Source organism: Benincasa hispida, chromosome 3 (assembly GCF_027475165.1).
Source record: "Benincasa hispida cultivar pf3 chromosome 3, pf3_genome.v1.1, whole genome shotgun sequence".
Lineage (NCBI taxonomy): Eukaryota > Viridiplantae > Streptophyta > Magnoliopsida > Cucurbitales > Cucurbitaceae > Benincasa > Benincasa hispida.
Window position 1 is genome coordinate 34141710 of NC_143480.1, and position 72089 is coordinate 34213798.

A 72089-nucleotide genomic window follows, 5' to 3' on the forward strand; every position below is an offset into this window, starting at 1 on the left:
CCTGTTTATTTTCTCGTGCTGAACCATATAAGGAGTGCATTTGAAACTCATATACCTTTTGATAAATATAATATATACTTTAATCGTGTTAAAATCGAATTATAACGACTTTAAAATTAATTAAACACATGACAGTTCTTAAAAAAAAAAAAAAAAAAAAAAAAAAAAAAAAAAAAAAAAAAAAAAAATCAATAGTGTACAGTCTATTGTTCTGATAATTTAAAAAAATACTCCTGATATACACCGTTAACCTATCTTAATTATTTAATGGTATTAAATTTATTGGGATCATAGAATTTACCAAATATTTAATTATTTAAGAAGTCAAAGTTTGAAATGTTCACAACTGGACAATCTTCATAGACCTCACGAGACATATTTTAATTTGTCTGAAAGAATCTCCAATTCCAATGTTTGACTTGGTCGTATGAACATTTTACATCCTCTAAATTAGTCCACATTTCTTTCCTTTAGCCTTTAATTATTATCATAATTACTGTTTTAATTAATATAATATTGCTTGAGTTGTTTTAAAATATCTCTTAAAATCAAATTTTCAACCGTGTGAATTTTAATGGACTTTTGTTGAAGCCTCGTTTTCGTTGGTTAAATTTCAATGTACTTTTATACCAACTTTCCTACTAAACTTTTTATTTTATCTTAAGTTCAATGTTAGTTTCTAATTTATTTTTTTAATCCTAAACTTTTTAGCCATATCTTTTAGGTTAATTATATGATTGGCAATGATTAGGTTTAGCATATGCCTTTCCTTTTTATTATCTAGCACATGACAAATTTTTATCGGACAACTTTCAGGATGCATAAAAATAGGTATAACACAAATAGGATCAAACCATTTTTCTCATACTAGTTAGAGGACATGCGCTAGTTTACAAATCTTTAGAACAATTTTTTTTAATAAATATATATTTTTTTGTTAAATTTAAATAGTAAACATCTCACTTGAAATTTAAAAATTATGAAAGAGATGAAGACAAAAACTATATATATATATATATATATATATATATATATATATATAGTTAATCTATAATTAATAAAATGTGTGTTAGATGCACTTAAAAATGTTCGAAGTATAATTTCATAGAGTGAAATATAAAAGGTTGAAGAAATATAATTTTTGTAAATATTATATATGATGTTTAAAAATATTAAGAGATAAATTGAAATAAAATATTTTCATTTATAATTTTAAATGGTTTTGAGTAAAAATAAATTATCAATAACTTTAATAATGATACATATTTGAAACTTTTTAATATGAAATCATATCATATCTATTAAAACATTGTGGAATTTTATAGATTTAACTTAATTTTTTTGTTTTTATTTTTTTCGACAAAGAAATTAACAATTTGAAGCAAAGATGCTAATATAAAATTCTTTTATTTACTTTAAATGATTTTTTTTTTACTTTTTCAAAATATTAACCATAAACATGGAATTCAAATAAAAGGAGAAAAACACTTGTGAAATATAATTTTCAAATAATATAAATATATATTAGACGTAATTGTTAAATTATATTTATATGTGCTTTCAAATAAGATGTCAATAAACAAGTAATTCTTTTTAAAATAAAAAATAAAATAAAATAGAATTATTTATATGTATAATCTTGTTTTTTTGTTGGGCAAAAAATTGAACGTTACGTTCAACAAATATTATCAACTAAATTACCTATGATTTTTTTGGAAGGACAAACTCTAAATAGTTTTTCTTTTATTATATTTATACGTGTCCTCAAATAAGTAATTAATAAATAAGTATATTTTCTTAAAAAATTTTTTTAAAAAAAGGGTTAGATACACATCTTGATTCAATTGATTTTTTTCTTTTAACATTCATAAAGTATAATATTTCACATTGCTGAAATTATCGTCATATAAGAACATAAATTAATATTAATATGTAATAATCTCGAAATTTTGATAAAAAATTTAAAATAGTTTTTAAAGTTGTATTTACATGACATAAATTATCAGTATATCGTTTTTTATTGAAAAAAAATTATATGTTCATAAAAAAGAAATATATATTTATTAGGTAAAAGTGTGTAAGAAAAATAAATGTATAGTTATGGTGCGAAGGAATTTGTATTTGTTAAAAGATAGGTATAAATACTTGTAAATTTCAATTTACTAATTTTTTTAGTAATAAAAATTTAAAAATAGAAAAATCAAAGGATTAGAATAGAAAAAAATTGTTGAAATATCTAATAGCAAGAGGGAAATGTAAAATTAAATGAAAAAAAAACACGAAGGTACAAAAAAAACTATGAAAGGATATGAGGGCAAACTAGGATTTGTTGAAAAATTTAATGGCGAAAAAGGATGTAAACTTAAATGGAAAAGAAAATAGTATGTAAGACATGAAAGGATGCGAGTTTGAGGGTAAAATGGTCTAAAAAATTCAGGATCGAGAGAAGTTGAAAATTTATCTCTTAACCTCTTTTAATATAGTATAGATTATTATTTTTATTTAACGTCTCTCCATGTGTCAACTTAAGAATAATTCAATTGAATCTTTCTATCCCCTAAATCCGTAGAAAAGAACATGTCATTAATTATTAGCAAGTTTATTATTATTATGAACATATATAAAGCTAAATTTGAAATTTGTTTGTATACCCTCTTCCCAATTTACTTCCATTAAAGTGGTGTGGAATCTACATTTGCAAGATATTAGGAATATGTTTTACATTTCTACCTTTTTATATCCCCTTCATCTCAAGACAATTAATTAATTTTCAACACCAATATTTCTGTAATATAATAAATAAGAATGTTAAAAAATAAATACAGATAATGGGTTTATGAAAATAGAAATAATTGCTTGACAACTCAATCTAGAAATAAGGTTGTACACAACAAATAAGAGCCAGCTTATGGCTTGGTCTATGTCTTTCCAATTTAATTAATTTGGTCCCTTTCTAGAAGGAGTATAAATTATTTACAAATGAATTTTTCTATTTTTTCAAATACAAGCAATACTATTGGCAATGCTTGATCCATGACGCTAATTGAAATTTAAATAAATAATAATATAATTAAAGATTGCTTTCCAATGTTTGAATATATTGATTAGATATTCTGGAGTTTTCTTTTATTCATTCATCTTTGGTTCTAGAAAGTCAAAACCCTTAAAAGTTGACCAACAGTTTTGTACTTAAATTTTGAAATAAATTACAAGATGCTACCTTTTTTAATTGAAAAATGTTTTTTTTGCCGAAGTGAAAAAGAAAAGAGTTAGTTTTTTTTCTTAATAAGAATCACTCTTATAACCCAATTTTAGAAACTTACCCTTTGTTTTGAAAATAGTTGAATTTTCTTTTTGTAGATAATGTGATGATTTGAATCTTTAACATTTTGATTGAAGGATATACATGTCTTAACTTATTAAGATATACTTAGGTTAGCCATTTTAAAATATCTTTGAATAATTAAAAAATGTATATGATTAAAAAAAACAAAATGGTATTAAAAAAAGTATGGATTAAGAACAATCTAACCAAGCAACATATAAATGGTCAACAAATTATTATTATTACAATTATTACAATCAATGATTGATTAAAGTTAAACCATATTAATCTTAATTAACCACCCTTTTATACTATTAAAACCTAATTGGAAAAAGTGGGACTGGTTAATATGAGCCATTTCTCAAAGAGACGACTTGTATTGGATGATCAAATCATCTCTTAGATAAATCATATTTAAAATAGAGCTACATTACTATTTTATTTTTAGTACTTGGGGGTTTAATTAACTTTTTCAACAAATCACCAATGTGGCTCACAATGGCAATAATTTAATGGATATAATATCTCAAGCCAAAAACTTTACAAACTTTCCAAATAGTCATACCAATGATTCTTTTCAAATAGATATATTGACCTAAGTTAAATTACTAAGTTTAGCTTTGTATCTATTATTTGATTTTTTTAACTTTTTAGAGTGTCGAATAAATTTTTAGATATCTAGTTTCGAGTTTTTTTTATTATTTTTTTGTCTAATAGATCTCTGATAAGTTCTAAATTTAATATCTTGATCTATTAAATATAAATTTAAAATTTATGTTTAAAAAAACCTTAAACTTTGAATTTTATATATAATAGATTCATGAAACTTAAACATTCAAAAATTTTGAAACAGAGTTTGTAAAAGGTTTGTTTTTAAATATAAAAAAAATATACTAACTTATTTATAAATATAACAAAATTTCGTTGTTTATCGCCGATAGATTGTAACATTTTGCAATATTTGAAAATAATTCCAACAATCTTGCCATTTAAAATAATTACTCATTTGTATATTCGAAAATTATTAGAAACTTAAATAGACACAAACTTCAATGATTGAAAAGATTTTAAAAAAATATTAAATTTAACCTATTTACGTTGGATTAATTTTAGGAGAATAAATTATATGCAGAAAATATTTCGAATTAAATGAAGTATTGGAGCTAGAAATTAAATATATGTTACATGAAGCGTTTGACTATTTAAAAGCAGGACTAAGCACCTTTAATCGTGTGTTTGGATTGGGAATGACTATTGAGAAAAAAAAAAGAAATATATTTTTATTATAAAATAACAATATGTGAAAGAAACAATTCAGAGAGAAAAGTAGAGATGAGCCATTAGAGAGAGTAAACGTTATTTTTATGGTGGTGTATATTACAAAACCATTATATAACTCTATATTAGGACTTGGAAGAATGTAGATTATAATATGTAATTCAAATTTCGTAATTTATAGTTGGAGGATTATGGATTTGTTTAAAGCTTGTGTATACTATTTAATATTAATTTTATTGCAAGATCTTAGACAATCCGATAAAATCTTAATAAATAAGAAGTAGCTTATTTATGTATGATTTTTTAAAGAGATATTTAAGAGTGGTTGGCTCACTGAAATGAATTGATTTGAGTTGGTATGGTAAAATATACCAACTCAATGTTTGACTTTCCAACTTTAAATATTGATGGAGTTGAGTACCAACTCACTCCAACTGTCCCTTCTTCCAATGTTTTTAATGGCTCCTTTCACCAGTCATCGTCGATGATTATCATCGCCACACTTTGGGAGCCAACTTCGACGACTACTTTCACACGGCCAACTCCAGTAACCAATTTCAGGATCCGACAACTCCAACAATGATTCTAGCCTCTAAAGACATAAATTCTGACAACCAACTCCGACAATCACACCTTTGTGCCACCAATTTTGGGCTTTGACAACAACAATTTTGATAGTCATCTTCGTGCAACCAATTTTGGGCTCCGGTAACTGTTTTCTCATTGCTCTGATCCTCCCCACAAAAATCATTTACACATATGATAAAAGATTAAAAATAAATATTTATAATTGATATAAATCTCATTTTTGAATATAACGTAGGAACCAATTTATAACTTGAAACACCTATAAAAATTTTAAGATACAGTAGCAATTTTAATTTTTTAAAAGTGTTTAAATGAGTAGATATATACCTAACCGATGCAAAATTCACTATTTTATAAATAAATGGCTTTTGTATTAAATTTAATGTTGGATTAAATAAACTAATTGTAATTTTCTTTTCCTTTGGACAGAAAATATTTGTAATTGACTATTTATATGATAGAAGGTATATGAGGATCGTCATATTATTCATCCATATATTCCTTGGTTGTCGCTCACTCGAAGTAATTAGTGCAATTAACTTGCTGCATGTGTTATATGTTTGACATTCTTTTCCATCTCATATTGATAATATTAACAAGTCATGTAGATGGAGAGTTCAGATAACTACAACATATTAGATGAAAATTGAAAATTAAGCTTCATATGTTAAGGCAATTGTTGTCAACATTAATAATATATTAACTATTTCTCCCAAAATTGAATGTTTAAATTTCTCAAACTTTATGAGTATTTATATTAATAGTATATCCTTGTTTAATCATTAGCTAAATTACTTGGAGGGAATTCTAATTAATAAACATTGGAATTAAGTTCATTAATCAGGTCTTAATCACACGTAAAAACTTTGAAATATTGTCACCATTGAAATATTAATTAAATTAAAGTAGAAATGTGATCTGAATTTACCAAATTGTTTCTAATAAGTTTTTAAATTTACATTTATTTGATTCCTAATTTTGATAATAAGAAGGGAATCTAGATTCCAAACAATTAAAGGACTAATAGACTTGTAAATTGAATTTGTTAATCACATTACAATGTAGTAAATAACATTAATTACAATAATATCGTGATTTATTAAGATGTGAATACTTTAGGGCTGAACAAATATTATTAATAATATAATAATTAATAGCCATGACCGTCCGCCCCTGTTTCCTCTCGCTCTCTCTGTATATATTATATAAAGTTTGCTTAGCATAATCATCTTCTTCCTCCTAGAGTTCCGGTCAACTTCTTCATTACTTTAATTCTCCGCCATCTCTCTCCTTCTCCATCACCGGACTTTCTTCCCTCTTTAAAAACTTCTCTCACAATTCCACCACAAATCCAAATTCCAAACCATTAATGGCTGCAACTACTACTACTCCATCGCAATCCCGGAGGTTAATTCTCCGTTGACGCCATCTGAACAGCCGAAGCCCAACGAATCTTTCTTCCAAATTCTCTAACCATTGAGAAATCCAAGAAAAAACTTCTGTTTAATCTCATCAAATCCAGAGAGAGATTGAAACTAAACTAATTAAATGGCAGCGGCTCAGATGGTAGCGGATGACCTAGCGAGATCGATGAGCCGGCGGAGTTGGGCGTCGGCGAGTCAAAGAAGCTGGGCGACGGCAAGCATCAGAGAAGTATGGCAGGCACAACCGGACGTGTTCAGCCGGAGCGGGCGGCAGGAGGACGAAGAGGAACTGAAATGGGCGGCGCTCGAGCGGCTTCCAACCTACGACCGCCTCCGGAAAGGGATGCTGAAGCACGTGCTGGATAACGGCCGCGTGGTTCACGATGAAGTCGACGTTACGAAGATCGGAATGCAGGAGAAACAGCAATTAATGGAGAGTATGCTCAAAATCATCGAAGAGGATAACGAAAAGTTCTTGAGACGTCTCAGAGATCGTACTGATAGGTCAGACAAATTCTTCGATTCACTTTCCTTTTTTCTTTTTTAGGTTAAATCACAGCTTTAGTTCTTCTTCTTCCTTGTGCTCATAAGCTTTGGAACTTCAAAAATGGAAAAGTTTTTTAAATTTTAATTCTAACTTTAATTTTGCTATAAAACTTGTCATTTATTTAAAATAATATATATATATTTGCAATATAACCCTTTCACATCTTATAAATGTTTCAAAAACCACATCTAGGATAGACACCATTAAAATTTTAGATAAAAATTAAGGTTTAGAACGGTTTGTTAGTGTTTTATGTCCTAATTCTGGTTTGAAAACACTATCAAATTGTTTAGTATTTATGTCGATTGCCCGTCAATACCAAAGTCATAGCTTTTAAATTTTAGATTAAAATCCCATTTTCACTCTATGTTTTAAATTTGTTCAATTTTAATTCACCTACTTTTAATAAATTTTAAATTTAGTTTCTCAAAATTGATTAAATAATTACAATAATTTTCATGCAAAGAAACAAAATATTAAAATTGATGATAAAATTTATAATAAACTTGTACTAGGGACTAAATTTAAGATTTATTAAAAGAATATGGATTAAGATTAGACATTAAAATTGAATAAACTCCAAAATATAGAGATCAAATGTTATTTTAACTTATATTTTATTCCGTATTTTAACATATGTCAACTAGTTTTGAAGTGTATAGGAATGGTTAAAAGCACTGTGGAAATTTAAAGGAATAAATATATATTTTTTTCTTATTAAATAAAATTTTAAATACAACGATGTATTAGATATTTTTTAGGTGCCGATTAGAAAAAAAAAAACAAAAGTTGAAGAATTAAATATGTAATTTAAGTTAGTTTGTTTTTGTTAAAAAAAACTTTTTGTGGGGGTAAAAAGTTAATTTGTGTTGAATGTTTGGGTGGAAATGAAATGAAGAGTGGGAATTGAGATGCCGAAGATAGAAGTTCGATACGAGCATTTATCGGTGGAAGGTGAATTGCACGTCGGCAGCAGAGCACTTCCCACTTTGCTCAATGTTTTTCTCAATATTGCTGAGGTAATTCCTTTTTTTTTTTTTTTCCTTTTCTTTTTCTCTATATTTATTTATTTATTATTTTGTAATTTAAGGTAGAAAACGTGAAAAAAAAAAAAAAATAGACCTGATGTATTTATCCAATTCACGTGTATATAATATTGAAGTCTAAAGTTGTACGCCATCTAAACTTTGGTTTATATAATTAAATTCTAATTCATATTTTAAACATTACTCATCATATTTAATATACAAAAAAGCAGAATCAAGTTTCAACTTGCATCAAATGAACCGCCATGTGGTTTGAAGGGTATCTCCAATTAATAAATGAAAATTTGTTTAATCATTTGTTAGACTTAAAGTATGATTTAAAAAAAGAAACAAAAAAATAATCTCTGCGTGTGTGTGTGTTGAGACGGCAATATTTGATTTTAATTTGGTGTGATTAATTTGACAGAGTGTGCTTGGATTGGTTCGGCTGGCCCCATCTAAGAAGAGAAAAATCGAGATTCTCAAAGATATTAGTGGCATTGTCAAGCCCTCCAGGTAATTAAATATTGTTTGGACATGTTTCATGTTTTTTTTATTTCTTTAAGATTATCTATAAACTATTATTTTCCAATATTACCCTTTTGTTTTCAATATAATATTTTTGCAATATTATTATTTTTTTTTTTTGAAACAATAAGTTGGAGTACGTTTGAGGGGAGTGAAATTGTGAATTCTACTTTTTTTTTTTATTGGAGGAGTTTGTGGGTCCACTATTAAAAAAACATCATTTTCCTATGAGTTTCCAACTTCTTAGACTTCACAATTCTTGAAGTTCACTACTCGACAGCATGCATTCTTAGTTTTACATCAAGGGTCTGAGGTGTTTATAAACATTTTCTTTTACACTTATAAACACTTATTTAGACACTTAGGAAGTCAATCCAAACACATTCTAAACTTCACAAAATTTTCTTTTTCTGAAAGAGATAATCATTTGTGAAGGTTGAAAATATCAAAGAAAAAAAATCAATTTATATCTTTAAACTTTTGGAGTTGTATTATCAAACTCTCAGGTTTTGTGGATGTATCCGTTTAAAATTTCTTTTTGATTTTGTTCAAAAAGCATAGTGTGAGACTTAAAATTGTATCAATATAACTCCTAAATTGTCATAAATGATCCAAAAATTTCTTTGAAAATTGTTTATGTACCAATTTTTAACAAAGTGAATAATTTTCTTAAGAAATCTTAAATGAGAATCTAAATTGACTTTAAAAGTTTAGGAATTTAATTGATAAAAATTATAAATATATTATAAAATGATACATATACAAAATTTTAATTTTAAATTAATACAATTATTAGTTAAAAATTTTAATGGATACAAACTCCTAACTTTATAGTTATAAATTGATATAAGTTTTGAAAATTATAAGCTGCCGTATAGCTAAGAACATTATATTCAAGCTTAAGAAAATTGTAATGATTATTAAATTTAGCTGATGCCCCTTGTTTGATTGAATTAAACTCCAGCCGAAAAGAATTGATATGTAACTGGTGCAATGTAAAAATGCAGGATGACTCTTCTTCTGGGTCCTCCAAGTTCTGGAAAAACAACATTTCTCCGTGCACTTGCAGGAAAACTGGAGAACAACTTGAAGGTTCGTTTTCAAATTCACAGTTTCAAATATTCAAATACAAACAAAACGAACAAAAAAGTGTTACGTTTACCCATCAACTTAAACAACTTTTGGGTTGATCACTGGTTAACAAAATGTGATTATGAACAGGAAACAGGGAGAATCACGTATTGTGGGCACGAGTTTAAGGAGTTTGTTCCTCAAAGGACTTCTGCATACATCAGCCAACACGATCTTCACAACTGGGAAATGACAGTACGAGAGACATTTGATTTCTCAGGAAGATCCCAAGGCGTTGGAACCAGGTATGAAATGTTAGAAGAACTTTCCAGAAGAGAAAAAGAAGCTGGAATCAAACCTGACCCTGAAATTGATGCCTTCATGAAAGCCATTTCGGTTTCTGGCCAAAGAACCAACTTGTTCACTGATTATGTTCTCAAGGTTCTGTTTCCTTCCTTTCTTACTCTGCCACTGTTGGGTTTCTCTTCTTTTTCCTTCTGCATTTAGCTGAATTATCTTAAGCATCTTCTGCAGATATTGGGGTTGGATATTTGTGCTGATATTATTGTTGGCAATGAGATGAGGAGGGGGATTTCTGGGGGGCAGAGAAAGCGTGTAACTACCGGTATGTTCAGTTTAATTACCAATGAACTCAAAAGCTTTGAACTAATTCCTGATTTAACATGGTATAAGAGCAGGATATCTTAATTCATTGGTAACGGTAATGATTTTTTGATTCATCATAATTGTTTGAAATTTGGTAGGGGAGATGTTGGTTGGACCAGCAAAAGCACTGTTTATGGATGAAATATCAACTGGGTTAGACAGCTCCACAACTTTTCAGATATGCAAATTCATGAAGCAAATGGTTCACATAATGGATGTAACGATGATTATTTCTCTGCTACAGCCAGCTCCAGAAACCTTTGAGCTTTTTGATAATGTAATTTTACTTTCAGAGGGTGAGGTTGTGTACCAAGGCCCACGTGACAACGTCCTCGAGTTCTTTGAATTCATGGGTTTCAAATGTCCAGACAGGAAAGGAGTAGCTGACTTTCTGCAAGAAGTCACATCCAAAAAGGATCAAGAACAATACTGGTTTAGAAAGAGCCAACCTTACAGATACATTTCTGTCCCTGAATTTATACAAGGATTCAAAAAATTTCATATTGGGCAACGTCTTAGCACAGAACTCAGTGTTCCGTTTGACAAAAGGAGTACTCATCCTGCTGCATTGGTCACCCAAAAGTATGGCTTGTCCAATTGGCAACTCTTCAAGGCTCTTTTTTCAAGGGAGTGGCTTTTGATGAAGCGTAACTCATTCATCTATATATTCAAGACAGTCCAGATAACGATCATGTCTTTAATTACAATGACAGTGTTCTTCAGAACACAAATGAACCCGGGCACTTTAGAAGGTGGTGGCAAGTTTCTTGGAGCCCTGTTCTTCAGCTTAATTAATATGATGTTTAATGGAATGGCAGAACTAGCCTTGACCATTACCAGGCTGCCTGTCTTCTATAAGCAGAGGGATTCTTTGTTTTTTCCTGGTTGGGCTTTTGGGTTGCCCATTTGGGTACTCAGAATTCCTTTATCATTGATGGAATCAGGCATTTGGATTGCCCTTACTTACTACACAATTGGGTTTGCTCCGGCTGCCAGCAGGTATTTTGAACCTATCATCTGATAAATTTAATGTTCGAATTGTAATAACATTGGAGAACTGTCAAAAGTTTTATCAACAGTAAAGAGCTTCCTTTTGTTATTATATAGGTTTTTCCGGCAATTCTTAGCATACTTTGGAATCCATCAAATGGCTCTGTCCCTCTTTCGATTCATTGCTGCAGCTGGAAGAGTACAAGTTATTGCAAGTACTATGGGAAGTTTTACTCTATTGATTGTCTTTGTGTTAGGTGGCTTCATCATTGCCAAAGGTAAGTAGATTAAACCCTCTTGCCTTTTAATTGCTTACCTCCAAATCTTACCCACAAGGCCACAATCTCTTTGTGACAATACATATTCAATGAAATCTCAGCCTCTTCCTTAGATATCAGTATTACTTATATTTTTAATGCCTGCAGGTGACATAGAGCCATGGATGATATGGGGCTACTACATTTCTCCTATGATGTATGGACAAAATGCAATTGTCATTAATGAGTTCTTGGACGATAGATGGAATAAGGTATGATGTGATAGTGATTCAAAAGTAAATGTTATGTTTTTAAAATTTTAGACAAACAAGTCATTAGTTTCCAAAACTATAATTCTATTGGTTTGATGCAGCCTTCTACAGAACCCTTATTAAGAGGAACTACAGTTGGGAAGGTTATCCTTGCTTCAAGAGACTTTTACAATACTAATAAAATGTATTGGATTTGTGTTGGAGCACTATTTGCGTTCTCTTTTCTTTTCAACATACTGTTCATCCTTGCATTGACTTTCCTCAGTCGTAAGTCAAATCTTCTGGTTTCTATTTAAGAATTTTCTATGAATTTTTTAACTTTTTACTTTTACTGACTAACCAATATTTTCCTTGACAAACCAAATTCAGCTTTGGGCGATTCAAGATCTGCCATTGCTGATGAGGCAAATGATAAGAAAAATAATCCATATTCTGCATCCAGAGGTAATTCTTTCCCTTGAGTAATTTTTTTTTGGGTATAATCTTATCTAAATGTGATATTAATTACAGGTATTCAAATGCAACCTATAAAGTCTTCAAATGTAGCAAACAATTCAAATAGTACAGAAAAGAAAGGAATGGTTTTGCCCTTTCAGCCGCTTTCCCTTGCATTTAACCATGTCAACTACTATGTAGATATGCCTGCTGTAAGTTACTCATTCTTACGGTCGTATTCTAAATTCAATGCAAAGAAATAGCTTTTCAAAGCAATGTTAACTGCAAGCAGCTGAAACTCATTAAAGTTCATGGAGTTCACTAAGCTTTTCCAATTGTACAACTTCCTTCTAAATTGTTTCCCCATGAAATCGCTCTTTTGTTCAAATTTCTTTGCTCTATTTGGCTTGGCATTAAAATAAATTTTGTCATCATCAGGAAATGAAGAGTCAAGGGATTGATGAAGATCGTCTTCAATTACTGCGAGATGTCAGTGGAGCTTTCAAACCTGGTGTCTTGACAGCACTTGTAGGTGTAAGTGGGGCTGGAAAGACCACTCTAATGGACGTTTTAGCAGGAAGAAAGACAGGAGGATACATTGAGGGAAGCATCAATATATCTGGTTACCCGAAGAATCAAGAAACATTTGCCCGAGTTTCTGGTTACTGTGAACAAAATGACATTCATTCACCACATCTTACTGTCTACGAATCGGTGCTATATTCAGCATGGCTCCGCCTCCCTTCCAGTGTCAACACAGATACAAGAAAGGTTTGTTTTTCTGTTCTTAGCCTTCGAGATATCATCATCATCATTGTCTTTGAGCTCTATTGGATAGGCAATGTAATTAGTTTAAATAAGCGTTAGACAAATGGATGACTATTTGAGGTGAGACTTGATGGTCTTTTGTTCAATGGGAGGATTGTTGAGAATGTGACCGAAGTCCCACATTGGTTAGATTGAGGAAAGATCATGATTATATAAATGAGTGACAATATCTTATCTTGGTATGAAGTCTTTTGGTTGATTCGAAAAATAAAGCTATGGAGGTCGTTCAAAGTGGACAATATCGTACCATTGTAGATATATGTGGTGGTTCCATTGTCCTCTGACAATCATCTAAAATTCACATAGCTCCCTTTTTTGCCCCATTTTTTTGGACAAAAAACGGTTTCATTTGGCTGTTTGTTATTCTTATATTTCCTTCTGTCTTTGTTATAGATGTTTGTCGAAGAAGTTATGGACCTGGTGGAACTTAACCCTCTTAGAGAAGCTTTAGTTGGACTTCCTGGTATAGATGGTCTTTCAACAGAACAAAGGAAGAGGTTAACTATAGCTGTAGAGCTGGTGGCCAATCCATCTATCATCTTCATGGATGAACCAACATCTGGTCTTGATGCTAGAGCTGCAGCCATTGTTATGCGCACAGTGAGAAACACAGTCGATACTGGGAGAACTGTAGTCTGCACAATTCACCAGCCCAGCATAGATATTTTTGAATCTTTTGATGAGGTATTACAACAATATGATTTCACATATGGTCACCAATTTCCTTTCAAGAGCGAAATGAACTTCTCATATTTTGATCTCGTTTTCATGCGTTAAACAGCTGTTCTTGATGAAACGTGGTGGACAAGTCATTTATGCTGGATCTCTTGGTCATCAGTCTCACAGGCTCATCGAATATTTTGAAGTGAGAACATGTTTAAGAAATTATTAGTCAACTAGCTTACTTTTACCAACTAAAAACGAACTCCTTATCGAATTGAGCTTCAAAGTGAAACACTCCTTTTTAACTGCAACAGAGTGTTCCGGGGGTTCCAAAGATCAAAGATGGCTACAATCCTGCTACTTGGATGCTTGAGGTCACAGCTTCATCTGTTGAGAGTCAACTTGATGTGGATTTTGCAGACATTTATGCCAACTCTGCACTCTATCAGTACGTTCACTTGAATTCGATTCTCACTTGTTTTTTTCCACAATTCTTGGACTCATCTTCTAGGATTCTCATGATTTCAAATCTCCATGTTTCCCTTATTATAAATTCTTCAGGAGAAATCAAGAACTTATTACAGAACTCAGTGTTCCACCTCCCGGATCTCAAGACCTCCACTTCCCAACCAAGTATTCCCAATCATTCAATGTTCAGTTCAAAGCTTGTTTTTGGAAATGGTATCGATCATACTGGAGAAACCCTCGATACAATGCCGTGCGGTTCTTCATGACAGTCATTATTGGACTTCTGTTTGGCCTTATCTTTTGGAACAAAGGAGAAAAAACGTAATGATCCAAACTTATCATACATCGCATTTTATATTTATTGAACTTCCATAGGACCATGTTACTCACTATTCACTAACTACATTTATTACTTAATCCAAACAGTGATAAAGAACAAGATCTGAGGAACTTCTTGGGTGCTATGTATGCTGCTATTCTGTTTTTGGGAGCCAGTAATGCATCTGCAATACAGCCAGTTGTTTCCATAGAGAGAACAGTTTTCTACCGTGAAAGAGCTGCTGGCATGTACTCTCCATTGCCCTATGCATTTTCTCAGGTAACAAATAAGCTCATTTCTTTACTCAGTAGTACCATTCTGAAAACTGTTAGATGATATACGATATTAAATTTGTCTTCACCTGTCAACTTAAACTTCTGGATTAATCGGTGATTTAAGAAGAACTAATATAAAGTTTACAACTCCCTTATTCTGCAGGTGTCCATAGAAGTAATCTACAATGCAATTCAAACAATAATTTACTCTCTTCTACTTTTCTCCATGATGGGGTTCCACTGGAAGGCATCAAATTTCCTGTGGTTCTACTACTTCATTTTGATGTGTTTTGTGTACTTCACAATGTTTGGGATGATGATCATCGCATTGACTCCAGGCCCCCAAATAGCAGCCATAGCCATGTCCTTCTTCCTCAGCTTTTGGAACTTGTTCTCTGGATTCATGGTTCCAAGACCAGTGAGTGAATTTGCAGTTTTCAATTGAATTGATTACTTTTGTTTAAAGTTATAGTTGGTATTGAATGAACTTAATTTTGAAATGAACTGCAGCAAATCCCAATATGGTGGAGGTGGTATTACTGGCTATCTCCAATTGCTTGGACAATCAATGGGTTAGTGACATCTCAAGTAGGAAACAAAGGAGGTAATCTTCATGTAGCAGGGGGAGTGGATATCCCAGTCAAAACTTTCCTCAAAGATACATTTGGGTTTGAATATGATTTTCTCCCATACATTGCTTTGGCTCACTTTGGTTGGGTCTTCCTCTACTTCTTTGTCTTTGCTTATAGCATGAAGTTCCTCAACTTCCAAAAGAGATAATTTTTCTTTTTCTCATTACAGAACTGTCGACTAATCTCAAATCTCTATTTGGGGAAGCCAAATGAGTTGCTTCTCTATTCTTTGTATTATTTTTTCCCCAACTTTCTGAGGGTTCTTTCAGTATAAAGTATAGTATCCACACACTTGTAGTAGTAGATTTTTTTTTCAATTTAGAAATAATCAGTGTATTGTTGTTTTATATAATTTTTTTTTTTTTTTTTGAGTTGGAAAAGATTGATTGATGATTATATACCATATGTATGGCACAATCTTGTGCCATGTGCGTGTTGTATCTAATAAGTTGTTAAACTTTTAATTTTATAATAAATTATTGAACTTTTAATTTTGTGTCTAATAGGTCTTTGAACCTTAAATTATCTAGTAGATTACTAGTTTTACAATTTTGTGCTTAATAAGTCTCTTAATTTTTAATTTCTTTTGTCTAATAAATTATTGAACTATTCCTACTTTAATTTATAAAAATAAAAAACTAACTAGACCTAGAATTATAAATTTAAACTTTTCGATTCGACATAAAATTAAATTTTGTATTTAATAAATTGATTAATTTATAAAAGTTTCGAATATAAGAAAAATCTATTAGATACAAAATTGATATATATATATATATATAGCTCACCTTCCCACCATTTCTATTAAAATTTAATATTAAGAAAGAAAGAAAGAAGAAAGCATTAAAAGAAATAAGAAAAAGGAGCTTGAGTATTTAATCATCACTCTAGAATTGAAAAAGAAAAAGAAAAAGAAAAAGAGAGAATAAAAAATAGATATAAAGCAAAGCAAATGGGAAATGATTGATTATGTTGAAGTGAAGACATAAATAAACTAAACATGGGTAAAGGTGAAAAGTCGGTTCTGTCCTTGCTGTAATACTTGACTCATTTTCATCCGCCTTTGCCCTTCCCTAAAAGTGGTGCCACCTGCCGGCCGCCGTGAAGTTTGCCTGACAGGTGGCGGCGCTGCCACTCAACCTCACTAAACAAAATCCTCAATACATCTCCTACGGCCCTTTGGATCCCGATATTACTTTAGAGGTCTCTACATAGAAAGTCTTAAAGAAAAATTCTATATTTCATAAATATTTTTAGGGTTAATTTTGAATAATTATATCATTTTTCATTTATTTATATTCGATTTTTATATATTTTTTCCTATTTTCGAATGATAGGAGGGAAAATATATTTATTATATATAGAAAAAATGCATTTAATATATTTTTTATCATTTATTAGTTGGGGAGAGAATATACATTTATTATAGTTTTTTCCATTTTTTCATTTGGGAAAAAATACATTTAATGAAATTTTATTTTCTATTTTCGTTGGTTTTCGTGTATCAACTTATTGACTTTTTTTAACGGATTAATGGTTATTTTAAATATACCTTAGAACATTTTGTTAGATATTTGAAAATATTCTAACCAATATATGAAATATACTACAATTCATGAATTAGAGATTGACTTAATGTTTGACATAAATTAAACCAATATATGAAATATATCATAGTATATAAATCTTCATAAATTTCATTCACACCACAATATATATATCATAATACATGAAGTCTAAATAAAAAAGAAACACTTGTTTTTCAAATAAACAAATATATATACCACCGTATATACCAAATTTCCTACAATAGCTTAAAAAAAGTACATATATATCACATTATATATAAAAAAAATAGAAAAAAATAAAACTAAAAGTTAAATCGGGTTCATCGTTCGTCTGCTCTGAGCCCGTTGTCGCCGTTCATTTACTCCAAATCCGTCATTGTCATTCGTCCGCTCCAAATATGCCATCATCGTTCTTGACATCCTGTGCTCGCCCCATTTCTGGATCACCCCACGCCATTTGTCTCCTGCCTGTAACTCACACTGTTAGAAGGAGAAAAGATAGGGAAGAGGAAGAAATGACCTTTAAGCATAGGGGATAGAATATATGCATATGGGAGGGAATAATATATATATATATAACATAGGTGAGGGCTAAATTATAAATAGTTACTAATATTAGTGAAAATAGAGAGATCAATAGGTTTTTTTAAAAAAAAAAAAAATAATAAAATGTTCAAAATAATATGAACTTATTTTTAAGGCTTTTACGTAGAAATCCTATTATTTTATTGGTATAGATATTAAATATCTGGTATTTAAATGTTTGAATGTGTTCTAACTAATAGAGTCATGCTCGTGTGATTACCAAATGAAACGATTACCAAAGAGGACTTATATGAATTTCAATTTGGTTTTGATGGTGTGAATTGTGATTAAACTTCATAAATGATTTTTAAACAATTTTTACTCACATGGGAATCTACCTCTTTAATTAGAGATTTCTTAATTTAACCAAAATAGTAAACACTAATATACAATAATATATTAAGAGAACTCGACACGTTGATGATGTAGGAATGATTTGTAAAGTAATTTAAGCAAACTATATAACCAAAATAAATATTTTAAAATCCATTGGGGTCCATATTAAAACTTTACTATACAAGAAGGAATAAATTCAAATTAAGCTCAAACCTTTACAGACCAATTTGGTAATTTAACACATAATTATATTCTCACCCATACATACTCGGAAGTAAAATATTGGAATCTAGTTTAATCATTATGGGATAAATTTTAAAATTATTGAAAAATATTAAATGATTTTCATTGTTTTGAAAATATAAAAAAATTATTACTACATATATAGGATATTCGTCCGTTGAAATTTCAAGTAATTTGAATATAATTTCATTGCCTTTGAAACACTCCACCATTGTTTCTTTTGACTTTGTCATATTGTTGCTCACATTAAAAAATAATAATAATAAAAACATTAAGAAAAACGCATGCTTTGTTTTGAATTAGACTTAGAATAAAAGTTTTATCCTATCATTTTTATAATCAGGTTTGATACTGATATATGAAGACAATGAATTATTTATTCATTACTTAAACTTTGGCTTCTAGAAGAATATGGACTCTTTTTCTACGTTCAAGTTGGTATTTATTACTCATTATTATAGTACACTTGATATATCATGTTAATTTGAAAAAGAAACGATGAACTTTATTTTATTTTATTTTTTTTAAAAAAAAACAAGCTTCACTTTTATTTTTTTTATTTATTTTTTAAACAAGCTTCACTTTTTTGTTATGTTTGAATTTCATACTTTAATACATAGAAACATATACGTTATTAGAAAATTTGTCAGCAAAATAATGTATAATCAATAAGTAAAATTTTATTGTCTATTATTATTATTAAAATGTATAAGACTGTTTTATTTTGAATATATCAACCAAATATTATATTATAATGTTTCACATCACACAGAAATTAGAGTTCGAATAAAAGTCATTTCATAAAAATAATGGGATACATCATTGACAAATTGAAGACAAAATTGATAATGAAAAGATGAAAAGTACATTTTAACCAGAAAATATATCCATGATGATGAATTTTCGAATATTCAATAATAAACTGAAGATAAAGAGGGTGAATGTGGATTTGTGTTTGGTTTTGAGAAAGGAAATAGTTTTTAAGATAATAAAATTGGAAGATTCAAAATAGCCCTTCATAAACGTTTATGTCTGATTTAAAATTATGAATAGTGAAATGATTGGTAAATGTTTAATTTTGAAAATGAGTTATTTTGAGAAAAAAAAATTGAAGTGTTTGATAATTACTTAAAATAGTATTTGAAACATTTTTGGAAATTTATTCTATTTAGTTTGTATTAAAAAGTTTAAATAAAAGGGCTAACTAGATAATAACAATTTTTAAAGATTCATTTTGGAAAATAGCAAGGTGTTTTTGGGTTAAGAAAAGTAGCAAAATTAAGTTGGATTTAATTAATTACTAATGATTAAATTACAAAAATACCCCAAATAGTATCTACAATTAATTTATTCCAAAAATACATATATTTTAAAATTATAACAACCTATATTTTATTGGTATTTAAAATAGATTTTATTAAAAATCATAAAAACCTAGATTTTTGTTGGTATTTCAAATATATTTTATTAAAAAAACATAAGATATTATCTAACATTCTAACAACAAAAATATGATATAAACATTTCAAAATAAAGGACAACCTAACAACACCAAAAATATATATGTGGCAATTGAGATCATAAAAGAACTTATTACAATATAATTCTTCAAGATTCAAACACAAAACCCTATGCAAACCTCCAAATCTGAGAAAATCCCAATTGCAAAGTAACATTAGTTGGTAGAAAAAATTAATTACACTGTAATTCATCTCCATAAGTTCTCTTCCCTCCCCAGATTTTTTTTAGAATTTAAAACATTGAGATCATAAATAAACTTAATGTGGTACAATCGTACAACACAAAGATGCGACATTGCAAAATTAAACAAATTTGTGGGTCATGGGTAATTTGAATGAAATTTTGAACCTAAGGGTGGTATTAGCACTGACAATGACATTTACAAAGTTAGGAAGAAGGAAATTGAACTTGAAGTTGGGATCCTCGATTAACCAGTGGACCTCCATTCTCAAATAAATTCTTCTTCAATCGTGCTTCATTGTTCTTTAAGAAGTCGTAAAAGAGAATTCAATAGTGTACTCTACAAGATATAATTCCACTTACAATTAAAAAAGACCTTGGTGGTTAAAAGGTCATACAAAGAACAACAAATGGTTATAGATGCTTATTTGGAAACGATTGGAAAAACAATAAATATTAGAATCGATTCAGACAAAGCAAAAACAAGAAGGTTATGAATGTTGAAATCGATTTGAAAAAAAACAACGAAAATATTGTTGAGTTTTATGTCCTAAAACTCATAGTTTGTAAATAATAAACAGATTTTATTTTACAAAATGTTGTTATTGAAATTTATCCAGTAAAAATGTTATTGAATATGTGAATTGCATTTAAGAACTTAAACTATATGTGGAGACATAAAAGTGGATCAAATTCGAGTAATAACCAGAACGGCCTATAGTATAGGGATAAGGCTGGGGGCACTATAAATGCGGCTCACTTTGTTTTCGGTACAAACGATGTGATCTTGTATCGTTCATGTGAAGACATGCAAGTAGGTGCGTCATATGCAATGAGCTTGCATAAGACTGGACCGCGAAACAGTCACTTTTACTTGATAATATCGTTTACTATTAAAACTGACTATTTCAATATGATAACTTAGGTAACTTGATCTTAATCTTGAGCTAATTATAACTCTTGTTTATTCAAGATTATCCTTTAATCTGCATGAGTAGAGTGGCTCGAGTTCGCCGACTCAATAAGCTTACCATTTTAGGAATAAGATCATGTATATAGCTGGAGACATAGTCATACAAGATGAAATTCGCTCTTACCCAATTCTAGGGATAGTGGATAGGTTATTCTCTTAAGTGCTGACTCGAGGTCTTGAATAAAAGGCCCTAGCCTCTTATTTTCCCGAGAGAGACTCGGTTTGGTGGTTGGATCACAAACCAATTATTCATTAGAATATCAGTGGGGCTTAAGGAACAAGATGTAATTACATGACTATAATGGAGTGTCACGGTAGTTAATAAATGTTGGTTAATTAGATTAAAGAGTTTAGTCGATTAATCTTGGCTCGTTAGAATTCATGATCTGTAGGTCCATTAAGTCTTCATGCTAGTTCATATCAGACTAAACCTTAGAACAGTATGATGAGAAAATTTGAAAGGTTCTTATGAAGTAAACGTTAATTATGTTTGATATAATGTCTTAATGTTTAATTATGAATTAACAATATGGAAAGTTGGAAATATTTAAATATGACTTTAATATTGTACACATGAATAGAGATTCATGATTGAGATTTGTATTAATTATTAATTTAATATTTGATATTAAATTAATATTATTAATTAAATAGTTTAATTAATTATTTAAAATTAATAATTTAAATTTAATTGAAGAAAATTAATTTAAAATTTGAACTTTAGAAATTAGAAAACTAGCTGAATTTTGAGTTATTGGTTTTTTTTTCCCCATTTTTCACCTCTTTAAAATACCTCAAATCCCACTATAATTAATCCTCAGTTTGCTGTCACTTTGAGATGAATTTGTTGTGTATGATTTCTTCTTTAAATTGAAGTAATATTGTTGGTAATTGGGTTGACGGCTAGCTTTTGAAGGTGTTAATTTCCTCTCAAAACTATAGCTCCAAATTCTATCAAAATCCTTTTTCCCCCCTTAAAATTCATCATAGTCTTGGATCCCACAATCCATTTTAAGGTTGGAGAATAGCATGAAAGACTTTAGCGGTGGTCCACAAAGAGTTCGTGATATAAAATTAAAAAAAAAACATCCGGAGCATTGCTTCAATTTTGAGCTACATCAAAATTTGTACTTCAAACTCTGTTTAACAGTTTTGAACAAGCATGTTTAATCCTTAAAATTAATATAGCTAAAGTGTTTTAGATCCAAATTTCTTCCGCTTACATGTTCTTTACTCTTACAAATATGATAATCAATTTGAAAAAGAATCAAAATTTCAATAAAAAAAATAAAATATAAGCATTTAAAGAGCTCAAACTATTATATATACATTAAAAAAACAAAATAAATAAGATAAAATGATATAAAATATTAAAATTAGAAAACATGAAAATACGTCAAAAGGAATGGAAAATTAAAAATAATTAGATAAATTGAGATTATTTGATATTTAAAAATAAAGTCTAAAATACACAAAAAAAAAATGTGGATAAAACGAAATAATTAGATAAATTCATTTTTGAAAGAAAAAATTGTTCAAAATTCAAGATTCAAGCCAACTGATACCGATTTTTTTTTTTTTTTTGTGTGTAAAATCAAATTTTTTTTATTATCAAATCTATAACCATCAAATTTAATTACATTGTATTAATGAATTATGAAAGATATTTTAGGATTTCGAGAAAATCCGATCACGTGTAAAGGATGTAGTATGCTATAATTCAAAACATTTTTGTATTTTACTATTTTTCTAAATGAAAGTATAATTAATGTTATGTCTAAATTTTTTTAAATAAAATTGACTTTTTTAAAAAACAATTTTTTCTCCCATCAATCTAAAGCAGTTCTAGTTCTATTGAGAAGGCTCAAAAGATTAGAATTGTTAAAATAGAAGAAAGAGTGGCACAAATCTTATCTCTAAATAAAGGTCATTACAATATGTTCAAATTCTCATATCCAACAGAAATATATATATATATATAAAGGAAATAGGAAAACTACAAAAGACAAATGAGAAAATGATGTCCAAATTTGTAATTTTGGTCACATATGTTTCTCGTATTGATTGTAACATGACATACATAAGTGGTCCTCAACTGAAATATAATAGCAATAAATAAATTCTAGATAAAAATAAAAATAAGGCAACCCCTCGAAAACGACCCTAACTAAAGTCACAGTTTAGTAGCGTTTGTTAACCGTTTTATTTTTTTGTTTTTGTTTTTTGAAAATTAAGTCTATAGACATTATTTTTACTTCTAAATTTTTTTCTTGTTATCTACTTTTCACTAATGGTTTAAAAAATCAAGTCAAATTTTGAGAACTAAAAAAAGTAACTTTTAAAAAGTTATCTTTGTTTTTAAAATTTGGCTAAGAATTCAACAATTGTTTTTAAGAAAGATGCAAAATATTGTAAGAAATGTGAATTAAATAGGTTTAATTTTTAAAAACAAAAACAAAAAAACTAAATGGTTACCAAATGTGGTCTTATTTTTTGTTTTAATTTATTAAAATTAAACATATTTCTTAGAAGGATTTGAATCTTCCTTAAGTAAAAGAGTTAAATTCCTAGTCAAATCCCAAAAGCTATAATAATAATAACAACAACAATAATAATAATAATTATTATTATTATTATTATTATTATTATAATATATTTAAGGCCACATAATTTAAAAATAAAAAAACTATTTTTTTTAGCTTTTTGAGTTTTGAAAACATTGGTAAAAGTTAGATAATAAAGTAAAAAAAATTAGAGATAGGAGGAGTGTGGTAGACTTAATTTTCAAAAATAAAAACTAAAGATAAAATGATTATTAAAAGGGACTTAAGTAATGAATTGTCAAAATAAACATATTTTAGCTCGCACTAAGCATGTACTGTCGACTTTAAGGTTCGATCCCGGACAAGACATATATGGTAAAAAAAAGTGAAATACCATTTTTCATCCTCATTCTATGAAGTTTGTTCAATTCCAGTTTCTATACTTTCAATTGTTCAATTTTAATCTTTGTACTCTCAATAAGTGATGTTAACTTTTGTGAAAATTAATTAAACAATAATAATAATCTTCATTCAAGAAAAATAAAATATGGGGAGGGGGGGTGTTTCATATTCCGATTTGGGGGTGCTCCTCGACGGTGCTTTCGAAGTGTTTCTACCTTGATTTATGACTTTGCAGGGTGATTTCATGGGTGCTATCGGTTGTAGATTTCTGTTGCTGGTGAAGGGCGAATCTAGGTTTGAGTGTGGACCTGATATGACTGATGGTTCGTAAGCGCTCAACACTTCGACTAAAAAATAAGGTTGGGTCTCGTCCCTTCCTAGATAGCCATATCACATTCTGAAAACTATAGCTATGGATTTGGTTGTGTCTGTTGGTGTGATGTTGATGATGGTGCAGTGGTTAAGGCACACCGGGGCAAACCAGTGATAACAATGGATGAACGTAGGTTGAAGATGAAGGAGTTTAACCTGGATTTTGTTGGTTGTATTCCTTTTGACCAATCAATTGGGCTAGGTGGTGGCTCGGGTCTTAGGCTGGTTGTGGGCTTGAGTGGAAGTGGGATGAATTCTGGTGGGTCAGGGTACACTGGGTTGATTCTGAAGGCCTAAGACGGGAAGAGGTTGAGTGGTGAGTTTCGAAGTGGGTCGTTTGGTGAGGGTTGTTTGTTTGGGGTTGAGGAAGTCGGGCCTAAGCTATCGTTGCCTGGGGTTGGGCTTAAAGAGAAGGAGGTTTGTGAGGGGATTGATTTGGGTGGGAGTCCAGGGGCGAAGTGGGCTTGTTGGGTTGGACGAAGGGCTTTGGGTTGGGCGAAGTGGGCTGGTTCAGCTAGAGCGTCTGCAAGGAAGGGTCATGGGTAGGGTTAACCAGGCGGGGGAGTTTCCTTTGACCAGGGATAATGTCAATGGTGTTTTGGGTGGTTCATTGGGAGAGTCTGGCTTCTGTTTAACTGAACTGGCAGTCCGATTGGCAGGCATTATGCTTCAGCAAGAGGATTCGTTGACCGATTCTGGAATGACGAGCAGTGCTTCGTTAGGGAGGAAGTCGTGGACCACCTTGTTTGGGTCTAGTTTGAAGAAAAATTTAGAGTTTACCCCTCCGATGGTGGAGAATGATAGAGTTATTGTTAAGCCATGTGAGGAGGTTGTTGATGCGGGCATTACTATTTGGAAAAAATCCCTGATGGGTCAGTTTGTAGATGCAAAGTTCCCTTACAACATGATTTTTCGGCTCATTCAGAGAATTTGGGGCCATATAGAGATGCCTACCATTACGTTATTAAAGAATGGTCTGACTATTTTAAATTCCTTAAATCGTAATCACGTGATTGGGTGATGGATAATGGTCCGTGCCACTTGGGTGGAAAACCCATCTTACTTCGTCAGTGGCCTTTAGGTATTGTCCCTGAAACCTTTGTTTTTTATTTTGTACCTATCTAGATTAAATTGGAATGGGTTCCACTAGAGTTGTGGACGGAAAGAAGGATAGTTGTTTTGGCTAATGTAGTAGGTAGACTTGTAACACTTGATGTTGCAATTAGAGAGATGCATCGTTTAACGTATGCCAGAGTTTGTATGAAGGTGGATGGTGATTCGTTGATGCCCCCTACGGTTCTGCTAGAATGCAGGGTCAGGAATTTATAGTTCCAGTGTCATATGAGTGGAAACCTCGTAAGTGTGGCTATTGTAGTTCGTTTGGACGTACTGCTATTATGTGTGAGAAGCAAAGTATGTCTAAGGATCAGAACTTGAGTATTATGGTGGTTGGGTATGTTTCTAGGGAGAAGGGTGGACTTGTTCCTGATGGTGTAGGGGTTGATGGAGTTGATGTTGGAGGGGGTAAGGGGTTTCTAGCCCAGTTGATGTGAATGAGGGTGTTGATGGAGATAGAGTCGGGATCTATGCCTCCGAGTAGATTAGTTCGTGGATCCCCTGGGATTAAGAGGTTTGTACACCATGTGGATGAGCATAACCAATTCGGTATTCTGTGAGAGGATGGGGTGACTCGCTTACACTGGTTTTAGTTCAATCTGATCTTGATCCGTTGCTTGTTCTGGATAGTAATACTGGGAGTACGGGCAAAAGACCTGTGGGAAGTAGTAGTGGAGAGGTTCTGTCAGTATTATGATTTGGTGCACATGGAATGTTAGAAGTTTGAACGACCCTGTTAAATGTAGGGCGATGATGGATTTTCTTCGTTCGTCTTCAGTTAGCTTTTGTTGTCTACTTAAGACTAGGGTGCAGATGGAGAACTTTGATACGGTGTTTGGCAGATTTGGGGGTTCCTAGAAATGTGTGTGTAGTTATAGTACTAAAGGTGTGAGGCGTATTTGGGTGATGTGGAAGAAAAATCTGTTTGACTTCTCTACTTCGATTATTAATGAGTAGTGTATTGTAGGGTGTCTTAGAGAGCTGAGTCTTCTGATACTGTGAATGTAGCTGTTGTATATGCTTCTAATAATGTGACTGAGAGGCATGCCCTCTGGAGGTCGTTGGTGGATATTTTCTCTTCTTGGCAAATTAATGGGGCCGTTATGGGTGATTTTAATGATATTCGCAACCTTTCGGAGGCATTTGAGGGTAATCCTTGTAGAAGCGGGATGGAGGAGTTTGATGCGGCTATTTATGAGGCTGACCTAGTGGAGTTGGGTGTTCAGAGTAACTGGTTTACATGGATGAGTAAAGTTAAGGGGGTTGGTATTATGTGCAGATTGGATAGATTCCTTGTAAATGAGTTATGGTTGGATTTGAGTCCTCTTACTGGGGTTAGGGTGTGGCCGTGGGGAATTTATGATCATAGCCCTATTCTGGTCACCATTGATGTTTGTGTTACTCGTTCAGTTCCGACGTTCCATTATTTTAATCATTGGACTGATTTTGCTGATTTTTTTACTGTTGTGGATTCTATTTGGGAATTTCATCCTGAAGTGTCCCCTTTGGTTAGTTTGATGAGGAACTTGAAGGCCTTAAAACCAGTCATGCGTAGTACTTTTGGGAGGACGATAGAGAGTTTGACTAGCTTGACTCGGGAGGCCAGAGGTGATAGAGGTTGCTCATGCTGTTGTGGAGTCTAAGCTATCTTTTGATATTTTGATTGGGGAGGCTGCCATGAGAACTGAGGAGTTCTAGAGACTAGCGAGACTGAAGAAGGCTTCACTTCGTTAGAAGTCTCATATTTGGTGGTTGGAGTTGGAGGACCAGAACACGTTGTTTTTTCACCGAACTATTCGGGCCCATTTAGTAAGGAATGGTTTACTATCAGTGTGTAATTATGATGGGATTTGTCAGTCTTATCATAGCAGGGTGGCAGATATGGCTGTTAAATATTTTAGTGGGAGTTTGGGGTCGTAGAGGGTGGGTTATAGAGATCTTACGTCCCAGATTGATGCTATTATGTGGTTTCAGTTGCCTGATGATTGTATTCGGGATATATGCAGACTGATTACTAGGGAGGAAGCGCATAATGTCTTGTTCTCATTGAAATCGAGAAAGGCTCCTGGTCCAGACGGTTTTCCTGTGGAGTTTTATAAATCTGCATGGAGTGCGGTGGGGGATGATTTTTCCTCAACTGTTTGTCGTTTCATTGATACGTGTTATCTTCCCAATGGGGTGAATGAAACGGCTCTTGCCCTCATCCCTAAGAGAATTAGGGCTGATCATATGGAGGATTTTCACTCTATTACGTGTTGTAATGTGATATATAAGTGCATCTCTAGGATGATTGCTAACAGACTTCATGTGTGTTTGCCTTAGTTTATTAATGGGAACCAATCGACATTTGTTCAAGGGCGAAGTATCATTGATAACATTCTTCTGTGCCAAGAGCTTGTTGGGGGTTATCAGCTTAACAAGGGTAAACCGGCTGTGTGATGAAGGTGGATCTTCAAAAAGCCTATGACTCTGTTAATTGGGACTTTTTGTTTGGTGTTCTTCTGACTATTGGAACACCTTTAAAGTTTGAGAGCTGGATTCGTGCTTGTGTTACCTCCCCGTTTTTCTCCGTGATAATTAATGGAGCTCTAGAGAGATACTTTCCTGGTAGAAAAGGGTTACGGCAGGGAGATCTTCTGTCTCCGTTTTTTGTTTGTGGTGGTTATGGAGCTCTTATCCTGTATGTTGAACAATCCTCCTCCCTCATTTGTATTTCATCATAAGTGTGAGAAAGTGAGTCTGACTCACTTGTCGTTTGCGAATGACCTCATAATTTTTCGTGTAGCTGATTATGCCTCGTTGAGTTTTGTGAATCAGGTGTTAAATCAGTTTGCAGAGTTTTCTGAGTTGGTGGCTAATGTTGGGAAGAGCTCTTTGTTTATGACTGGTGTTTCTGGTGATGTTGTGAGGGACCTGGCTAGGAGTATGGGGTTTGCCCTAGGATCATTACATGTGTGTTATCTTGGGTTGCCTCTACTATCAGGTAGGTTAAAGGTTGAGGACTACGACCCGTTGATTCAAAAGATTACTACGAGGATTAGAAGTTGGGCTGCGAGATCTCTCTCTTTTGCGGGGCGCATGCAGTTAGTCCAGTTAGTGTTGCAGAATTTCTAGGTTTAATGGTCTAGAATTTTTGTGTTTCCTGTTTCTCTTGGCCAGGAGGTGGATCGTATCTTACGGGCGTACTTGTGGCGTGGGCGGGCTGATGGTAGAGGGGGTGTGCGTGTTGCTTGGAATGAGGTTTGTTTGCTGAAATCTGAAGGGGGTTTGGGAATATACCACACATCTTCCTGGAATGTGGCTGCTATCTTAAAATTGTTATGATTATTGCTGGTACGGTCTGGATCTTTGTAGGTTGCTTAGATGGAGGCGTATGTGCTTTGGGGGCGATCTTTATGGGCAATTCGCTCTGAGTTAGGGTAGTCGTGGTGTCTAAGAGAGATATTACGTTGTTGGGATAGGCTTAAGTCGTTGATCAGGATGCAGGTTGGTAATGGGAGGAGATGTTTTGCTTTGTGGGATCCGTGGTTGCATATGGGATCTATCTTAGAGAATTATGGGGAGGGGGTGGTTTATGATGCTGCGAGTTGTTGTGAGGCTAGACTCTCATATTTCTTATCTGATGATGGTTGTTGGCACTGGCCTTTGTTATCTTGAGAATTGCGTGATTTGTGGGGTTTGGTTCAAGATGTGGTTCCAAGGGTGGGTGAGGATGATAGTTGGGTTTGGGTTCCAAGTGGTAATGGTCGTTTCACTATTGCCAGTGCGTGGGAGAGTTTGCGTCCTAGGCGTCCTAGGGTGGCTTGGGCTTGTCTGGTTTAGTCTGGGGGGTAATATTCCAAGGCATTCATTTTGTACTTGGTTGGCGGTGAAGGATAGGTTGGGCACTCGGGATTGGTTGAGGAGATGAGATCAGTCGGTGGATAATGCTTGTATGCTCTGTTTGGGTGAGGTAGAGTCCAGGAATCATTTGTTCTTTGACTGTGTGTTTGGGCGTGAAATTTGGGAGGGTTTGGTGCACTTTTTGGGTTCGTCTTATTGTGTTACTCGGTGGGATATGGAGTTGAGTTGGGTGTGTCGGGTGGAGTCTGGTAAAGGTGTGAGGAGTAAGTTATTTAGAGTCTTCTAGTGTGTGTCGATTAACTATATTTGACAGGAGAGGAATCGTCGATTACACGGCGGTCAACCGAGATTGTCGTCTACTGTGTTTCAACTTATTGTCTCTATGGTTCGTGTGCGTGCTGCTTCATGGCGGATTGATCTTCATGGACTTATCTAATTTGTCTGATTTCTTCGTTATGTGTCTGGATACTTTAACTATGTATGTCCAGTTTCTGAGGTCCTTGAATTTTGGGGTGTTTATTTTTGTTCTTCTTGATGTTTTTTTATTTGTTCGTATTGTCCTTTTTGTTAGTTCTGTTTTTTCGCCACTGTGCGTTTTTGTAAGTGCTTTTTTTGCTTTTGTGCCTTGATCCCAGGCTGGGGATCCTCTTGTTGTTGTATGATATAATATTACCTATTCAAAAAAGAAAAAAAAACCATACAAAAAAATAATATAATATGTGAATATGTTTTCAAATTTTATAGTAAAAATGTTATAGTTAAAAAATAAAAAATAAAAAATAAACTAGTATTGAGGACTAAATTTAAAATGTATTAAGGCCATGTTTACCCCATTGAAAATATAATAGATTAATGAGAATGAAAAAAGTGGGCTCCATTTGATTATTCTTGGTATTGTTTAGTTGTGTGATGTATTTGTACTAACACATGGGCCCCACATCCAAATCTGTAATGAAATAACGCAATTTGATTAATGAATAAAGAATATTCTATCCGATTGCAATTGAGAATTATGTCCTATTGTTATTGTTACCGCTAGTTACCGTTACCACTACCATTATTGATATTGTTATAGTTGAAAATTTATCAATTTTGAAATGAAATATTTACTATTACCGTTATCACTTGATCCTCATAAATAGAAGTAAAGGTAAAGGTAATAGTAAATTTGACAAATTTCATAATTTTAAGTAAATACGATCAAAATCAATTCAATGAAGTTTGCAATTCAAGCTCAATATAATTAATCCATCAATGAAATTTCATTACGATTACATTAAATTTCATTATGGTTTGATAAACTCGACCTAAAAGTATATGGATTAAAATTAAACCTTAAACATTTAAGGTATTTCAAAATAGAGGGATAAATTGTTTTTTTTTTTTTTTTTTTTTGGGGGGGGGGGGCCCCCCCCACCTTTTTTGGTCCCAAAAAGTCTGTTGTCCCGTGCTAATCCAATCCAAGGGTCAGAAATCGAAGATGTGGAAATAGCCGATTCTAAAAGCAAAAGAAAAGAAAAGCAGCAGCGGCAGCAAAGGAAAGAAAACCGCCGATCCCTTCATTGATTTCATTCAAAGAAGCAAGAACAGAACGGGCCAACCCAAAAATAGTAATAATAATAATAATTATCAAGATGCAGAGCGATCAGAACCCGCAGCAACTTCAAGCTATGTTAGACAATTCTGCAAGTTTGAGCTTCAGTAGCAAGGAAGACGATGATATGTCCAAATCGGCGCTTGCGGCTTTCAGAGAAAAGGAAGAGGAAATCGACCGGATGAGGGCTGACCTTCATAATAAACTTCAAGTTCGTCTCGGCCGAGTTCAAGAAGAATCAAGGCGTTTGGCTTCAATTCGAGAGGTCTTTCTTCATCTCTTTTCTCGCTAACTAAACCCTAATTTCTGAGCCCTCTTCTTTCTATTTCATCTCTGCAATCAGTTTCTGTTGGAATTCTACACTTTTTTACTTCATTAATTTCATGAACAGGAACTTGATGCCATAGCGGGGGATCCAATGAGGAAGGAAATTGGACAAATTCGTAAGAAAATTGATGCCCTAAACAAGGAATTAAAGCCTCTTGGAATAACATGCCAAAAGAAGGTCATTTTTCTTTCTTTCTTTCTTTCCTTTTTCTTGTTTCTAAAATTATTTTATTTTATTTTTTCTTAAAACTGTTCTAAGATTATTTTTAATCACTCTGATGGGATGGATTTTATATAGAATTCGAGAATGATCAGAAGATTTGTAAAGAATGTTATTTTGAACATTGAAGAAATCTAGACTCAACCATGGTATTACAAACAACAACTTTACTTATTCTAAAAACCTCACTCATCTCCTAAAGGAAAATTACTAAACAAAACTTAAAAATTAATTACAAATTCAAGATTAGCTTAGTGGATAAATGCACCCATTGTTATATTTAATTAGCCAATTGTTCAACATAGGGAAAAAAAAACCTTAAAAATATTTAGCCAAATGTATTTTTATAAATAGAGATATATTTTGAAAACAATTCCGTAAAAACATTTCTCAAAAAGAAAATAATTCCATAGAACTATTATATGGGGGTTGGATCTTTTTTGAGAAAAAGAGTTTTTTACTCATTTTTATTAAACATTGTTAACAAAAATGATTGAAAATATACTGCTACCCAACACTCCTATTTTTCTAAAATTAAACACTTGAAATGCATTATAAAAATACCATTAAATTTGGCTAAAAAATAAAAAAAATAAAAAATTGTAATGTTACTCTCAATATTGGATATATAATATATATGTGTGTGTGGAAGAAGGCAGTAGATATTTACAAAAGTATGTCTTGTGCTGAAAAAATGGTTCAAAATTGTTTTGGGTGACAGGAGAAAGAGTACAAAGATGCCCTCGATGCTTTTAATGAAAAGAACAATGAGAAAGTACAGTTAATATCAAAACTAATGGAGGTTAGTTTCGTAAATTGGCTACTCCTCTCTCTTTTTCAATTATTTTGGTATCTTTTAATAATTTTATTTTTATTTTTAAAAATTAAATCTATTTCATCTATATCTCTTACAATGATTTGCATCTTTCAAATATAATAATTGAATTCTTAACTAAATTTCAAAAACAAAACAAATTATTTTTTTAGTTCTCAAAATTTGACTTGTTTTTTTTAAATAAAAGTAAATAACAAAAAAAGAAATTTAGATGTAGAAGTAGTGTAGGCTTAATTTTTAAAAAGAAAAACAAAAAAATAAAATGATTATCCTATGGATTTTATTTATTAATAAATTAAGATTGTGTTTTTCAATTTATAGATGGTTGGTGAAAGTGAAAAGCTGAGGCTAAAGAGGTTGGAAGAATTGAGTAAGCATGTGGACAACACTTCCTAATTTAATTACTAAGTTCACTCATCAGTTTTTATTAGTTCCCTTTGGTGTTATGTTGCATTTTTTGTTTTTTGTTTTTTTTTTTTTTCATTAATGTTTGTATGGGTGTTTTAATTTAACCACTGTCATATGTTTTTACATTACTTTCACTAAACATTCTTAATTTAGGGTCACATATATGTATGTATTGCTTTTAACCATACAAATATATCTTGTATCTAAACTTTTCATCATTTCGCCGGTATAATTGTTGATAGAATTTTATCAATATCTATAGACTTTTATTATTTAGGGGGTGTTTGGCCCTGCAAATTGGGTTGGGTTGGGTAAGTAAAAAAAACTCACCTACCTGTTGGTTCACCAATTATTAAAGAGATTTATTACCTCGTTATTCGCATTAACTCACATTTCTCACCTCGTTATTCACATCAACTCTCTCAATTACTCTTCTCCTTTAATAATTATCAACTCAACTCAACTCTGCGCCCCAAATGCCCTCTTAATAGTTTAGTTTAAGCATAAATTTTTATGGTCCGAAGTTTTTCAATATTTATCACCGATAGATTTGTACTATTGACAAAATTATACATGTACATTGAACTGTATCCATAGCAAAGTGAGTTTAGTTCAGTGGTAATTGACATGACTTTCTTTCTTCGAGATCCAAGATTTGATCCCTAGCCACAAAATTGTTATATAGAAAAGAAAAAAAAAGTGTATTTGTAACTATTATTGGTAGACTTCTTGTGTTTTTTTACTACATTTTCATGTGTTTAATTTAAAACAAAAATCATTTTGGAAGAAATGTGAGCTTTTGGCAACCAATCAAAATAGTTTTTTATAGTGTATTTTAATCGTTTTTTATCAAAAATTTTTAAATAAAAATTAGTTTTTTGAAAAAAAAAAAATATTTTTTAGTCAATCTAAACAAGCCCTTCTATATTGATAATTTATACTTATATTGTTATTAGAACTATATTTGTATTGAAATTATTCACGATAGGCTTCTTTTAGTATTAGAAACTATCACGAATAGGCTAGTTTATAAGTGGTAGATAAACATCTAAATTAGGGTTAATGAGACTTAAAAATTATCATTCGACAGATTTGCAAAATCATATGTAATTTATTATATTTACAAAATCTTAGAAAAGCATTGCTATACATTAGATTTTTTTCTTATTGTTATTATTAAAATTTTGTGAAAGTTAATCAATCAATAATATTTTCTAAAAAATGTTTTAATCTTAATTAATTTTAGAGAGTATTATATTTTTCATTATATTATAATCACTGATGGTAAAATATCGATGTCAATATTAATGTAGAAATTTCAATTTGATGGATATATTGATATCGACAAATATTTTTATAAATAAAAAATTATAAAAATTAATAATTAAGTTGTTTTTTATAACTAAGTTATATATCTTGTTATTAGTGTATATATCTACATTTAAATTAAAGATAAATGAATATTTATATATGATATAGAAGATATGATTGTCCATATCTACCCATGCTGAAAGCTTGAAATGCAAACAAATATTTTAAATTCAAGACATAGATATTTTGAGTTAGTAAACCAAGCTTAGAGTACTTTTGGGTTGATTTAAAACCAAAGGCATAAGTTTTACTCGGAGTCCATCACTTTCTTGAATCTTTTGGAGTAACCGTTCTTATATTTTACCAAAATTCAATACCTAACTTTACAATCAAATTCCGCATCCTATGAGATTCTAATTATATCTTTCCTAAATTCAAGACTTCTTTATTTTTCAAATTTTAGATCTTAAGTATATATTGTTTAACAAAATTTCAATAACCTTCGGATATCAATCAAAATGCATGGTAGCTTGGAACAAGGATAGTGACTTCTCTAGATATTTCCTAAAACTTGGTACAATCATTCAATATTAAATACCAAATATACGCCTAACACTTTCTAGATAACTTTGGTATATGTCTATTTCACTCGATATGGTACCTAACACTACGCAAAGAATGCATATACGATTGTTAATTTTATGTCTTTTATAATTACTTTTGACTCGAGAAGTGTCTAATGATGAATATAAATACGAATGAGGCAAGTTTACAAATGTTAGAGGCAACTGGTCTGATTCTAATAGAAATAAAAATATATCATTTTAGTGGGAACTATGATGTGAGAATAAAAGAGAGTGAATACGAAATGGGAAATTGGACTTGGGACAGCCTAAAAGTTTAGATTGAGCCAAGCCCTGACAAGGATCCCACTAAAAGTTAGATTGGGCCAAGCCTTGAAAGGACCCCACTAAATATTAGATTGGGCCAAGCCCTAACGTGCGGTTCCTTTGTTTGTTACCATTTGTTTCTTCTTCTGTTTTTTATTTAAGAAATTGTAGCGGGTATTTCATTAAGTTACTTTTTTTTCCCCTTTACTTTTGCCTCCTTCAATATGCTCTTAATTAATAAAATGTCTATGAATTAGTTCTTGTTAAGGTTTAAGATGTCGCCTTTTTTATGAAAATATCGAAATCTCGATTTTTTGAGAAAATATCGATATGTTGACGAAAATTTAATACCATGATTACTTTATATATTAGTTATTAATTAACGTTATTTATATGTTGATTATATGTTAGAAATGAATGATTAATAGAGTATATTAAATATAATTTTGTATTTAGTTGGTATATTATATTAAGATGTTATTGATAGCCTCAAATTAATGTTATTAAAATCATCTAAATCTTTTTCGAGTTTACAAATTAATTTAATAAGTTACCCCAATTTTCTTAGGGTTACAATTCATCCCTATGAATCATCAAACCAAAGACTCCATTTTCTTTTTCTTTTTTTAAAGAAAATGCTCTCTCCTTTATTATTTAATAAATCATATAGGTTAGCCTAATAAATAAAGGTTAGGAAAATATATTATTCTTTGTGTTAGGGAAGGTGGGTGGCGGTTTGCCACGACATGTCTCTTTTAATTAAAGTGGTTTGTCTTAAGATTCTCTCAAATGGAGAATTTAAGACGTGAACATTTTTTTTTGTTATAATAAATGCTATTTAAGTTAACAAATCGTGTTATATGAACCGTATTACACGTGAGAATTCAAACTCTTTCACCGTAAGGATGTGAAAATTTTACCTATTTTTTGGGTCAATTAATGATTTAAGATGGTATTGGAATATGGGATTAAGAGAATTCTTCAAGCTCTGCATTATTGTTTCCTCTTCATTTAGTATACATTTCCACTTGCTGAGCTTTCTTCATATTTCAAGTCCATAAGTGAAGGGAGTGTTAGATGATATATAACTAAATTTAATTTCACTCACTATCTTAAACTTTTGGGTCAATTGATGATTTAAGATGATACAGAATACGTAGTCCAAGAACATCCTGTATTCAAACCCACTATAATGTTTGTTTCATTCCTAATTAATATTCATTTTCACTTGTGGGCTTAAAATATGATATATAATTATATTTACCTTCACCCATTAGCTTAAACTTTTGGGTCAATTGATGATTTAAGAATTATTCTTCTTGTTGTTAATTGCCTTTTATTTGAAACACTCTATTTATCTAATAGAAGAACTTAAAAGTTACTAATATGTTTTAACTTTATTGAAGTCAACTTTATTGAAGTTACTAAAGGGATGTTTGGTGCATGATAAAAGCAGAGAGTTGAGTTGAGTTGAGTTGGTAATTATTATTTAGAGAGTTAAATTATCTGGAGAGTTAACTTGTCTGTGTTTGTCGTACAGATTTGAGTTGAGTTGATAATTATTGTCTGTGTTTGGTGTGCAGAGTTGAGTTGAATTGAGTTTGTAAGTCTGTGTTTGAGTGCAGAGTTGAGTTGGAGTATCTAATGTTGTTTTTGTAAATGAGATTGGTTCTTTTTCTATATTATTTTATTTTTGTTTTGTTTTTCTTTGTTATTGTTGATTAATTTTTAACTATACACCTATTTTCTCAAATCTTTTATGACATAAACTGAACAATCTCAATTTTTATCTCAATTTTTAAAACACAACAGATTATTTTCAATGAATTCTTTTAAAAAATTATAGTAATTCCAATTCTCTTCGATCTCTAAAACATACCAGCAAAATACATGTTATATTGCTGCTCAATTACTAATGAATTGGTATATTGTATGTATGTATATTGAATCTTGCTAACTGAACATTATTATTTCACATATTATACACATGAACTTGAATAACTGGATAACTTAATAGTTTATGTTTATATAATATGGATCGTATATCTAGAATTGAAGTCGTACATAGAATAATTACATTCTATTTCATAATGATGGTAAGAATGTGATAGTGTAGTACAGTAACATTGTTCCGAACATCACAAAAATAATATCAACCGTAGCTGTTTCAGAAAAATTTTTCACAAAATATATGTTTTTGGGTTGAAATATTAGGTGGTCAATCTAGTAGGTCCGAGCAAGTAGGCGTGTACAGTACCGTAGCCGTTTGTCTTCTGGTACGGCTAGGAAGAGGTCTATTTTTTGTATGTTCGTGTCAATTATATCAATTAGGTCACATCTATCATCCTGAGTGAGCCCTTCAATACCAAATATGGCCTGAACTACCTCCTTCCAATGTCCAAATTCCATCTCATATTTCTTTGCTTGTCATGCAACGAGTCTGCCCATGTGCACTGACTTCATATGAACGATTGATTATATGATGTCGATCATTTCATTCTGGAATGTGAGTCATTTTCTCTTACTCCCCCTGGATGGCTCCGCTGATACGTTTGTTCTGCTGGTGAAAATATCTTGTGCACTTGCTTTCCCCATGGACATATCTACTTGATCTTCTTCCATGCATCCTCAGGCAGTTTGGTTTGTTCATTATCAGGGGTAGGCTATTCTTGTGAACCTAGCCAAATCTCATCTTCCATTTTCTTGACGCCATCACCACTAAGGGCTCGCAATAGTGCCTGGTTGTCTTGTCCTTCCCAAATATACTTGATAGTTCATCGTAATGGGGGAATGACTTGTTTCACAATCTATTCGTGCTAGGATGACTTTGCATTCGTATATGGAAGCAGTATTAGAAATTATACAAAAACAAGTACAATGTATATTGTTTAATATTTTAAAAAACTTACTCGGACCTAGACGTTGAAGATCTCTTTGTCCACATGAACACACTTAAACTTCTTGTTCTATCCAAACCCTGATTGATTTAACATCTCCGTTACTGCCAAATGATCTTGTATTCAATGATGTTCTGGTTTAGGTCACACCCGGGAAACTTCTCCTCCATTATTCGTTCCAAGTGTTGTAGATATCTTGGCCAGAAGGTTCCATTGTCAGACTTTCAACCAGACTTTGTCAAAGAGATTAGGGCATTCACCAATCCAACATCCTCGGCTTTTGTCCATGTGTGTTTTGATCTCATCGCTTGGCATTCTAATTCGTGCATGTATATGTCGTAAAGACATTATTGAAAATTAAACAGCTTTTTGCGACATGTTAAAAAATAAAAAACTAAAACCATGAAGTCAAATAGTCGAATTAAAAATGTCAAAAATGTTCACGACAGAAACATAATCATGATCTTTGCCATTGAGAAAATATTTTGGCAGCCAAATCATCTCTAAATTGGGTCAAATCGTCTAAAGTCTTAATAAATTCAATATTCTCGCCCTCTGTAACAGTAGAAGCAGAATTCTCGTCTAGCAAATCATCAAATAAAGCACCAATCCTCATATTCCTTGTCATTAAGTTGTGAATTAGGCAACAAACAGTTATCGTTCAACATTGGACTTGTACCGGGCAGAAGGATTTGTCCCTAATAATTTCCTATCGACCATTCGACAGTTTGAATGCTCACTCAATAACATTTCTTGCCAACGAATGCTTCATGTTGAAAAATTCTCTCGGTGTTGTCAGTGCATTGCCCGCGCCACGCCAGTCTGAGAGATAGTAGTGTTCCCCTCTATACGAGATCAAAAATCATTTAGCATTAGGGTAGTCAGCATCGCACAGGTAATAGTACCTTATACCATTTTTTTGATTATAATGCATGTCTATTAATGGAATAACTGAAGGTTGCTTAGGTACAAGAGTGATTTTTATACCCTTTAGAACCCTCACTCCGTGTGGTCGTGCAACTGCATCCCTCAGGACCCTAGAGTCAGCGGCCGAGCCCTCTTAACCTGGCATAACGAAGATGAATTCTCCATTCTGGTCACTAGAACATTAGGTTTCTCGCTTTCTTATCCTATGTCGTGGTCGATCTATGGCACTGATAGTCACTTTCACGTATGTGCCGTCCAATGCACTTAGGAAATTCTATTGAAATTGTTTAATCATGATAATTCGAGAAAATGTCAGCATAATTTATTTTGGGTGCATTAATAGAAGGGTACTGGAACTTTTTTTTTCTACCTTAAACCATTTTCATCGTCTATCGGTACATGCACTTGTAACTGGTTCGGGAGTTTTCAACAATACTATTTGTAGCTGTATTATTGCTCTACGAACTGTATTGAAATATTTCGAAATCGTCTCACCAGATCTCGAAAAATGTGTGTGTACTACTCTATTCTTCACATTATTAGCAAGAATGTGAAGGAGCATTGCCACAATCTCTTCAATACCAACACATCTATCTGGCTCAAAGCATCCCGTCGTTGGAATCATGTTGCAAAAAATCATAAACGTTCTTCTATCCATTCGAGTACCCTCACGGCATGGCAAGTCACTCTCATTTAACGTTCGCTGGTTGTTGTTCTATCTTTCTATTATTGTTAAGTAGCGTTGCCAAAGTAAAGAATAATTGTCTTTGAGATTCAGTAATGCTTGTTATGATTTTAAACAACTCCTAAATAGTCTCTATCTTACAAAGGTAATGGGGGAAGTATGTAGGTCCTGAAAGGATGAAATATGCTTAGAGTCAGTAAACTTGGGTTTAGCTACAAAATAAAAAGTTGAGGCAACCGAGTACATCACTCATATCCGACTATCCCAAGCTAAGTATACATTACGATCATCCCAAAAAAGAAGCCTATTACATTTGCAATAATTGTACTACATTGTCCTTCACCTGGTTACTAACTTGTCCAATGTGCGTTGTATTGTAAGACCTATACGCGTTCTCCGCTTCATTGAATGTTTCATACGACTTGTATAATGCCTCCTTGTACTCACTCACTTATCCATGACATTCGTGCCAAGATAGGTAGATCCCTAGATTACGACCAATAAAAACGACATAAAATTTGTATTTTCCCATCTACTTATATTTTTAGAGCAGGGGTAGTCAATACCAGTAATGAACGTTGAAGTGAATTGTTTTTTAGGAGTTAGGATGCAGAGGTTATGGTATAAGGGTCCCTTCATACGACTCTTTACTACCTATAAAAAACTAAAGTGACAAAATGTCTCCAAGTAATAGTGACAGAAGTTCATATAAGTATTATAATACTTGACATATTTGGATTTGTATAAAATTTGATATTATAGTCTACAATTTTTGGGATTTTCTAAAATTTATTATAATAGTCTAAAATTTAAGCATAATTTAAAGTTGGTTTGTAACGATAATTTAAGGACTTACTTAACCTTACCTATGACAAATCTGTGTAATTAATATAATAAATATCAACTTAAAATGTAATATATGTACATTAAAACAAAACACTACTTTGATTTCATAAAACAATTTGGACAATTTGGTTTTTAGTCAAAATTTGATGGTTAAATTTTTTGAAGAAGTTATATAGTGAACAAAAAATGTATATGAAAATACCAAACTATCTAAAATTATTTCTAGGAAGGCCCTTGTCATGTCACACCCAAAAAATAAGAAATTTGGTTGAATACTTTCATGTGTGTAGTTAATTTTCAAAGTTTATTTTGAGACTTTTTTCATTTTATTGTTATGTCTTCTTTATTTTCAAAGTTTCAATCTATATTGTTTGAATTATTTCATGTGTGTAGTTTTAAAATTTTGTTTAAAACCTAAAAAGGATAAATAAAAACATCAATAGAAACCTATTAACTTTGAATATTGTATCAGTAAAAACATCAAACTAGAAAAAAAATCAAACTAGAAACCAATTTATTCTAAATTTAGTTATTATTCTTCTTTTGTTAGCATGTTTTTAAAGTAAATATAGTGGGCTAATAATAAATAACTTGGAAAAATTTTCAGTTTATACATTTTAATATTTATATTTTATAAATTAAAACTGTAAAATAATAATCGTATCAATTAAAACTTTGAACTTTTCATCAGTGTATTAATTAATACTCCTTAGACTTATTTTAAAAATATCATGCAAAACATATAATTATTTTCAGTTTATACATTTTAATATTTGTATTGTATAAATTTAAACCATAAAATAATAATTGTGTTCACTGAAACTGTGAACTTCTCATAATGTATTAATTAATATTCATTGGACTTATTTAAAAATATCATGGAAAACATATAATTATTTCTAGAATTGAGGAACAATTTTCAAAGTAAGTTCAAATTGATTCGTTTGTGAAAATGTAGGGATTTAATTAATGAAATTATAAGTTTGACACTACGTTTATCCAAACCAAACATAATGAAAGATGTAAATTAATATACTTTTGAGAAAACTTAGGATTTAAATTGATTCATTTGATAATTCCAGATTTAAATTGATACAACCAAGAATTTAACATTACAAAATAATATTATTCCTGATAACTTTTTGTTATAATAGTCTTTTTAAAAAAACAGGGGAGAAAAAAGAAGTCTAATATTCTCACAACGGAGAAAATGTGGGAAAATATTGAATATACAAGTAAAAAATACATATAACTATACATTACAACTAAATAGTCCCCAACAAGTACAACAAAGAATGGACAATAACGGAGATCATTCCAAACGTAAAACTTATGAACCTCACACTAGTTATGAAAGGTATATTCTATTAGTTTGTGCCTTACACGGAAGAAAAAGAAGTGTAGTTCGACCATAGTGTATATTAATACGATTGAAGTAGTAATAAAATATACGAGATCATAACTTTGTTTATGTTCGGAGTGAAGGAAGGTCAAGACAGTCCATAACTAGGGGGCAGAATAATCGGTTCAAAGCCTAACAAAAACAAAAAAGTGTTAGCGAGAGATCTTACTTTGATTATAAGGAAAGAAGGAGACATGCCTTATATAGATGGAATAAGTTGAAGTTAGAGGTGAAAGAAGGAAACAAAGTATATTACAACAGCCAGACAACACATGAGAATGTAAAACGGATTTAAGAAAAAGTTGAAATAAAAAGGAAGGATCAGGGACATACCAGCACGCTTTACCAAAGGTTACCAAAGGAGTCTTTGGAGAAGTCTAAAAAAATATGAGGAGAGATTGGTATATAAGTAAAGGAAACAATAAGGATGGTTGATGAGCAAAGTTAGGTACACTTAAGTGCACCCAACCTCAATAAATTCAAACAATAATTACAGTAAACCCATATTAAAGACAACCAACCCAAAAATAAATAAATTAAGTAATGGTCCGGTTAATATTAATTCGGTAGTGGAGCTAAAAATGGACATAAATATAACATAATATCTCATAATGAAAGGACATAATAATACAGATTAGAAGGTCTCGGGATTTCAAGAAGCTATTTCATTTGAACAAATCCAACTCCAAGCAAAGAAAAATTTCAACACTTCAAAAATTGAAGTCAAATTTAAATGTATAAAAATTAAATTTATTTGAATACTGAAAACAAATTCAATGGAACGAAGAAAAAAAATCCATTCACTAGAGTTAGAATAGAAAATAGATTGAAAGGAAATAAAATTAAAACAGAAATCATACTCAGAAGATAAGGAAAAACAAATTGAAAGGAAATAAAAAAAAAAAAAAAAAAAAAGTCCATTCAAAAAAGAAGGAAAGACAATCGGGAAACAGAACACATATCAACAGGGGAATGAAGAACAGAGATATATTTAATATGATCAGAGACAGATTTAATACAATATAAATGGATAAAAAAATATAACTCATTTGAGCCAGTGAAAACAAAAGTGAAAACTAATTGTAAGAGGTGAAGAATAAATTATAAGAGTAAACCCTAGGTAGTCACAAACATGCTCGATAAATCAAAACAGTTCGGAACCGGAAAATCAAGGAAGAATATCAAACATACATGGAAGAATATGGCATGAGAAAATCAAGAGAACAACGTACAAATATTCAGCATCAAACAAAGTAATCGAAAACAAATTTAGATCTCAACAAGAAAAAAAAAACTAAATCTACTATAAAATGGTCTATGTATACTAAAAAAATGGATAGACCTACTAGAAAAACGTTCGTATCTACCCGATCTAAGAAGAAACCAAAGAAGTTTGAGAGGAATAGACATACAAAGAAACCATGAAAAAAAAAAAAAAAGACATATAAACAAACCAAAGAAGAGAAACGAAGAGATGAATACAACCCATTCCAGTCGGAGGGGAACGAAAAGATCAGAATAAATCGAACGGAAAAAGAATGGAGAGGATGAGAAGAGAGAGATTTGATTAATGAAAATGTGTGACTGGATGAGAGAGAAGGGATAAAGTAATTAAAATGCTGCAGATGGGGTGAAGCGAGGGGACAAATTGAGGAGATAAAATGGTGGGTTTAAAACTCACTGTTTTAATTTTAGCGTCCACCAAACACGGGATGGGCTTTTTAGGCCTATCCAACCCAACTTCAACTCACCCATGAAACATCCCCTAAAAATGAGATTACAAAAAATTAGAGAAGCGAAAAATAATATAATATAAGTTAAATTGTAAATTTGGTCTTTATGATTTAGAAAAAAAAGTTAGATTTTAGTCTCTAGAGTAAGAATATTTACAAGAATTTTAGCAAATCTTAGAACTATTTAAGAAGCTTCTATCAAACCATTTAGACTAGATTTTAATTATAAATCATAAGAATTAAATTCTAACATTTTCTAAACCATAGAGTCCAAATTTACAGTTTAACCTATATATATATATATATATATTAGCCTTGCTTATATATGGGGTCTTTTTTTTTTAATAAAAAAGATATATAACATAAGGTATTTTAAAATAGAATTATCTTACATATAATTATGAGATAGGTAAGTTTTTCAAATCATTTAGGGGTGTTTGATAAATGAGTGTAAGTTGTTGGGTTGAGTGAGTATTTATTACCCATGTTTGTTAAGTCTATAAAGAAAAACTGTACCACTTTTTTTACCCACTTAAAACTAACCCTAAAATTTAGTAATATTTTCATTTTCTTCTCTCTTCCCTCATCTTTGCCATTTGGATTCTCTCCCAAATTTGATTTTTTTTTTTTTTTATCGCCAAACCTTTGGAACGTCACTTTACAAAAATTTGATAAGATGATTCTTATGTTATGTTCTATCTGAGACCCTCACTATGTTATATTATAAGTATCGGAAAGAACATATATTTTGTGAATTTTTTTTGGAAACGGCCAGATGTTCGGTCATTTCATATTTTTTTGTGATCTTATGAAAATGTTAATGTATTACATCACATTCTCACTATCATAATCAAATGAAAGGTAATTATCTTATGTACAATTTCAATTCCAAATATACTATTCATATTATATAAAAATAAACGGTATGATATGTGAAATAATAATGTTAAGTTGACAAGATTCAATATATATACATACAATATACCAATTAGTAATTGAGATAATTACCTTCAATATACATACATTCAATATATATACATACAATATACAATGTACCAATTAATTGGGCAGCAATATGAAATGTATTTTGTTGGTATATTTTACATATTGAAGAGAATTAGAATTATTACAGTTTTTTAAAAGAATATATGAAAAATAATTTATTATGTTCTACAAATTGAGAAAAAAAATTGAGATTGTCCCTTTTATGTCATAAATGATTTAAGAAAATACGTGTATATTTGAAAATTAATCAACAATAACAAAGCATAAAATTAAAAAATAAAAGAATGAACTAAAAAACAAACAGAAAAAAATAAAACTAGTTTCATTCACAAAAAACTACATCAGATTCCCAACTTAACCCAACTCTGCACAACAAACACGGGCAATAATTACCAATTCAACTCTGCAAACAAATACAGACAATTTAACTCTCCAAATAATTTAACTCTTCAGATAATAATTACCAACTCAATTCAATTCAACTATCTACTTTTATCATGCACCAAACACACCCTTAGAATACATATTTTAGAAGGTGCAACAAATTTACGAAGAAGATGATAAGATATTTTAAAGTGAAAATAAATGGTGAGCATATGAAAATCTGTAATAATAAGTAATAATAAGAACAAGAATGGGAATTTATAAAAATGAGACAAGAACCGACAAAGCGCATCTCGGTCCCATAACTACGAAGCTCACAAGCAACACAACCTAACCTTAGTCGTATCAATTTGTCCCATACCTACAAAATACGGTCAATAAAACCCAATTTTTGGACCAAGTGCAAATAATCAAAAAAATACCCATATACACACATCAACCATATAAATAAATAAATACTTCTAAAAAAGAAAAATAAAAACATTGATAGATACTAATAGACGTGGATGATAAACTTCTATCAATTTTTATAACATAGTATCAATTATAAATTTCTATAAATTTCTATTATTGATAGATATTGATAGACTTAACTTTATTAAAGAAGATTAAATTTTGTTATTTTGTGTAAATGGTTTTCTTTTATTATTATTATTTTTTTTTTTTAAAGTCTCCTCTAAAAAAACTTATAAATAAATATGGTCATGTTTTCTCATATTCTAATGCAATATAAGATTTGAGCAAAAATCCATTTCCCATATCCTTTGATTTAGATTCGTGTGTGTTTTTTCTTTGTCATCTTCTTCTCCATTGTGTATTGCACTTGATGACTAGGTGAAGAGAACCCCCTTCTCTTTGCAAAATATACTTTGTCTTTTCTTTCTTCCTTTTTTTGCAATTAGATCTTGTATGTTTTATGTCCTTTTCCCCTCTCAATACTTTTTTTTTTTTAATAAAGTGACCTAATTATTGTATAAGAAAAGACCATGTCACATGCCTTGGCATCACCGTCCCTAATTTGCAAACACATATTATTTTGTTGTATAAATTCTTTTCGGGGTCAAAATCTCGAATGATTTATCATATAATTTTAATATCAATACATTAATTTTACATATTTTCATAATTATATATGATATTATCTTTTACTTATATAACTTGATCTTTTCCTCATCTAGTTGATATGAGATTTTGATTGCATTCTCGACAATTCTCCCTGCAAGGACCGTTGAATCTCAATTTATTTTATTTGGAACACCTTATGTATCTTATAAAGCTTAATCATATGGATTACGTTGTGGGACAATATTATCTAACTTGGCCATCCTTCGTCACGCCCTTGACAAATTTTTCTTCAAACACTACACTTATATGGAGTATAGTATCTATCTAATAGAGGGAATTATATTCATCCAGAGTTTTACATAGCTTATTCCTTTAAAGCTCACAACTTATAGTTCAAGATTTCAAATTATCATTTGATTATTTTATTCAAAAAAAATAATAAGAGTGGAGCATGACATTGTAATTTGATAGTACAACTTGCGAAAGACAACAAAGAAGTCTGTCCACATGGGATATTAGAAGTAGCTCACTAGTTTGTTGAGAGAGAGAAGATGGTTGAAAGTGAAAAATATGTACATTGATATGAGGTAGTGTAAATGAATTTTGGGGTTTTTTAAATTAATTATTTGATGTATGGAATATATATTATAGAGATGATTAAAAAAAAAAGAAAAAGGTTTGCGGTTTCTTACGGAAGCTATGAATAGAACAAAAAAGGATCCAAATCTGATTTAGCATTGGAATTTAGAATCCTATGTTGGAAAGAGAGAGAGGAGATGGAAGAGAAGGGGAGACAAATATCCGACCATTTCTGGAACCAGGATGCGGCTTTTTTTAATTATCCACGTGGAATTTAATCACTGGATCCTTATTAAACGACGTGGCTTCGGCGCACCTCTTGACGGTGCATTCTTTTTTTGTCCTTTTCCCTGCTCCCACTTTCTTTTTTCTACCCAATTATATTATTATTATTATGCTGATGCCAAAATAGTATGTAATTAAGTAGGTCAATCTTTTTCTTTTTAAATCCACCATTCTAACCCATTATGCTTCCCATTTTAATTTATTATAAATACTCTAAACTTCTAACTCTAACCATTTCTTATCACAAAATTCGACACATTTCATACTTCAACCACTCATGAATTTAATAGAATAATCAACCTTGTCTCTTCTGCCACGTAAACATGCCTCACCCTATATAAAATTTGTATTATCGACTTTAGTTGAAGTTCAAAGATTTGATTCTCTCATCTTATACTACATATTATAAAACTAATTAAAAAAAATATATAACTCTTCCAAAAATAACTTGTCAGTTTGAAATTTATTCTTTCAAAGTTGATGTTTCTTATGCCAAAAAATAGATCAACGGTAAATTTTTATTACTAGAGGAAAATAGTTTAAGTGTCTGTAAGACAAAAGAAATTGAGCACCGATGTGGTATCAAGCCACACACACTCTGACACTCTAGTTAGTCTCGGGTTTTTAACATTAGAAAATAGTAGGGTATTTTAGGCGTAACTTCAACCAATGACTTCGGTCACTTATATAGAATAGCAAAACATAATTGTTGCTCGGGCTCATAATTATCACCTCATAATTTTTTAGAAACACCAAGTTAATTTTATGGGTGGTTACACCATTATTACTACAAAGGATGCTTAAGTGAACTGTCCATTCAAATTCTCAATGTCTCCTTGATGACATGTCAATTATGAATTTGGACTGCTTCAACCTCAATCGCTCTGAGGCTTCCCATAGGTCCTCTGAAATCCTCTAGACTTCCCCTAAGGGTCCTATGAGCTTTCATAAGCTCTCTCAATGGGTTCTCTAAGCTATTTAAGGCTCACCTCATGGGTTCTTTGAGCTCTTTTAGGCTCTTTTATGGGTCCCCTAAGCTCTTCTACACTCTCCATAAGTCCTCGAGGCTAACTCAAAGATCCCCATGGGTCATTTGAGCTCCACTAGGTTCTCTCCATGGGATCACAAAGTTCCACCAAGCTCTCTCCATGGGCCCTCTAAGCTCCACTAGACTCTCCATGGATCCCCAAAGCTCACTCTAATCTCCCCATGGGTCCACTGAGTTCCACTATGCTAGGCTCTCCCTATGGGTTTGTAAGCTCTTGTAAGCTCTCTGATGAGTCCTCTAAGCTCTCCTAAGCTCATCTCATGGATCCTATAAGCTCCACTAGGCTCTTCTATGGGTCCTCTGAGCTCTTCTAAGCTCTCTCGTGGGTCCTTTGAGCTCTTCTAAGCTCTCTCGTAGGTCCTTTGAGCTCCAGCTCTGATAGGCTCTCCCATAGATCTCTCTAAGCTCTCATAGGCTCACTCACGGGTCATCTAAGCTCTCTTTTAGGCTTAGGTCTGTCTAGTCTCTTCATGCCTAGGCTTCTTAAGGCACAGGTCTTTCTAGGCTACTCATGCCTAAGCTTCTCTAGGCTCAGCCTCCTCATGTCTAGGCTTCTAAGAAGGCCTAGGCTCCTCATGCATAGGCTCCTCTAGGCTCAAGCTCTTCTAGGCTTCTCATGCCTGGACTTCTCTAGGCTCAAGCCTTCTTAGGCTTCTCTAAGCTCATGCCTTCTTAGGCTCCTCATGCATAGGCTTCTCTACACTCAAGTCCTCCTAGACTTCTCATGCCTAGACTTTTCATGGAACTATAGGCCTCATATCTCTTTAAACTCTATCTCGATAAATTTGCCCATAACAAATGTCAAAGCTATTAATATGGATGAATAGTTCAAATCCAACTCAATAATTTGCACAAAAATGCTTGACCTGAAGAGGAAAAATCTTCCTATTTCCTAAGATCTCCCTACTGTTATTTATTTATTTATTATTTCTATTCAACAATTTGACCTATAATTTAGTTAATAGGGGTAGGGTGAAAACGAAACTATCTTTTAGCTGACTTAAGTGTCTAATATCTTAAATTTATTGCCACGTTTTCAATTTAAGTTCAACTCAATTTCAAATACACGCTTATAGTAAAATTTCTAAAAATGAATTTGACACCTACCTCCCAATTATTTATTTTTAAGTACAATACCTATATCATATTTTAAAAATCAAATATGTGGTCAATAATAACAAAATAGACAGTGACAAAGAAAATTACCAACAAAAAGGGAAAAAAAAAAAAAAAAAAAAGCCTTTGACTTTGGACAGTCTTTGAAGAGTGAATTTTTCTAAGGGATGATTGGAAATGGAAAGCACAATGACACATTGAGAATTAAGAAATAGATGTTAGTTCTATCAATAAGATAAGTTCACACTTCTCATATTTTATCCACAAATGATTAGTTGTCTTAATTATGAAAGAAATTTAAACAAATAATAAATCATATTCTATTTCATTTTTTTATTGCATGAATGATTAAACACCAAAACACATTTAAGGTAGTACATGCACTTCACCATATCATATTAATTGTGCATTCATTAATAATGATGAAGATTCCATATATATAACCATTCATAATTTCATATAATTTATCAAAATAAAAGACATGAAAAAGGCAGTACTAATAAAAATAAAGAAAGAGAAGAAAAAGAAAAGGAAAAGGCAAAGGCATATTTGATTAATTAGCAAATGATGGGCAAAATGATAATATACAAGCTTCTTCTACTTTTTCAAATTAAAGTAACTTTTAAAAGATAAAATTTCAAGTAATGAATTAGGGGATAAAGTGAAGGTAGGTGTGTTGGTTGTCAATAATCATAAGTAAATGCCCTATTAAAAAAATAAGCAAATAAAATTGTATATAAGCCCTAGAATCTCTCTCTCTCTCTTTTTTTTTTTTTTTTCCTTTTTAATAATACTAAAATGGGGATGGAAAATGGGATGTTATACCCTTATCTTGTTGGAATATTTACCAATTACACACCATGCTTTTATAATTGAAAGTTAATTATTTAATTAATATGGAATATTGATTTATTGATAGTCATAGCCAAAGCCAACCCATGATATGCCCAACCACTCTTTACCTACCCCAAAAGTGTTGCCTTTTGATGATTGGTCTTGTGGATTTTTCATTACCCACAAAATTAAATTTAGTCATCTGTTATTGTTATGCTTTTATTAAATATTACAAGATATATATTTATGTGACCTAATTAACTGTTAATTGAGTATTAGCCAAAGTTCAATGTATCCAAAAGAGTAAAATTCTGTGTGAATTATGTATGTAACACTTTGACAAGCTACGTTAGTTGGAAATCTTGAATTTGAGTTACTATTTATAAAGGGATCATTACAATTGAGAAATATTAAAAGGAACTAAGACTAATTTCATTATTTATTACAAATTTAAAGCTAAATGCTTCTAAGATTTCTTACATCCTTTCAAAACTATACTCTATTCTCGGATAATTAGTTAGTTTAATTTTTGTTACTTTAATTTACTAATAGTAGAATATTATGTAAATATTATAAAAGAACGAAAATTTTTAAATTAATATTCTTTTTGCAATTTTACATTACAAATTGGGAAGAAATTAAGATTGAATGTACAATTCTTATAGAGATGCACTTAAAATTTGAACCAAATTGAGTTATATTTAGGTTGAGAATTATTGATACTTTTATCTTATCAAAACAAGTGATCGACACACATCTAATTTAATAGCAAGATTTTAAATGTAAAGATCGATTTATTAAAAAGAGAAGAAAATAAAAAGGATGTGTGAAGATCAATAATATGTATATGGTTTTATGCTCGAAGCAATCATTTTGATTCTCATAATTTTCATTCCAATTCATTATTAAAATAAGCAAAGCGTATAGGTTTTATACATATTTGAGGTCAAATTGATATATATATAGATGAAAAACTTATATCCCGCAATAATTGGGTTTGAGTATCTCATATATTTACGAAATAGAGATTTTAACTAATAAGGGAGCATTTTGCTTAAGGAGTTGGTTATTATAGTCTTAAATTATTATAGTTGGGTTATATTAATTTGTGCTTGAGATGTAGATTATTTTAGTTTGGGTTATAATATGTGTGTTGAGGTGTAAACTATTTTAGTTTGAGTTATAAAAGTATGTGTTTCAGATGCAAACTATTTTAGTTTGAGTTATAAAAATATGTGTTTGATGTGTAAATTATTTTAGTTTGAAAAAGAAATAGTAAACGTTATAGTAAAAAAAATTTAAAAAAATAATGAATGTAAAATAGTAAAAACTGTAGCAAATTGGGGTTTTGAAATAGTGTTTACGGTAGTTAATCAGAGGTTTTGAAATAGTATTTATTGTAGCAAGAGATGGTTATTATAAATTTATGATAGTTTTTGCCCCAAATACCCCTTAAATATATGAGGGAGAAAATTAACCACTAGGTACATATATCGTTGTAAAATATTATTAATTCAAGCATGGTTCAATATATAAGATACTGACGCTCAGATCTTGTCCGCATTAGGCTTTACTATGGGTCTCCAATGGCCTTGACCTTTGGCCCACTTCTCCTTGGTCTGGTCTTGATATTTAACGAGTTGGTCTGCGTAAGAGATCCTCACACTAGTATAATGTCGAGCCTATTGCACTATAATGCATAAATTAGTACAAAGAGTGGTTGATTCAACTAAGCACAAAAAAAAATGTAAGATAAGGTCTCTCTTTTGGAGATGACTTATTATGTCATTCGGATGGCCAAATGAGGCTATTTATAAATATGTTATCTAACATACGTTTATGGTTATGTATGACGATTTGTTTGAATTAAACTCAATTATTTTTCTATTGGTATATATTTGTCAATTCATCTGATTGGTCCATACTTCGAGGCATTAAAAATTTTCTTTTGGATGCACCTTTTTTATGCTTTTTCTTAGTAAATTGTAGGTATTGGCCTTTGTCTTGGACAACTCTCGACCCAACATAATTAATGTATTAAAAATCATAATTTGATCACCACTTCTTTTGGAACTTAAAAAGAGGAAATTAAAAAGTAAAAAAAAAAAAAAAAAAAAAAAAAACCCTAAAATACCTCTTTGGAAAAATACTACATTCAAATTTCAGAACTTAAAAAAAAAAGGGTAGGATGAAATGAAGGGTGTAAAAGTAAAAGGCATAATGATGATAGAAGGGCCTATTTGCAATTAATTATTGAATAGAGAGGGGTCGTTGACTCGACAAAAAAAACACATTAAAAGCAAAAATCTCTATTTTCCAGGCTAAACTTCTCCCCCACAGTCCTTCGTTTTCATTTATTTTTTATTTTAACCCTTACTTTAAATCAAAATCTACAAAAGTAAGCAAATATACATCTCCTAACTTTTCTCCTTACAACCCTTATCATATCCTCCACAAATAGCTTCCACTTTTATTTCTATTTTATAGTTTTAAAACCCTAAAAATCATCCTTATACTTTAATTTATTCATTTTATTTCTTTATTTTTCTTTTAAAAAAATGATGAGTCACTATCGTTTAAATAGTATTAAATGTAATCAATAATAATTATTCAGACTAAAATAGATTAATAATGGTGATGACACAATAGATTTTGGTTTGTTGAGGCTTACCATCTTTATTATTCTATCTATTATAACCCTTGGTGTTGGTATTTCTAATTAGTAAATTTTACCTTGATTGAGAAAAAAAAAAAAAAAAAAACTCTCAAATGTAGCTAGAGCCATATTCTCAGTGATAAAAGTTGCTATTTATTGCTTAAGAAAATTGAGAAATAATTAAAATGCAACGTCTTGTTCGTGGTTTAAAAGGTTGATGCAAATATAGATAAAATATCAATATGATTGATATATTTAAAGTGGTAAATAAATATTTTATAATTTATTAATAAGTAAAAGGGAAACTTTCACAAATAGATAAAATGTCAAACTATTTATAGATATAGCAAAAAAAACACTAATAAACGTTGATAGAAGTCGATCAGTGTATATCACTATTAGTTTCTATCATTGATAAATACTGGTAGACTTTTATCAACCTCTATTAAAAAAGAATAAAATTTTACTATTTTGTGTAAATAGTTTCTTTATTTTTCTAATTTTCTTAAGTAAAATGGTTATTATTTATCGATTTTGTACGATATAATGGAAATGTTGATTCAGTTTTTATGTTGAAATCAAACCTATTTATATGTGAAAATATCGATAAGTTGTCAAAGTGTTAACAAAAAATTTGAGTAAATGACTAGATAAATTGAACTAACCTAATTTATAATTGAGTTCATTATTTAATAAAAGTTGTTTAGATTGAAAATATTGACAACATGAACAATTGAATTGGATTAAAAAAAAAAAAAAATCATGATCCGACTCAATCAACCAATGCGAAAAGCATGCTCCATTGGTAGAATAAAGGAGGGAGAGTTGAAATTGAAAGGAGGAGGGAGTTATAAATCTAAATGCCAACAAAAGTGCAAAAATTATGGCTACCCCACAAAATCTCATGGTTTTATCTGTGTTCCTCTTCTTTTCTTAAAAAAAATGATTGACCACACACCACATTTCAATTCCTCTTTTTTTTTATGTCTCTTTCACCCATTCATTTTTGTTTAACAAGCATTTATTTATCTTTCTCTCTATATATATATATTTGTCATTTTCGTTTGTTTTTGTTTGTTGAAAAAAGGAATATTAAAAGGTTGTTTATAGAAAAACCAAAACTAGAAAAGAGAAAAAAAAAAAGAAAAAGGAATTAATAGTGAAAATGGAGAATTTGAATTAAAGGTGAAAGAGTAAGTAGTGGTAGTGGGATTGGAAATGGACTGAGTTTTATAGGGGAAGGAGGATTAGGTGGAAAAAGCAGAAACGTCAAAGGACTCTGGAGTCACAGGCACGCGTGTTTTTTTCCTATAAAGTTCTTTTTATTTTTCCATTTCCCTAAACCCCCCCTCCCTTCCATTTTCAAATCATGCCCTTTTCCCTAACCTCTTTTGCCCCCAAAATTTCTATTATTACACCAATACATACACCTCCTATTTTTCAATTATTTTTTTTTTTATATATCTCTATAAATTGTTTTTTTTTTTAAAAAAAAAAAATACACCCCTAGAATAAAGTGATAGTTGCAGTTATATTTTTTAACTTTCAATTGTATACAAATGTTATAATTGGACACTTAAACCGACATTATTATTGCAACAATTGTATAAGTTTGAAGTTCAATTTTTATCAATTAAGAGGCTAATTTTTACAATTATTGTAAGTTTGAGGATTCAATTTTAATACTTATTAAATTTGAAAGCTCAATTTTAACATTTAAAAATTTGAGGGTGTAATTACAATTATTGTTATATTTAAGGGTAGTTTTTATATCTATTTGATATATGGTATTAGATATGACCAATAGTTGGAGTTGTGGGGAGAACTCTTCCATTTTCTTTCTCAATTGAAATGGAGTATGCTTTCTTTCCCGTAAAACCAAATAAATATGAAATTAAAAAAAAAAAAGAGTAAACATATATCTGATTTTATATGTACTATAAGTATTAATATTATAAATAAACAATTGTAAATGTAACCATCAGATTTAATAAAGTATAATATAATATAAAAAAAAATTATAAATATAATAAAATTTTGATTCAACTCTCAGTGTCTATAATTAAAATTTATCGTATATTTACTATTATTTGAGAATATTTGTTGTACTAGCAACTGATTTTGATTCACCAGGTTTGTTAAAAGAGGGTCTCTCTTCCACTTCATGTGATAACAAGGAACAAAATTGTAATTAAAATTGGGAACGTGGGTTTTGTATTGAGGGGCGGGGAATTGCTAATATACATGTGCGTGTAGGCGGTCAACTATGTGAGTAATGAAAATGGAGGGTAGAGATTTAAGCACAGCACCACCGTCGTTTGAAGTGGTCAAATGAGAGAGATAAAGTCAACAAGATCCGGCTGCCGATTTGTCGGCTGGGTTTGTACCATCAAACACTTACACTTCCCAATTTCCCCTTCTTTCTTGCCTCTCTTCTTTTTGTCCTTTTTCCTTTTCTTTTTTCTATTTTGTGTCCATTGCCTCTTATTTTCTAATCTTAAATAAATAATTAATCAAAAAAAATTTAAATTAATGTGTGAACATAAATTTAATATTATATTAAATGAAAATTGATATAAATTGAAAAGGAAATAACATTACGGAAATTTTTAAATTTTTTTTAAAAGGTCTAAAATTTTATGCTCATTTTTGTTGTTTTTAGTGTTTTATATATATATATAACTATTCTTTTTATTATTATTATTTTTAGTGACACATGTTAAATTTAAATAGGATTAATCCAAAGAAAGGAGTCTAAACCCATAATTATATTTTTCATGTATAAAAAGTTTGTTAATAAAAAAAAAAAATATTTATGAATTGATGTACTCAATAAAAAAAAATAATTTAGGAGGAATAAAAATATGTGGATGTTTAGGTCAAGTTGTAATGCAAAACTTAAGAAAAGAAATTCGGTAAATATTTTATTTTTCAACTATACAACTGAAGCTTAAATACCTTTTTTTCACTTAATAGGTGTAGAATAGAAAATTAAATTATTTATTGAGATGATAATATATCGTGAACTCAAATTTTAAGTAGTTGATTTTTATTCGATGGAATATAAAAGATTAAATAAACACAATATTAGAAGCAGTTTGTAACCAAGTATTTGTAACTGCATTTGATGTTTACCATTTATATGTAGAGCAAAATATTTTTGAGAAAAAAAGAATAATTGTAGTGTAGGCAATTGATCTTTGTACATAAATGCGGCAATGAATGACTAATGAAATGGTATTTACCTTTTTGCCTCCTCTGTCCTTTTACGAAAATATCAAGCCCCATAACTTTAATTAAAGCGCATTAATTCTATAATTTTCCATCATAGGATTTTTGAGTTTTTGCCTTTTTTGGTACTTGTGCTTACCTAGTCACTTTACTTATAATAGAGCCCAACATTTTGATAATCAATACCACTTAACATAAAACTTAAAATAAAAAAAGACCACTTGACATATATATATATATATATATATATATTAACGAATTAATATAAAATAAAAATAAAAATCATGGTAGTAGAAATTCACAAATCACAGAGAATGCAATGTGTACAGCTGTAAAGAAGAACTTTTGGAGGTACACAACTGCAAATTTGTCCTTCAATATTACCATTACATTAAATTAACATCCCACACGTGGCTGTCTCCCCTTGCTTTCCTTTTTCTTTTCCATTTTTAAATCACATTTATCTTTATTTTTTCTGAGAGGGGAGGGATGATTCAACCTCTCACTTTGATGTTTGGAACAATTTCAAAGAACATTTTGTAAAATTTAACTATAAATGATTTTTATAAGATATAAACCATTTAATTTTGAGATGGTAATCTATTAATTAAAAATAAATGAATATATGATAAGGATGGAGTTACGATAGAGAAATTAAAATGGTGTTGGATAATGTTGAGTATATAATTAATCAGTGGCGGCTGTTTGAATTGTAGAGAGAAATGGGAAAAATAAAAAGAAAAGTGGAAAGGAAAGATATAATAATGGAGGAATTGAAAACATGGTCCAAATACAAGTTATTGAAATGAATTGAGTGAATGTGAAGGTACCTGGAAAGTGCGTAAAGTTATGAGCGTAGGCAATGGCTTTGGCTTTGGGGTCACCAATCCTGTGAGTGAGAACTCAGTGCCGCTCCTTTACTTTCTCGTTGGCTTCATCCTACTCTCCCAAATATTTGGAAGATCTCTTTGGATTGATTTCAGAAAAAATAATATATTTTTATTTTTATTTTTTAATAAAAACTATTTAAAATAAAAGTGTTTCAAAAGTTATTTTTGGTGGATTGTTAAACATTTTAATTTTTTCTAAAATGACTTATTTTCAAAATTAAATACCTGACAAGTTAAATTAAACATACTATTAATCCAATCTCTCAAAATCCTACTTTTTAGGCTTGTCTAGTAATCATTTTGTTTTTAAAAATTGAGTCTATGTATACTATTTCTACTTCTAATTTATTTATTTATTATCTACTTTTCACCAATGGTTTGAAGAACCAAACTAACTTTTGAGAATTAAAAAATGTTGATTTCAAAAAGTTGTTTTTGTTTTTGGAATTTGGCTAAGAATAATTGTACTTAGAGAAATATGCAAATCATTGTAAGAATTGTGGATAAAATAGGTTTTAGAAAACTAAACTATATTAACTATACTTTACAAACTATACGTTTATGTTGTTATCATAACTGCAGGATAATAACATACACAGTCTTCTAATTAGTTTACTACAAAAGTCAAAGAGTTCATACCTTTTGTTTTCCCCACATTGTATTCATGTATTTTTTGTATGGACATCTTATTATTATTATTATTTTTAAGTTATTAACATGAGAATCGGGTCACTCCTTCTACATACTCAATTGATAATTTGTTCTTAATGTTGATCCACTTTTTATCCATTCTTAATAATATATGTGACAAGTGATTTAGATAATTAGTTATACTAGAACACATAGTTTCAATTTCTAAGTTTTAACTTTTTGTTATAAGAGTTGTTTTCTTTAAGAATAATATTCGACCACAAATAATAAACCCAAGTTAAAATATATATTAAGACTTTTAATTTTATTTCATTTCTTTCTTGTTTGTGTTTCCTTTTTGGGTGAATTTCCCCAATCATCCTTCAAAATAAAGTTTTCTTTTAAGAGTCTCTTTCTTTTATTACAAGGGATTGTCGTGTTTTTTATTTTCTTTTTTTCTTTTGTTCTTATCAATTGCATTGTGGTTTTTATATCCAAAGTCATTGGTTTGAATTTTAAACTGAAGCTAAGTGGATTTAAAATTTCAAATCCAAAGTCTTTATCACATGTTGCCAGTAAGAATTTAAATAAAAACTAAAGTATTGAAATAGTTAATAACAGAATAAAAAAATGAAGGAGAAAATCAAACACAATAATTGAACTCGTAAGAATCAAAACCGAAGTTAAGTGGAGCTAAAATAAACAAAGCAGATTATTCAACACCTATCATATTCCCTATAATTCTTGAATTCAACAAACTCCTTAGAAAATGAACAAAAAAGAAATAGTCTAAAGCAACCCAATTAATTAAATAAAAAAAGGGTCAAAATGAAATAGAAAAGGATGATACAAGAAGAAGTAGTCGAAGTAAGAAACTTCCAAGTGTTTGGGTAATAAACACGTTCGCAACTATGAGTAAATTCAAACGCAAAGGTAACATAAACAAATATGGAGTTATTGAACTTACATCTCGAACTAAACTTAAAGTTAAACTTAAACGTAGCTATGCATTTACCTTTATACCAAGTTATATTAAGAATTTATTAGCTTAGACTGTAGTGAAGATGGAAGGAACTATAGTACATAATAGTAAATAATTAAAAACTTAGATTTTAGAAGTTACAAGAATTTGGGGAACAAATTGAATACTTAAATTGACCCTTATTGTTAATTAAAACCTATCCCCATCTGACTAAATTTAATATGAACACAAGAGAAAAAAACATTTCCTTATTGTTAAGGTCCATTTTATGGTTGAAATTTTTTAAAGAAACACTCGAATTTCAGGTCAAATTCTAAGAACAAAAATAAATTATATAAATTTATGAATGAAAATAGTATCTATAAGCTTATTTTTTTTCAAAAGTCAAAATCCAAATGGTTACCAAATTAAATGTTTATATCGTTCACTCTTTCTAATACTTCATTTATTTAAATCCAAACTCAACTCCGAGTGGCACAAGCTTTACTTGAACGTGCTAAAAGAATTCAGACAAAACTACGAGCCAAATTTAACCCCTTAAAGACATCAAGAAGGTGGTAATCAATGCAACATTGCAATAACCGATACCTTATCATCACTCCCTTTGCTATATTTACACAAGTTAGTACCACGAGTTAGTCTATTGATTTCTTCTCCCTAGAGAAGACATTCAAATTTTTGACCATACAAATAAATACTACTAAAAAGGAATTTGGCGAGAGAACATATAAAAGGGAAGATCTATACTCTAAAGCTTCTGGCCAATAACAAAAAATCAGGAGAGAGACAAAATCAAAGCTCAGATATGAAGTAATAGACTTAGGCAGCAGAGCACTTCATCCACAGTCTAAGCAAGTAAATCATAAGCAAAAATAAAATTTACAAACAGGATGCTAAAGTTCAGAGTAATAGATAATTCGCCTGGAATCAGAAGACCAAACAAGAATTCACTTAAGAAATCATCGTTAGAATTTTTGTCTTCCAATCAGCTCAAACTACTGGTGCTGCTGAAAGAAAGAGGGGAAGAAAAAAAGAAAGAAACAGGGGGAAGAGAAACCAGAGACTCGGGCGGCGGCTGCCGAAAAAGGAAGAGGAACAAAATGAGGGTTTTAATTGATCCTCTCTCGACGATCTTAAAACCATCGGGCTTCCTGACAGTTGTCTAGACCATTGTCGAGATAACTGTAATAAAAATTCTCCTTTTTTTTTTTTTTTTTTTTTTTTTTTTTTTTTTTTAAATTGGCCCTCTCCCGATGGTCATAAAATCGTCGGGCTAAGTATGTTCTTCCAACGGTAGTTTGAAACACCATCGGGATAACTTTAATAAAATTTTCACAAGCATTCTTTTTTAAAAAAATTCACCATCTCTCAACACTTGCAAAATTGTCAAACTAAGTATATTATCCTGACAATAGTTTGAATCACTGTCGGGATAACTCTAATAAAATTTCTCCAAGCTTTGTTTTAAATTGACCATTTCTTGATGCTCGTAAAACCGTCGAGCTAAGTACGTTCTTCCGAACCATCGCTGAGATAACTTGACTAAATTTCCCTAGTTTTTTTAAACTCGATGCCTTGTTTATACTATCGGGATATGCACTATCTCTAGATGCTGCAATCTTAGCGTCGAGAGAGACCAACAAATCTTTTTCCTAATGTGGTTTACATCGATGGTCTAAGAGAACGACGTCAGGAGAGCGATTTTTTCTGACGCTATTCAAATTGTCATAAGAAGATTATCTTTTTTTCTTATGCCACAAAGAGCGCCGGGAGAAATGAGCTCTCCCGATGCTTTTTCTTACGTCGGGAAAAATCAATTAGAAAAGTCTATTTTGTAAAACTGTCATTTGGAAAAGTCTACACGTGTTTGATAATTAGTGCATGGATGATTTTCAAAGATAATCATTATGAAAAGTCTAAATTGATTGACTAATGAAAATATTAAGAGTTAAATTGACTTAAATATAAATTTTACACGATAATAATTGAATGAAGTTAAAAGTGGATGCAAGTTGATAAATTTAAAAAAGTTCAAAGTTTATCGTTATAATTATTAGTTTATAGTTTTAATTAATACAATTTAAGTTTTAGGAGTATAAAAGGTCATTTGCCCTAAAGAAAATATATGTTCACAGAGGTAAAAGGTTGTATAACTTTAGTTTCTAAAAGTTGTAACTTCTAATTTAACCAAATATTTTGGATCTTTTTGTGCTTTTTCTAAATTTCAGCTTTTCCTCTTTCCTCCATAAAACCAATTAACTCCGTTCTAAAACTACCTTTTCCCAATGTTCTTTCACTTGATAAATTCTTACAACTTTATAAAAGTCAACCACCCTTTATCCATAACTTTAAACTTGATTTAGTTTTTGTATTTTTTTTCAATACGACTATGAAGTGAGAGATTGAATTTCTAATATTTAGAAAAAGAAAGATAATACTAATTAATATTGAACTAAATTCATTTTGATATCAAATTTTTGTGATTTAAAATGTAATAAAAGATTTTTTTTTCCATATTCAATTACATTTACAATCTGAACTAATTTTTGATTAAATAAAGACGAAAACCTTATTCAATAGTCATAATGAACTTCGCGCAATGGTAATTGAGATGCATTTCCTCTCTTAACTTCGAAAGCTCGATCTTCATTCTTACAATTGCTGTACTAAAAAAATAAAAAAATAAAATAAACAAAACTCCATTTGATAATCAGCCTTTAAATTTTCAGTCAAATTAAAAAATAAAAACAAGTATTAAAATTTTCTTTTATTTTGGAATTTGTATTGTTAATAGACTTTAATTTTGAAAAACCAAAATTTTATCAAACAAAAGATAAATTTATTTCTTTAGTACAACAATGGTAAAAATGGAAATGGGGAATTGAACCTTCGACCTCTAAAGAGGAAGATTTTGTTAATTACTATGGGACTAAGTTTATTTAGTAATAAATTATATTCATAATTAATTATCCAGTGCTCTAATGTTGACTCAAAATTTGGCAGGGCAGGGCAAAGAAGGAGAGATGCAATTACCATATCTAAGTTTGTCACAATAATATTTTAAAAAAGTATTTATTTGCTTCTGTATTTTTCCTGAGACAATCACTGTGTCTTATATTATGTTAATTACATGCTGTACCTTATGGTCTGTTAATTTGCAATGCATGGAATCTTTATTACATAAAATTACATTGCCATATATATATATATATAATTCCTCTGCTTTTCTTATAATCAAATCCGTATTACATTACAACACTTACACACAACTCTGCAATTCTTTATTCATTTTCGGACAAATTTCTCTTGCTCTGTTTTATAGTTGTTTTGTTTTTTCCACTTGTGACTCTCTCGTCTTAGCCTCGATTTTCTGACTCTGCCTTTCTCCTTTTTTTAAATCCCCCAACTCTTCTCTTCCTCTGCATTTCTCCATCTTCTCCATCTTCTCCATCTTCTCTTCCATTCATTCTTCCCCTGCAGTCGAAACCTCTTCAACTTCACTCCCTTTTCATGCTTCTCAATTTCATTTGCATCTGAATATCAATCTCTGCGCCTCTCCTTCAAGACTGCGCTTCTTGGGTTTGATTGTTTGTTTGATTGATTGATTGACGATGGCTCAAAAACACTTGCACGAGTTGCTCGAAGAGGATCAAGAGCCCTTTCATTTGAACACCTACATTGCTGAGAAACGGGTTAATCTCAAAAGGGTTTCGCCTAAAACCCATTTGCAAGTTAAGAAACGAAAACCCATCTCGACCAATTCAATTTTCCCAGGAAATTTCTGTAGAAATGCTTGTTTTACGTCCTTCCATCCTTCGCCGGACTTCAGGAAATCTCCGCTCTTTGAGTTTCGTTCTCCGGCGAGAAATAGCCCCTGCAAGAGCCCTAATGCTATTTTCCTTCATATCCCTGCCAGAACGGCTGGCTTGCTTCTTGAAGCTGCTCTCAAGATTCACAAACAGAAATCGTCTTCCAAAACTAAAAAATCCCAGATTAAGAATCAAGGATTTGCTCGATTTGGGTCTGTTTTAAAGAGATTAACTCTTCGAAATCGAAACAATAACCGTGAAACTGAAGCTTGTGGTAGTGGAGCGGATTTGGCGTCGTTTGGGCAAAGAAAAAGCTCCATTCGAAGGCAAATAGTGCAGGGTGAAACGAGTTCCTACAATGGAAGGTCTAGCTATGGCTTCTGGTCTGAAACCAACGAAGAAGGAAGATCAATGGATTTGGGAACATCATGTAGTAGCCAATCTGAGGATTCAGAGGAGACTTCTGTTGCTTATTTTGGGGAAGATTACTGTGAAAGTCCTTTTCGATTTGTTCTTCAGCGAAGCCCCTCATTTGGTTGCCGGACGCCGGATTTTCTCTCGCCGGCGGCATCTCCTTGTCGCCGTAACAAAGAGGTTCGTCAAAATTGTCATCTGTAATTTGAAAATTTACTCTGTTTTTAGAAATTCTGATTCCATTTATGGAGGGGGGTAAATGTGACATTTTTGAACATCGACATTAAATGCTCTGAGTGTTGTTGATAGTACTTGTGAGCATATCTCTGCAATTTAGATCGTTTTCTCTTTTTTTACTTCCTCTGAGGACTTGAGGCTATGTCTGGTTGGGAAACTATTTGCTTAAAACAGACAAAAATCACTTTCTTTTTTGCTCTTGTATTGCAGTATTGCCTTACTTTCTTCCTTTTTGGAATACAGTAAAAGTAACTTTGTGGAGTACAAGTTCCTGACCAATTCTTTTGAACTTTTATCTGATCAAAACTGATTAGCCTCATGTCCATTAGTTTTAATAGATGAAATTCACTAATGATCCCTTCAAAGTTCATTTGGATGTTCAAATCTGAAAAGCTGATTGGTCTTGTATTCACTAGTGAACACTCGATTACCAAAATTAGGATGATTTGAAGTTTCTATTCAAGGTTCAAATTTGTCTTTCAAGTAAAGAACCTGGATGTGATGTTGCAGAGTACCCATCATCCTGATTCTTGAGTTTTGTTTGAATTTTTTTACAGGACGAAATGATGGACAGTACAGAAGGCTTGAATAAATTTCAAGTCGAAGAAGATGAAGAAGATAAGGAGCAATGTAGTCCTGTGTCTGTATTGGACGCTCCTTTTGATGACAGCTACGATGAAGGGCACGACGATCGGGAGAGGGACAGAGATGGGGAAGAGTACGATTTGGAATGCAGCTATGCAACTGTGCAAAGTAAGTAGCTTTAGTTTAGTATTGAAAAAAAAATGTTAAGGCATCATTTCTCTTGTCAATCAAAATCATCTCTGTATGCAATGGGAGATTGAAGTCTAGATCAAGCTGTAATCTTCTTCAGTTCAAGTTTGGACTTGACGAGAATTAGGATATTCTCTTTTATTTACTAAAAGAAAACTTTCATAATCAGTGAAGTTGATTAGATAGTTTATGATCTGCAGTTCATCAAACAACTGATTTCAAATTTGTTTCTTATCAGTTCCATCATTTCAATCTATCAATATCTGATCCCCATTTTTTACATATATGTTAGGAACGAAGCAGCAACTATTAAACAAGCTACGAAGATTCGAGAGGCTTGCAGACTTGGACCCAATTGAACTCGAGAAAATAATGCTAGAGGAAGAACTAGACGAGAACAATTACAACTACTTGGATAACGAAGAATGCGAGTACTACAACGAGTCAGTTGAATGGGATAATGAAAACGTCATAGAATGGTTTGTTAAAGAGGTTGCAAACAATGCAAATTTCTGTAAGTCCAAACAATTTGTCCCTCGAGACATGAGGAAACTCGTCACCGATCTCATTGCTGAAGAAGAGGCAGATCGAACCAATCCCGACACGAGAGAGGAGGTGATTCAAAGGGTTTGCAAGAGGTTGGAGCTGTGGAAAGAAGTTGAATTCAACACCATTGACATGATGGTAGAAGAAGATTTGAGGAAGGAGGTTGGTGAGTGGAAGCAAAACCAGGAGCAGAGAGGAGAGGCAGCCACTGATTTGGAGCTTGCAATCTTTAGCCTGTTGGTGGAGGAATTGGCTGTAGAACTTGCTTGTTGAGATGGCTAAAGTTTTGGGAAATACAACAAGTTTCAATTAAATTAATCTTGCTCTAGGTTTCCTTTCACAAAATATATTTAATTCAATTGGTAAAACTGAAATTATAGTATAGTATATGAACTATATGTATATGAATATGAGACTATATGAAATCCATGTATGTAGCAAAGGGGTTGGTCTAGGAATCTTTGCTAGATGATCATGTATATTAAAAATGCCTTTCACATCTAACCACTTCATTTAATTTATCATATGAGCTTCCTAAAGTCCAGACATTTTGAAAAAATTAAAGAAATTAAATGTGTGTTTGGTTGATCCAATTGGTAATGTGTTCTAATGTTAGAATATTTTTTTCCTCTATAAATAAATAGAAAAATGATAGGTTCAATTGAAAGATTATGATAAAGTCAAGAAGAAAAAAAATGGTGTTTTTAAGGTTTCATATTAAAGTAAACTTATAGCCACCAACTTTTAAAGTGATATGGACAAAGCATCACATGTTGTTTAGTAATTAAGTAGTAAGTAGGTAATAGGATGAGAATAAAAAGTTAGAGATAAAGGAACCTTTTTCAACTAAAAGTTCTAAATAGATGAAGAGGCTTGAAATGCAAGTAGGTCAACACATCAAATGTCTCAAAGTTTCTGTTAGTAAAATAGTAAATTAGGCTCCCTATGATTATCATTTGGTTTTTAAAAGTTGTGTTTAGATACTCTCAATTTTGTACAATAATTTGAATCTTTCTTAGGTAAACAAACAAAAAAAAAAAAAAAAAAAAAAATTCTTAATCAAATTATAAAAACAATAACATATTTTTAAAAGCTACTTATTTTGATTTTCAAAAACTTGATTATTTTTAAAGTATTAAGAGAAAGTAGGTTTAATTTTTAAAAATCAAATAATTACATAATTGGACCTTGGAAATTAAAATCCTCACTCCACATGTTTGATTTTTTTTTTTTTTTTTAATATCTTACTTAGTTTTTAAAATTTACACTTATTTAGCTAACAATTTATTATTTAGTTTTGCCATTTTTGACAATATTAGTTAACTTATAAGAAATAGAGAAAACTACCATTTTGATTCCTAGATTTTGGGTTTAATTTTCATTTGGTCCATAAATTTCATAATGTTACACGTTTAATCCTTATATTTTTAGTTTGATTTCAATTAAATCCCTAGATTTCAATATATTCAATTTTACCCTTGAGATTTAAGTTTTGTTTCAATTTGGTCCCTAAGTTGTAGTATTTACACTTTTAACTTCAACTTTTTTACTAAATACTCACTTTTCATTTTTAGTCTTTAATGTCTATTAACTAATTTAAAAGAATTAAAATACTTAAAATTAATTAAGTTTAATTACTTTTCATCATAGTTAAACTTAATTTTATAATTCCACTTCATATTTATTATAAACTAATTAATAAACATTAACATCAAAGGCTGAAAGCAAGTAGTTAGTGAAGAATCGAGATTGAGTGTTAATCTTGAAACCTAGGAACCAAATTGAAACAAAACTCAAAACTTAAAAGATTAACAGTGAAACATCTCAAAACCTAGGGACGAAATTGAAACCAAACTCAAAATTTAATGACCGAAAGTGTAATATTTTGAAACCTAAAGATCAAATGAAAACTAAACCTAAAATCTTAGATCTCGTTTGATAACCATTCTGTTTTTTGTTTTTTGTTTTTGAAAATTAAGTCTATTTTCTCCCTATTTCTTACAACGATTTGCATCTTTCTTAAATACAATGGTTGAATTCTTAGCCAAATTCAAAAACAAAAACACTTTTTAAATGCTACTTTTTTTAGTTTTCAAAATTTGGTTTGGTTTTTTAAACCATTGGTAAAAAGTAAATAAGAAAGGAAAACAATTGAAGGTGAAAGTAGTATCTATAGACTTAATTTTAAAAAATAAAAAAAACTAAATAATTATCCAAGGATTTAGATGTTTTTCACTAAAAATAATTAGAAAAAAAGCCACCAATTCCCTTTTATTTTTAAAATATAAAATAAAAAGTTTCAAAATTTAAATTGCAAAACAAAGAAAATTACTATTAGTATGCAATTTTTAGAATAATAATAAAAAAAAAAACAATAACTCACATTTGTTATATTAAAAAAGAATTCAATTATCATGTCTTATTTCCCACAATAACAAAGCCACTATCCAATTAGACAATCACTAATTGCAAGGGATAATGGAATTGAGCTGTCAAAATACTTAGAACATAGACGAAACACATAATCTGATCGATATATCAAAAGTTATTATTTTAAATTGAATGAATCAATTATTAATTAAACTCGTTTGATAAGGTTTTTTTTTTTTTTTGTTTCGATTGTTTATTTTTAAAAATTAAGGATCCTTTGATCCACAACTTATTAAGTAAACGTAAACAACCCAACTAAAATAGTAACACTATTGAACTTATATATTTATCGAGTAACTTCATCTTTTCATTTTTCTTTATACTTTTTCCATTTACCAAGTAACTCAATCTTATTTTCTTAATCTATTTTTTTTTTATAATTATCGATGAATCCAATCTTATAAACTCTACACTCCAAATATATTAACCCAAGACTTGTTAAGTCCACTCAATGAGTCAAATGGCCTCTTAAGTCTATTTTTTTCTTTTCAATTTCTTACCGTGATTCACATATTTATTAAGTAAAAGAGTTGAATTTTTAGTTAAATTCCAAAAATAAAACATAAAATTTTAAAAGAATTTTTGAAAGTATTGATAGAAAGTAGATAACAAAGAAATAAATTTAGAGGTAGAATGAGTATTTATAAACTATGAAAATTAAAAAGCAAGAAAAATGAATTGGCAAACCCTTTTGTGGCAATTCAATATATATATACAAGGTGGGTTTTGTGTTAAAAAAGATAAGAGTTAGTTGTCTTTTCAGAATATTGCAAGGTGTGAGTTGTCATACTTAACAAAAAGCTTAATCATGAACTCTAGGAAAGGTAAAAGGTCTTGGTTCAATTTGAGGCATCCATTAATGTTATCACCAAAAGTATCTTTGTTTTGAATTATCCATCTTACCAACAGTATTATTCATTTCGTCTCACCTAATTCTGCCTCTCTGTGGTGGAAACTTCATATGGTTTATACTTCTTTTTCCTTAAAATCATTTTTATTTTGGATAATTAGAAATTGGGAAATTTTAACAATTTAGTGCAATAATCTTTAAATTATATTATCCCATTGGGGAGAAGGTTTTCATTGTATTGTTTTCTTCTATTATATATACATTTGTGAGACTACTATGGTACGTATGATATACCCATATTCTACACATTATTGTTGAGTGAAAACAAAATAGAATTTTTATATACTAAAAAAAAAAAAAAAACCAATGACTTGACGGTAATGGACACAAGAATGTAACTATGCATAAAGCAATTTGGTTGCCTAGATATATATTCAATCCATTTTTCTTCTGAATTTCTTTTTGCAATATATATGGAGTAAATTTTCCTTCGAGGAACTAACATAGTCATGAATCAAAACTATGTTTTTGTTTAAATTAACAAAATAAATACTTTGGCACAATTTGATAATGATTTTGTGTTTAGTTGTATGTTTTGATAAAAAATACAATGGGTATTTCTTAGTAGTTTATTTGCCATCACTACAAGAAATTTCAAATTTTCCGACGCTTATAGAAAATGTCACCTTTCCCGATGGTACTTCTACGATCGGGAGAAACTAGCTATCCCAATGCCATTTTTGCAAGGCGGTAGGATTGGATAGTGGGAAAGATATTTTGTTGACCTATCCGGACGTCGAGTTTAGTAGCGTCAAGATAGGTGACCAATCTCGACGCTATAATAGTTAGCATCAGGATAGTGGTCCTCAAAGCTAGGAAATTTTGCTCCAGCTTTCCCGATGATTTATAAAAACCATCGGAAAAACTAACATTGGACGACTTTCATAGTGGAGTCAGCAATGCAACTCTACTTGATGCTCCTCCACACTATAGCTCCTCTGTGAGTAAATACTTATCCCGAAGTAGATTTCCTAGAACCTACATCAGTCTGAAGTGCAATCTAACCCAAACAAATGAAATTTATAGGACTCAAACTATGACTAAAACTACTAGGTACTAATAGTGGAGTAAGAGGTCAATCCCAACGGAACCTTTAAAAATTGGCCAAAAATGAACTTTGAATTAAAAAAGATACAATTGGAGGAGGTTGTAAAGAAACTACCAAAAATCAAAGTAAAATGCAAGAAGTGATAGGAAAATTTTAGTAATGAGAGAAATGAGAGAAATATGAAAGAAATTATGCAAGAAATTCAATGGAAAAAGAATCTTGGGGATTTTATGTTGATTAACCTAATTCCATCATTGACTTAAATGAATTCATTCATTTTATTTGTTCCATAGTTCATTAAGGCTAGGCCTTAATGCCCTAATTAACCAATTAACCAATTAGCCCTACAATTAATCCCTAAATTGCATTAATTTCTTGGATTTTCTTACCTATGACATTCTTGAAATTAAGAAGACCAAAATCAAGATTGATTAATTTGAATGTTCTAAACTAGCAAATCCTTTCAAGAAAATAGGAAAAAGTCCAATTTTTCATTCAAGATTACTAGACCTTGCAACCTAATTACAAAACTGCTATAGAGCTATGTAATTTTGCATACAAAATCTATAAAAATTGAGTTGTCAATTCAATCTTTAAAAGATTTTTTCAAATTTCAGCAAGAACATTCAAGAACAAAAATTTTTAAGAAGAAAATTAAAGAAAAGCCTCAAGAATTGATTAATCAAACATAATTCCCAAGAAAAGAAATTACCTACTCATGGTTTGGCAAATTCTTCAAGCAATCCATTGAATTCAGCATTGAAATGTACAAATATTGAACTAAATTGACAGAATCTCCCTTAAAAATACAGAAAAGCTCTCTAATTTCGTGGAATCGAATTTTCTCTAAAAAAATGATGTTCTTTTTTTTTTTTTAGTTGAAGTCTAAAAGTGGGGCCCCTTTGTTCAAGATCAGGAATCAGTACTTAAGGGAACAACCAATCTACTAGGGTAAGAGTGAATTCCATCTTGTAAAACTATGTCCCGGTCTTATCCCCAAAATGGGAGGCTTGTTGAGTAGTGCTGTTAAACTACTCTCACCTATGCAGATTAAAGGATAATCCTGAATAAACTGGAGTTCATAGTTAGTTTAGGATTAAGATCGAGTTATCCTAGGTCATCGAATTGAATAATCAGTTTTAACAGTAAACGATTGTTATAAAGAAAAGTGAATATTTCATGGTCTAGTCTTATGCAAAACTCTTTTGCATATGATGCCCTCACTCGCATGTCTCCACATGAACGATTTCGGGATCACATCGTTTGTATCAGTATAAAAAGTAGGTCACATCCATAGTGTCCCCAGGATGAGGTACCAAATCGCATCCATATACTTATAGACCTTTTTGGCTATATACAATAACTTGATCCTCTTTTATGTCTCTACATAAAGTTACAGTATTAATACTATAACCATGGATTTGTTTATTAGATTTTATAACATAATACAATTTCAATTTCAATAACATCTTTATTGAATAAATTATTCAAAAATACTTTTATTGATAATAGAATATGTTGCCATGATTACGAACTGTGAGTTTTAGGACAATCCCAACACTTAGGTCATTGATTTGAAATAGTCAATTTTAACAGTAAACGGTTGTTATAAAGAAAAATGGCTATCTCGTCGTCCGGTCTTATGCAAACGTCTTTTGCATAGGATGCCCCTACTCACATGTTTCCCCATGAATACTTTTAGGATCATATCATTTGTATCAATATACAAAGTGGGCCGCATTCATAGTGTCCCCAGGATGAGGTGTCCAACCTCATCCATATACTTATAGATCTTTTTGGCTATATACTAAAACTTGATCTTCTTTTATGTCTATACATAAAGTTTAAGTATTCATAGTATAGTCGTGGGTTTGTTTATTGTATTTTATAATAGAATACAATCTCAATAAAACCTTTATTAAATGAAGTCTCAATAATAATTTTATTGCAAAATAGAATATGTTTAAAAAATACGAACTACGAGTTTTAGGTCATTCCCAACACGAGGAAGAAGGGAGAGAGCTATGAAACATTAAGCATCGAGTTGAGAATATGGAGTACCGAATGATGAGCATCGAGCATCGAGCATCATGTAGTGAGTAGTGAGTAGAGAGTATGGCGAGTATTTAATAGTTACATATTTTCCTAACTGCTCACTTTCTATATTGTTTTTCTTGAATGATGGGGAAGTATATATTCTTACGTTATGGTGGTACATGGGACGACATAGATGAACATTATACTAGAGGCTGTTTGAAGGGTTTGCTAATTCCGAGCACATTGACATATAATGAGCTGGTAAATCTAGTATATGAGATCATGTAAGTTAGTTTGAAGATTTCAAGGTTATAATGAGGGTGACATATAAGACATATATTGATTCTCCTCCAATATGTTTAATGGACGATGCTGATGTTACATTTCTCCTCTCAGAGTACAACTATACTAGATTGCAGGTATTTGTAATTCTTAAGGAAGTCGAAGAAATTCATCACGGGGCAACATTTTATTACCCAGAGAGATCAGACTAACCCATGTGTGGAGTTGATATCAATGAGCATGATGTTTGTCCATCGAGTGTCTCATTGAAAAATGACAACATCGATGTTAATATAGTGAATGTATTGCATACGAATGTGACCATAGAAGATGTTGGGACATGTGTAAATGAGAATGTGATGATAGAAGAGGAAGAGGTTAGGAATGAAGAACAGACAAACCCGGTTAATTTAGGAAGTAATCCTTCTGTTGATAATGAAGAACAACTAACCTAGGTATTTTTAGGGAATGGTCCTTCTGTTGTAAATGAAGAACAACCAACTCCGATTCTGTCAAATGATTTTGGCCATTTTGTTGGGAATATGCCTCGCCTAAATTTAAACAATGTATCATTTAGTAGTAACGCCAGAACGGGGGACTTGATCATGCAACCACAATCATCCATAAGGTTGGTGGATACAATTGAAGTAGGTTAAATTTTCTTTAGCAAGAATGATGTGAAGGTGAGGTTAGCAATATTGGCTATTAAGAACAACCTTGAGTTGTGGGTTAAAATATCAAACAAAAAATTGTATAGTGTTCGATGTTTACACTAGACTTGTAAGTGGGATATTCAATCAATTAAAATGGATGGATGTGATATTTTCAAGATCACACTGTGCACGCCCAATCACACATTCTCGATTGAAGTATTGAATCATGAATATAGGCAAGCCAGTGCATTCGTTATTGGTCACTTAATCAAGCACAAGTTCGACATTGGTCGGGGGGACAAATTGCACCATATTATTGAGGATATGCGGCATGAGTTTGATGTCAATATTAGTTATGACAAGGCATGACATGCGAGAAAAACTGCTTTTTCTCTTGCAAGGGGGATGCTAGAAGAATTATATGCCATCTTGCATGCATATGGTGAGGCTTTGAAGATAGAAAACACTGGAATTGTATTTGAGATCGAGCTTGAAGAATCAAAATATTTCAAATACATGTTCACGGAACTAGGCGCAAGTTTAAGGGGTTTTAAAAGTTGTTTTCCCGTGATCATTATAGATGGCATTCATTTAAAGGGTAAATATAAAGAAACAATGATAGTTGATATTGCAGTGGACGGTAATAACCCACTATATCTACTAGCATATGCAATTGTTAATAGTGAGAACGATCGAGCCCTGAAGTGGTTCATGACGAACCTTAAAACAACAATTGGAGAACGCCTTAACATCGTATTCGTCTCAGATGGTGGACAAAGTATAGCTAATGTTGTTGATATCGTATTCCTTAATTCTTACCATGGACTTTATACCTTCCATTTGAAAAGGAACGTGGAGAAATACTTCAAAGATGAGTCTGTTAGAATATTGTTTCA

General features: G+C 30.9%; 4 protein-coding genes across 5 annotated transcripts; all 4 read left to right on the forward strand.

Moving 5' to 3' along the window:
- Positions 1 to 6242: 6242 nt before the first annotated feature.
- On the forward strand, positions 6243 to 16082 carry LOC120072766 (pleiotropic drug resistance protein 2-like). Its single transcript, XM_039025244.2, has 20 exons — positions 6243 to 7119; positions 8061 to 8181; positions 8615 to 8703; positions 9723 to 9807; positions 9937 to 10227; positions 10321 to 10411; positions 10551 to 11451; positions 11560 to 11720; positions 11868 to 11971; positions 12073 to 12238; positions 12341 to 12415; positions 12482 to 12618; positions 12845 to 13177; positions 13628 to 13918; positions 14016 to 14099; positions 14212 to 14345; positions 14459 to 14686; positions 14792 to 14963; positions 15123 to 15377; positions 15470 to 16082. Exons 1-20 carry the CDS (start codon positions 6740 to 6742, stop codon positions 15737 to 15739), a joined length of 4368 nt encoding a protein of 1455 aa, XP_038881172.1. The 5' UTR covers positions 6243 to 6739; the 3' UTR covers positions 15740 to 16082.
- A 9539-nt stretch (positions 16083 to 25621) lies between these two features.
- Positions 25622 to 28843, forward strand: LOC150037213 (uncharacterized). Its single transcript, XM_090311920.1, has 8 exons — positions 25622 to 25838; positions 26024 to 26109; positions 26408 to 26938; positions 27405 to 27737; positions 27875 to 28081; positions 28248 to 28382; positions 28590 to 28695; positions 28785 to 28843. The coding sequence occupies exons 1-8, from the start codon at positions 25622 to 25624 to the stop codon at positions 28841 to 28843; spliced, it is 1674 nt and encodes a 557-aa protein (XP_090168046.1).
- Positions 28844 to 30667: 1824 nt separating this feature from the next.
- On the forward strand, positions 30668 to 32910 carry LOC120073968 (uncharacterized). 2 transcript variants are annotated; one of them, XM_039026898.2, is made up of 4 exons: positions 30668 to 31132; positions 31259 to 31372; positions 32136 to 32216; positions 32571 to 32910. In XM_039026898.2, exons 1-4 carry the CDS (start codon positions 30908 to 30910, stop codon positions 32643 to 32645), a joined length of 495 nt encoding a protein of 164 aa, XP_038882826.1. In that variant the 5' UTR covers positions 30668 to 30907; the 3' UTR covers positions 32646 to 32910. The 2 variants fall into 2 exon arrangements, with proteins under 2 accessions (XP_038882826.1, XP_038882827.1); XM_039026899.2 differs by lacking the exon at positions 32136 to 32216 and having other exon boundaries at positions 30675 to 31132.
- Positions 32911 to 61401: 28491 nt separating this feature from the next.
- LOC120072951 (uncharacterized) lies at positions 61402 to 64357 on the forward strand. The gene is made up of 3 exons (XM_039025486.2): positions 61402 to 62456; positions 63071 to 63266; positions 63580 to 64357. The coding sequence occupies exons 1-3, from the start codon at positions 61665 to 61667 to the stop codon at positions 64104 to 64106; spliced, it is 1515 nt and encodes a 504-aa protein (XP_038881414.1). The 5' UTR covers positions 61402 to 61664; the 3' UTR covers positions 64107 to 64357.
- The last annotated feature ends 7732 nt before the right edge of the window (positions 64358 to 72089 follow it).

Bases quoted from the DNA above. Each gene is read 5' to 3' on its own strand.
- LOC150037213 (XM_090311920.1), top strand. From the start codon at position 25,622: ATGCAGGGTCAGGAATTTATAGTTCCAGTGTCATATGAGTGGAAACCT. The intron at 26,110-26,407 runs GTTCTGTCAGTA...AGGGTGTCTTAG, and splicing joins TGGGAAGTAGTAGTGGAGAG to AGAGCTGAGTCTTCTGATAC. The intron at 28,696-28,784 runs GTTTGGGAATAT...GGATCTTTGTAG, and splicing joins TTTGCTGAAATCTGAAGGGG to GTTGCTTAGATGGAGGCGTA.
- LOC120072766 (XM_039025244.2), top strand. From the start codon at position 6,740: ATGGCAGCGGCTCAGATGGTAGCGGATGACCTAGCGAGATCGATGAGC. The intron at 10,412-10,550 runs GTATGTTCAGTT...GAAATTTGGTAG, and splicing joins GAGAAAGCGTGTAACTACCG to GGGAGATGTTGGTTGGACCA. The intron at 14,100-14,211 runs GTGAGAACATGT...TAACTGCAACAG, and splicing joins GGCTCATCGAATATTTTGAA to AGTGTTCCGGGGGTTCCAAA.
- LOC120073968 (XM_039026898.2), top strand. From the start codon at position 30,908: ATGCAGAGCGATCAGAACCCGCAGCAACTTCAAGCTATGTTAGACAAT. The intron at 31,373-32,135 runs GTCATTTTTCTT...TTTGGGTGACAG, and splicing joins GAATAACATGCCAAAAGAAG to GAGAAAGAGTACAAAGATGC. The intron at 32,217-32,570 runs GTTAGTTTCGTA...TTCAATTTATAG, and splicing joins TAATATCAAAACTAATGGAG to ATGGTTGGTGAAAGTGAAAA.
- LOC120072951 (XM_039025486.2), top strand. From the start codon at position 61,665: ATGGCTCAAAAACACTTGCACGAGTTGCTCGAAGAGGATCAAGAGCCC. The intron at 62,457-63,070 runs GTTCGTCAAAAT...ATTTTTTTACAG, and splicing joins CTTGTCGCCGTAACAAAGAG to GACGAAATGATGGACAGTAC. The intron at 63,267-63,579 runs GTAAGTAGCTTT...CATATATGTTAG, and splicing joins CAGCTATGCAACTGTGCAAA to GAACGAAGCAGCAACTATTA.